The sequence below is a fragment of the Rhipicephalus sanguineus genome, chromosome 7 (assembly GCF_013339695.2).
Source record: "Rhipicephalus sanguineus isolate Rsan-2018 chromosome 7, BIME_Rsan_1.4, whole genome shotgun sequence".
Taxonomy (NCBI): Eukaryota; Metazoa; Arthropoda; class Arachnida; order Ixodida; family Ixodidae; genus Rhipicephalus; species Rhipicephalus sanguineus.
Genome location: NC_051182.1, coordinates 36,509,458 through 36,572,180, shown reverse-complemented (window position 1 = coordinate 36,572,180; position 62,723 = coordinate 36,509,458). Strand labels below are relative to the sequence as shown.

The 62,723-nt window shown below is 44.2% G+C and overlaps 1 protein-coding gene across 1 annotated transcript; it reads left to right on the top strand.

Moving 5' to 3' along the window:
- The first annotated feature begins 2,139 nt into the window (after positions 1-2,139).
- LOC119398616 (uncharacterized) lies at positions 2,140-30,449 on the top strand. Its single transcript, XM_037665449.2, has 6 exons — positions 2,140-2,244; positions 12,514-12,613; positions 14,974-15,143; positions 15,725-15,772; positions 23,931-23,966; positions 29,888-30,449. The coding sequence occupies exons 1-6, from the start codon at positions 2,140-2,142 to the stop codon at positions 30,062-30,064; spliced, it is 636 nt and encodes a 211-aa protein (XP_037521377.1). The 3' UTR covers positions 30,065-30,449.
- Positions 30,450-62,723: the final 32,274 nt, after the last annotated feature.

Sequence of the window (62,723 nt, the reverse complement as noted above, 5' to 3'; positions counted from 1 at the left end):
GGGAGTACGTCGTACGGCTTTTGCTAGTTTTCGTAATGCGAGTCACGGATTCTTCCTTTGTTTCTTCGTTGTTCCATCTAAAACTCTGCCCAGAAGGTGACCTTGGTTTTGAAGAACGCACTCTTTTGAAATTAACTTTTAACCTAGCATCAGATAATGCTGTCAGTATATGAGCCAGGTGTTCTTCATGGAGCTTTTCACTTTTAGAGTAAATGATGATGTCGTCTACATAGACGTTGCAAAAGCGTCCAATGTAGGGGTCCAATACTGCGTTCATCATTTTCTGAAACCAATTCGGGGAGTTTTTCATCCCAAAATTAAGGCAGGCGGTTTTAGTCATATATGCCAAATGATGTTGTAAATGCGGTGTATTACTTGTGTCTTCTTGTAGAGCACCTGCCAGAAGCCCTTGCACAGGTCTATGCGAGAAAAGCAGGTACAGCCTTCCGTTTCATCGATGATGGTGTCGATCCTCGGCATTGGGAAGGAATCCAGTGTCTGGCTATTTTCTGCTCTATAATTCGTGCACAGGCGCCAGCTAGCGCCTTCCTTAGGAGCAATGGTGATAAGTGAGGCAAATGGAGACACCGACGGGTGAATTACTTTGGCATCTAACATCTTTTGAAGTTATTCCTTTAGCCAGGCTTTCTTCTCTCGTGTCATTTATATGGTTTTTCTTCACAACTGTTTTGTCGTAAAGCTGAAAGGGAACCTCGAAATTTGTAGTCGCCGGTGGATACCCTCCAAGCAAAACCAGTCGGGGTACAGTTGTGGAATTACGCTGTCTTTGTCGGTATCCGTAGGTGGTCCTCTTGTGTGCCGGCTCCGCTTTGTCAGCTTCTTTATCAACAGACACTTCATCGTTCCAATAAATATTCAATCTCAACCGCTTCATATCTGGACGAGAGAGGAGAAAGTCGTACGCCACTGCGTCTAAAACTAGTGCAACAACTTCTGCAGTTTTAGACTGGTACGTCACTTTCAGACGTACCCACTCACAATACTCTTTCTCGCTTCCATCGTATCCACGCACAAGAACAGATCTCCCTCGGAATACATCTTCATTATTAGCATTACTTTTCTTGAGGATAGGATACAGACGCCCCACTTCTATCAGTGCGCGTATGCGTTGTCCATTGACCTCCAGGTCTATATGCAACAAGCTTGGAGAAGTCAAACAAACAGTCTCGTTTTGTGTCTTAGGGTCAGACTGAGAACCTCATTTATTAAGTTTTTTCTAATATTTGCGAAATACGTCCTTCCGTCATAGACTCCAATCTCGGTGGTGTGCAACGACTCGCGGTGCTTGCCGCTTGCGAAGACTTGGTGGCTGCGCACGAACTCCCTGCTTCCTGACGGTCCTGTCCCTTGACAATCTGCGATGAGACTTTTCTGTCCTCTCCGTCCAATGACAGGCCATATCTTGGAGTGACTGCCGCAATGACTCCAGAGTTTTCGGCGCTCTAGCTTGAACCTGTCGTTGCAATTCCCGAGGTAAGCCGTGTATGACGAGCGTTATAACGGAAGTCAGCGGAAGGTCGGCTCTGCAAGTAGGAGCAATCGACGCTTTTCAAAGAAATACTCGATAACTGGTCCAGACCGGTAGCGGTAAAAATGGCTTGATCCCATCGCTCAAGCGGGCTCCCACGGAATGATGAGATGAAGCTCTCCTTCCATGTGCTCCATGCATCACATTCATGTCCTATGATACGCAACTCGTACCATTTTCGTGCGATGCCACTTAAAAACGGGAGCATATGTTTCACTCGTTGTTCATCGGTGTCCCAGCCGTTCTGTTTACAGGCGTATTCAAAGAAACTAATCCACGCCTCTGGATTGCCCGACGTAGTATCAAACGGTTCAGCTTTCAGAAGCTCAGTAGGACGGCTGTCTCTCAAGCTCAACGCCGACGAAAGAGTTTGAATCATTTCATTTTGTTAGACAACTTGTTTCTGCTGAGCTTGAATCGCCTGCAGAACAACGGAGAGGTCTGCATGGGAAGTTGGCTCCGATGCATCTGGCTTCTCTAGTTTCGATGTCACAAGGCGGTTGAAAAGGGAGACTTGAAGGTTTATCTTCACTGTCTCTTTTTCCAAGAGTTCATCGAGCGACATAGACGCCTTCTCGAGAACTATTGAGATGAGCTCGCCTGTCGTCACGTCGACGGGAAGATCGACTGGCGGATCTCCAGGGAGCGCGTACTTCGTGAAGGACCAGGCTGTCTGTGGCTGGCTGAACGAGAAGGTAACCCACATCATGGATCGTCAAAGCCGACTGCGCCAAAATATGTAATAAAACTTCACTTATTAAATGAACACAAGAGACTCCATCTTGTTCTATCGAACTTCTTCTTTATTGTCTTCTCCCCCCCTGCCCCTTGTCTTGTTTCAACTTCTTCTTCTTCTTCTAGGTATAGGCCTCTCGGCTTGCTTCATTTATTATTATATTATTATTATTATTATTATTATTATTATTATTATTATTATTATTATTATTATTATTATTATTATTATTATTATTATCATCATCGTCATCATCATCTCTTGCACAGCTATCTGCTCAATAGATCTTATTATGTTGCCGTAAATGGCCAAACCTCTTCTTTGTATAAGTGACTAGTGGAGTCCCTCAAGGATCGGTATTAGGCCCACTCCTATTTTTAATTTACGTTAATGATGTTTCTTTTGCCATTCGTAATTCTTCTTTCCTCTGGTATTCAGTTTACATCAAGATTTTTAAGGAAATTCATTCAGTTAACGGCTGTCGCTTGCTGCAGTCAGATTTGTGTTCTTTTTCCGAATGGTGCAACGGCAATAACCTTACTCTCAATACCTCAAAGACAAAATTAATGTCTATCACTCGCAAAACATCTAGCCTGTTGTTTCAATACTCTATCAATTCTGTGTCGTCGCAAGCTTAATGAAATCAGTGATGTTGGTGTTGTTGTTGATAGCGCGTTAAACTTCTCTGCTCACGTTAAGCGTGCTGCTATGCGGGGCCATCGTTCTCTCGGATGTGCTTGCAGAATATTTCGAGAATTCAGTTCTCCTATAGCCCTCCACAAATCGTACACCGCAATATGTTTTCCACAACTTGAGTATGCGTCCGTAATATAGAATGGCATTGCTCAATCCAGCGGTTACACCATTAAACGAGTTCAGAAAAAAATTCATTAGCATATATAATAACCGCTTTGCTAGAAATTACTCTGGATCTCGTTCAAATGCTGCTGAATTATTATCATTGCCATCACTTCACTGCCGACGAAATCATTCTGATCTGTTATTTCTTTAAAAGCTAGTTCACGGTATCATATTGAATTCAACTGAATTCAATCTTTATTTTCATGTTTGATACTACATGAAGGATGGCGGGAGTAAAAGCTGCACTAAAACAGCTTGACTGGCTCCCGCTACCTAAAAATGAATGGGTCAGAAGCACTGGCGTACAAATAGGATAACAAAGGCATACTATACAGAAATATGGTAATGTCAATCAATATAATTACATAATATAAACGTAAACAGGATACAACAGTTCCCATGAAAAGAAAAAAAAAAACACCAGAAGCTTAAAAAGGCTATGTATACATGTGTTACAAAATGCATAGGGGGTCAAACTGATACAAAAGGGTAAACGACATCATGATACAATTTATAAGAACAATGGTGCAACATTTTTTGTGGTCATGTTTTCTATATTTACATCGATGCTGCTTAAAGAATTCAACATTCTGGGAAAAGCATTGCGTACCATTTGGTCACCATATTTTGTGCGTGATCGTGGTATTAACCAGAGGTTATGCTCACGGGTATTTTATTTATTCTCCGAAGGTTGTAGGTTGGCTAAATCAGATAGTACAGTGTTTTGCTTCAGCTCTTTTTTTAGACTCCTACAAATGTTGTAATTGTAAAGATTTTGAAAACTGATTAGTTTATATTTTTGTTGCATGTATATAACTGATTGATAAGGTTCTTTCTTAGCGATAATTTTTAGGAATCTATTTTGAAGTCTACTGAGCTTATCAATATTTGCCCTTTACTTCTAAATTGTGTTAATTTTCGAATTCTGCGTAAGTTAACCAGAGAGAACAGACTGTTTCATGTACTCGCCTGCTTCTTCCCACACTCTACCGTTCACAGAATACAAAGTTTCAATAATGTTAATTTTCTTGATCTTGACGTTTTTCATAGTCCACAGTCGTTCTTTTTACCCGATATTTTCACTGTCTTGACATAGTCTAGCACAATGTACAAAGTCTTCCCTTCTCCGTCTTTCCGCATAGTTGTACTGTCGGCCGCAAAAGTTCGCGGGATGTACAGCGCGTGGCCGAGCGACGTAAAACTGCATTGCTGCGTCACCTACCGTGATGCGGCGGGTGTTGAGGCTATCGGCCTCGGCGATTAGCGACGGCGCGTTTAGAGAACGTGCCGTTGCCGGATCTAATCGCGGAAGCTGCGGCCGATAGCCTCAACACCCGCCGCATCACGGTAGGTGACGCAGCAATGCAGTTTTACGTCGCTCGGCCACGCGCTGCACATCCCGCAAACTTTTGCGGCCGACGTACATATATGCAATATTATTTTTCATTCCCCTTCAATATTTCCCGTGTTGTCTTATTTTACTCCTCCCCTTTTGTGTTCATTTCTCTTTGTCTACGCGTTTTTGCTCTTGTTATTTCTGAAGACTGTCTGAATTGTATTGTTTATTTTTAGTGTTTTATTTTTGCGTGCGCCTGCACAAAGACCTTAAGGTTGTTCCTGGGCACGTTAAATAAATGATTCATTGTTTTATTATTATTATTATTATTATTATTATTATTATTATTATTATTATTATTATTATTATTATTATTATTATTATTATCATTGCTCAGTGTTGAGCAACAAGCGCGCGTCGGCGCCTTCCCTCGTGCAGAGGTCCGCTTCCTGCGTGAGCAGCTGACGTTCCGCACGGCAGCCGTGCCAGTCGGGGTCCCCCTAGCGCGTGTGAACACTGTCAGATCTGTGACGTCCAAGTTTCCTGGGTAGTCTGGACCACGACCTACTGTACTCCTGACCTGCCCAGATATCGGGGGTCTTATGGGAGCGCACGTCCTCGCTCTCGTTCAACCGGTCGCCGTAGGTGGCGCTTCCTATAACCTGTTCGTCTGCTACACTGCGACCGTTTGGACGGCGCTGGAGTAAGAACGCCTGTATTATGTGACGAACTGCCGGCATTATGTGACTGTTTCTGCAAATTTAGACCGAGAGTCAAGTAAGCTATTCTGTGCGGTTAAGTATTTACTGCGCACTGGTTGAATAACGTGAGAAGCCGTAGACTTGCATAGTCTAGGACGGCTGTGTCCTTTTAAATGCAAAAAAAGTTATAATTCACTTTCCGTATTTTTATTTCCGAAGTATTTTGTATTTATGAATAATAATTACACGATATGAGCGCTCTCCGCTGGCGAAACATCAACACGAGCGTTAAAGCTGACGTCAGCGAACAGGTGCTGACTAGCGCCACAACGCTCGTAGGTGACATCCCTAGCGGCAGGAGGTATGAACTAGAATGTGGGCGCTGGAGAGGGGACATCTGGGCAGGTCAGGAGTATAGTAGGTCGTGGTCTGGACAACCTCTCTCCATAACTCTTTCACCTTTGAATTCGCCGCCAGCTGAAGAAGACGCCCCCGAGCGACGCAGTGCGATTGCTGAGACAGCCTCGTCCGCTGCGGTAACTGAGGGTGAAAGCAAGAAGAAACCTGCCTCGTTTGGAGCTATGAAAAATCGATTATATCTGTAGCTCAACGGCCACAACGGCAGCAGCGGCCAAAGACCATATTTGTTATGAGGTTGAGCCCTGACACCACTGCTGCTGACATAAAAAAATATACTGCTTCAATGAATCTGTCTTCCATGTCCTGCTGGTGACTTCAAACAAAATTTCAGTCCTATTCTTCATTCTACATCGACGTTGACGAGGAAATGCAGCAATGCCTGAATGACCCTTGGATGGGGCCCCTTGGATATGCCACTTAAAGCCATTTCGTGCGGAGCTCCGCGATGACATGCTTCATCCATATAAGCTAGTGCCAGGAATTCCAAGTGATGTGTAACGTAGATATATTCTACGAAAGTGCTCGTGATCTGCGTGCCAGGACACTCGAGTTTTTCTCTAATGTTCTTTCATCTTCTTTTCCTATTCTTGCTATTTCTGAAACCTCGCTCGGCACTGAAATTCCCTCATCTGACTTTTTTTCCCCGACCTACACCACCTTCCGCATTGACCGACATTTCAGTAAAGCCACAGAGAAAGGTGTTGGCGTGCTAAATGCCATTGACAATTTACTGAGATCCGTTAGACAGAAAGACCTTGAAACTATCGACGAATCGCTTTGGTTAGAAATGAGATCCGAGCACCGTGAAAAATTCTGGATATATGCTCTGCTTACCGCCCAGCGTTCCCCTGCCTCGTTTCATGATGTCATGTCGTCCATTGAACTTGTGATATCTTCTCATAGTAGACACAGAATTATTCTTCTTGGGGATTTCAATGCACCTGGAATTGACTGGAGCCCGCTTACCTTTTCTCATTACAATCATTTCATAGAGAAAAAGTGCAGCCTGCTCTTGGACTTTCTGGCGTTTAATTCCCTACTGCAACATGACTCAGTCGTCAATTCCAGTGGCAGCTTCTTAAAGCTGGTTCACACCGGCGACTAGCACCGGTCACGCGACCGTTTGCGACTGGCTGTCAAAAAGTGACTCAAGGCGACCGATGTTCACACCTGCGTGCGACCTATATGCGCCGCCACATAGAATTCTCGTCTGCTCGTGTACAGCTCGCACTGCTGCTGCCCCGTCAATAGGCTGACGTCCTGTTCCTGCGCATCTGATTGGCTCAGAGGTTTGCGGCTGCAGTTGCGCGACTGAAAAATTGAGCAGCGAGCGACTGATCCAAAGCAGTCGCTTTGCGACCAAGACGGACATTTGCGACCGTTTGCGACCAGTCGCTTTGCGACTAACTCAGTCGCGCGACCGTTGCTAGTGGCCGGTGTGAACGAGCCTTTACACCTCTGTATGTCAGACGATCAACCCGTTGAAGTTTCACGCACCGAAATCTCTCTTGTTCATCCGGGCAAATTCCACCCACCACGTAACGTAAGATTACCTGTATTAGCCGAAACGATAAGCTAAAGGAGTGAGATAAACAAGTCTTCAAGATTTGCATTCAAGCGAGCTGATTACAGGGTCGTTGATTGCTAACAACTTACTGACAAACCAAATGTTGATGACCAAGTTGGTCAGTCTACGGAGCTTGTGTTGAGCGCCATGCGTAATTTTAGTCCCCAATATGCAGCTAAATAACGTAAATATCCCGACTGGTTCTCATCTGAACTTATATGTGCACTGAAGCATAAAGATCGCGTACACTGGAAGTATAAATGTTCTCCATCCAATGAGGGGAAAGGTTCCCTTTTTCTAGAACTCTCTACATACACGGGACCATGGTCCATATATTGAATTCTTAAAAAAAACGCCTCTGCAGGCCGTCTGACTTTTGAAAGTACGTACGCAAACGGTATAGCAAAAGTGGACAGTCTTTCAGACTACTGGAATCCGATGGGGTAGATGTGCATGCCGTCGCTGAATATTTTGCCACGCATTTCTCATTCATTTATAAGGGCTCAGACTCTAGGACTGATATTGAAAAACAGCACACAGCAGTTCACACATCTTGCGCTTTGTCACTGGGTCAAAATACCATTACATTAAGCGCTTAAAGTCGTCCTTATCATGTGGCTTAGATGGATTTCCCTCCGCCATACTAAAAGCTTATGGTAATATATTTTTCCCAGTACTGATTACGATATTTAGTAACTGTCTGAATACGTCGATCCCAGCATGTGGATCGTCTTTTTCCAGTACTTAAGTCGGGCGCTAAAACTGATGTCTCTAATTGTCACCCGATTTCTCTACTATGTGCCACATCAAAAATATTTGAGCTGGCTGTTCCCAACATATTGCGTTTTCGTGTGAAAAATTCATTGATTCCCAATCCACATGGGCTTCTCGCTGGCTGCTCAACCATCTCAAATCTTCCTAGTTTCATGACGCAGATCTCCACACCTATATCCTGGAGAGGACAGGTTGACGTAGCCTACTGTGACCTGATCAAAGCTTTTGACGTAGTCAGCCACTCACTAGTTATGATTAAACTTGCGCACTTTGTTGATGACTTGTCGGTTGTGAATATCCTGCGCAGCTATGTACTTAATATATCATGTTATGTTGCCGTAAATGGCCAAACGTCTTCTTTGCACAGAGTGACTAGTGGGGTCCCTCAGGGGTCGGTATTAGGCCCACTCCTATGTTTAATTTACGTTAAGGATGTTTATTTTGTCATTCGTAATTCTTTTGTTTTGTATGCCGATGGTATCAAGATATTTAAGAAAATTCATTCAGTTTAAGGCTGTCGCTTACTGATGTCAGATTTGTGCTCTTTTTCCGAATGGCGTCACAGCCATGACGTCACTCTGTATACCTCAAAGATCAAATTCATAAGCATCAGTCGCAAAACATCTAGCTTGTCATTTCCAGTTCCTGTCAATTCTGTTGAAAGCAAATAGCGCGAAAAAACGTAAGACAAGACGATGAAGGCTACAGCACAAGCGCATACTAACTTGTCTTATGTTTTTTCGCGCTATTTGCTTTCATCATGAATAACCAACTCGCCCAGCAATCAATCCTTCCAAGTCAATCATGTGTAGTTAGGTAAGGTGATGTTTGTGTTCTTTTTGATAGCACGTTATAATTTTCTGCTCACACAAGCGTGTTGCTATGCGAGATCTTTGTTCTCTCGGCTGTGTTTGTAGAAAGTCTCGAGAATTCAGTTCGCCTATAGCCTTACACAAATTGTACACGGCAATATATCTTCATCAACTTGAGCATGCACCTGCCATCTGGAATATCATTGCTTAATAAAGCATTGACGCCACTGAGCGAGTGTGGAAATAAATTCCTAAGCATATATAAGCACCGCTTCTGCAGAAATGACTCTAGATCTCGTTCAAATGCTGTTTGTTTATCATCACTGCCATCGCTTTTCTGCCGACGATATCGCCCTGACTTGTTTTAAATGCGAAGCATTTCTCAGCGAACCTTTGGTACTTTGAGCGTTTCTATCTATCTATCTATCTATCTATCTATCTATCTATCTAGCCGCCTACCCAGAATGCGTCTGGATGCTCTCATGATCGCCTCCTTAACTTGGTGTAGACCAAACTTTGCATGGGAGGGTAAAAGGATTTGACGAATATGACTGTCGGGTCGCGACATGAATGACGTGAAAATCCTGTCGCGCACGTCGTCAAACCCTTTCCTCCAGACATGTTTGGCACTTACCCGTTTACCACTGGCCGCGGTGTACGGGTATGCGCCACAGGTGATTGACAGTTTATATCTGCCAAGGAACGGCGAGAACAGACATTGGTAGTTTAAATACGCGAGCGCTAAGAAAAACCGACATCGGCAGCGTTGACCCGACGAATGGAAAGAATATAAATTAGGATCCTAGACGGAATCGAACCCAAGCATTCTACGTGGCAATCAAGTATTCTACCACAGAGCCACACTAGCTATATATACAGGTTTGGAAAAAACGCCAGGCCTGCGCTGAAACCGCAGCACAGTCACAGCGAAAGCTGGAAGAGCGGCGCTTCTAGAACCCATTGTAAGCTCCCTTGGGGCTACTGATACAAGTACACTAGCAAGGTACCCACTATGCCATAAAGAGCAATTTTTATGAAGTTGGGAAGCAGCTACTAAGCCATTATTCGTCATTCAGCGGAGAAGCGAGGCACCAGCTGCACGTCTGTAATGCATTATGTTCACTTTGTTGAAGCGACGACTGATGACGATGAAGAATTATGGCTCAGCCCTTTCTAATGGGTTGGAAGCTTTAAGCGGCCCAGCAGTTATGTAATTTGCATTGGGTGACGCCCGGTCGCTATTTCCCTCTCCCGTCATGCTGTATAACATACGTTGTCGTGAGAGAGACGGGGGGGCGAAGAACTTTACTGAGACCCCGAAGAATTAGATGCGCTTATGGGCCTCCTTGGCAACCAATACAAGTGGACTTGCGAGAAACCCACTACGCTTTAAATCATTGTAATTTTACTGAGACCCCGAGGAAATGGATCATGCGCTTATGGGCTTGCTTGGCAACCAATACAAGTGCACTTGCGAGGAACCCACTACGCTATAAATCATTGTAATTTTTGAGAAGCAGGGCAGCAGGCACTGTGCCATTTCTCGTCATTCTACGGAGAGCCGTGGTACCTGCTAAACGCATGTAAGGCAGTATGCGAACTTTGTTCATGTTGTGCCTGATGACGACGAAGAATTATGGCAGAGCCCTTTGTAATGGGTTGGAAGCATTCGACAACCTACTCGTTGCGCATTGTGTGACGCCTGGTTACAGAATTCGCGTTGTGCGACGCTTGGTGCTTATTTTACTCTTCTACCACGCTATATTGCATATGCTAATGTGGTTCCTTCCCGACATGAAGCCTGTATAGGACCTTTTTGCAAAGCAGTTTCAAGCACCGGCATGGCTCAGAGGTTGAATGCTGGGCTCCCACGCAGAGGGCCCAGGTTCGAACCTCGTTCCATCCTGGAATTTTTTTCTTATTTAGTTTTTTTCTTATTTCGAGCGATACTGGTTACGGACACCGGCGGCGGCGGCGGCGGCGGCAGCGGCGGCGGCGGCGGACAACTACGGCGCCAAAAACGGCCGGTGAAATGATCTCATAACAGCTTTCGCTGTAAAACAGCCTATGCAGGTGTAATGTCGGTGCAACGACAATTGTAGTTGTGGTGCTGACTTTCTAATTTTACAATAAAGCAATAAACACTACATATGTACGTCTACGATACAGACATCATATCAGATTAACGTCGGCGGTTCCAGTGTTATCTCCGCATTTATAGCAATAAAATAAACATTAAATTTGTATTGCTATGATTCAGCAAGCTATATAAAGCATTGCTGGATCGAGGGGGAATACATGAACGAAAGTTACGTATGATATTCACATGATAGCACTTTAAGGTGCACTTCTCTTTGATAATACTGACGTGTGAACTCTAAAGTGAGGGCTGGCGTTACGTCGCACCATAAGTTACCCTTTAAGCGCCCGTGTTGTCGACGTGCCTGGTAAACCCACGATGTGCACACAGCTACTACACTCACAAAATCACGTCGATCCACCTCGTAACGATTGGCTCAAGGCCATAAAATACAGCATAGGAGTACCGACTGACACCTTCGCGTGAAACCGACTCCCACAACGAGTGGGATCTGCCGAATTTTTTCCGTACAAGCTAGGTCACGCTATAATATCCTGCGCTGTACTTCTCAAATGTGTTAATTTTTGATTTCCGCGTTAAGTTAACCAGAGAGAATAGACCGCTTCATGTACCGACCTGCTTCTTCCAAAACTCTACCGTTCACAGCATACAAAGTCTCTGTCATGTTAGTTTTCTTGATGTTGACGCTTTCAGCAATCCGCAGTGATTTTCTTCACCCGAGCTTTGTACTCTCTTAACATAGTTTTGTAGAATGTAAAGATTCTTCCCTTCCTCGTCTTTCAGCATGCATAGTTGTATAAATGCAATATTATTTCTCAATCCGCTTCACCGTTTCTTGTGTTGTTTTATTGTACTATTGGCCTTTTGTGTTGACCTCTCCTTGTCTACACGTTTTGTTGTTTTTATTTGTGTTTTCTTCTTAGGCCTGTCTGAATTGTATTGTTTATTTCTTGTTGCTTTATATTTACGTGCACATGTACAAAAGACATTGTGGTCGTTCCTTCGCACGTTAAATTAACGGTTTATTTATTTATTTCTCATTATTTAGCAGTAACACTTGTTTATAATGGTCAGTGATGCGCTTCCTGGAGACCCTAATGTCATTATTTTTTCTGAGGGCCATGATATATTAGGTGCGCCCTTGGCCGCGCCATTACCTTACGTTTCTCATAAAAGAACGTGAATTATAGCGTCAGTGATTGCTTGCACTCTTTTTTTTCCGAAACTTGAAAGTACACTTCCATCTTAATTGCCGCATTAAAAACTGCCAATGAGCCTTACTCCAATTCATAGTGCACATGAGCTCTAACTCCTAGCAGATATTCACGCCGTCTTTCGGTAGAACTTGCGCGTGTTAATAGTCGTATTCCAGTAACATACATGCACGTTTCGCCAACACGCCAGGGTTGACTTCTTAGTAATCAACATGCGAGAAGCCGCTATATTTGATAATAATCTGGATGTAGTAAAATCATCAGTGCCCGGGATTGTTGCGGCAGCTACCAAAGCAGTGCTTGGGATCATGCTCGCTGTAGGGCTTTGATATATCGGCCTTATATTTGAGTGCCACAGAATCTCGTTTCTGATCGCGTGGTTCATTCTCAACCTTTTCACACTGCTTTGAAAATGCGTAACCATATCTTCTTACTGATTTTTCAGTGCACGTTTGCTGGATTCGCCAACCTTGATATAGAATCGCAAAGGTACTTGACCATAGAGTATCTCAAGTTCCTTCTACGTGCGGAAACAGACGACTTTGGTAAGGCTTGGAGCAGTCGTTCTGTACGACCTCAATACTGTTAGTCGTTACTTTCAAATACTCTTCATTTACAGCAGAGTTATGGTCGAGGTTACCGCGTGTCGCCAATAGAAAATTATCATCATTAATCTGTACGCGTTCCCTCCGCCTTCTTTTGTTTTGCTCCCAGAACAGGTGCGCGGATTTGTTCGGCATGGATGCAATAACTCTGACGGCCGAGAGAGCGAGTACAGCTGGAGGAAAGAGAGTGGGACAGTAAGAGAAAGATAGATAGACAAAAAAAGAAATTCTTGACGAGATTCGAACCTGCGTCCCCACGATCCAAAGGCGAGCGTCGTAACCACTCGGCTATTCAGGCACAGCAGCAGAACAGTGCATAGCATTCTATAGCATAGTATAGGAAGGGAGTTGGAAAGGGAAGGGAGGGTGGCGAGTACAGATGTGACGGTGAGGAGGAGAGAAAGAAGGAGGGGAAAACGAGTACTGAGAGAGAGAAAGGAAGAGATAGAAAGGAAGAAGAAGAGAGAAAGAAATAGAAAGCGTGAGAAGAAGAGAAAAAAAAAGATAGAAGACGAGATAACAACCACAGAGAGAGAGAGAGAGAGAGCCATAGAAACAAAAAGAAATGAGAAAAAAAGTCGTGAAAATGTAAGAAAGTAAAAAAAATAGAAAGAGAGACAAAACATAGACAGAGAGAGAAAGATATGGACCGACACGGACACAAAAAAAGATAGAAAAAGCGAGAGAAAGCATAGCCATGCATATTATAGTATATTATAGTAAAGGTGGGAAAAAGGGAGGGGACACGGCCTAGCCAAGCCAGGGCCAGGTAGGGGCCCACCAGCGGTGCTGTGATATAGCCATGCGCGACATAGTGCAAACTGCGCTAATTTCCTTTACACTTTAATAGTTAGTTTGATGTTTTGAACACGACTTTCAGTCAATGATTTCGCTCAATTTGCCTTCAAAGTATTCGGTTTTAACGCGAAAGTGTTTTATGCCGGGGTCCACCAGGCTCCACTGACGTATTTCCGTCACGGATATCACGTTGTAAAATATAAAGACTAACAGTGCGCAAAGAAAAAAAAAGATTCCGTAACCGGGAATCGAACTTACGACCCCTCGCTCCGCAGCGCGAAACGGTTCGGCCACGCAGGGCACGTTCTTCGCAATGCGAACGGTAAGCAATTTATATACACCATTTGCCGGTGGCTGTACTCAGATATCTGTCTTACAGCGTGTTTTCGTTATCACTAGCGAGATGGAGCGATGTGCTCGAAGAGCGTGCTTGAAATGTCGTTGCCATTGCGACGAGCGCCCGCGTCTGTAGGGCGTGGTCGCTTGTGCATGCGCTTATCTCGTGATCGCGGCTGTTTGTACGTCTGGCGTTGAGAGCACGAAGGTCACTTAGCTCACTGCAGCGGCCGCTTTTGCGAAAGGAGCGCGGTGCTCACGCAGAAATAAGTTACAAATGTGACGGTTAGTTCGCTCTCATCCTGTGTATGTTCGTTCCGTGCGTCCTTTCTGCTTGAGCAGCGCGTTGCAAGTTTCGAGCTGCTTCCCGTTCTTCGCGTGACATTAGAATTTGTTGCTGTAGCATTCATTCCTTCGGCCTTGCGGCGAAAGAATGCGCAATAAACGCTCAACTACGCCTGTGAAGACACGTTTCACTTTCGTGTTATACCTATTCCTATGACAGAGGGATCAGCCATGCTTTTTCAATCTATCGTGGAACTGAGATTGAATTAATACAATGGTGACTTTAAAACAACAAATAGCCACCATCATCCATCATTAGCCAACATCAGCATCCCTTAGCCATCATTAAGTTGGCTATAGCCGAGATTGTATAATGCTACTATAGGTAATGCCGCAGTTGCCGAAGCAAGGTTCCAAAACGCGTTGAATGTGACCGAAACTTATCGTAATCAACACAAAACCTTGGAGAAGTGCGTGGAAGAGGCTGTGTAAAAGAAAAACGTGTTTTGCCCCTGCTTCGGAAAATACCGTGTTTCTAGTTTCCGGCCTTTATCGTTTTCACCCGCCATCTTTTACTTGTAGCACTTGGGCAACCGAGCGCACAGACACTGTGGCCATTTCGTTTTGCCGCTAATAAGGAAGCTATGGGTTAGATTACCGGTTTAAACGCGTATTTGTTAGGCGCGAAACACATGCAGTATCGTGTACCCAGTTGTAGGCATTCGAGAGAGTTTGTATGAGCTTTGAGCCCCCAACGCGGTGTTTTCTATACCGATTTCTTCAGTTCTGAGACCCTAACTCCAGAAATATATTATATCTATTGGCCGAAGCTAGATGTTTGTAAAGTGACAAACCCTTTGTGTTTCCTTTTTTTCAAACAGAGGTGGTCTATCCGTTCATCATCAACGTGTGCAAGAGCATCAGCTCAGGATTCGGTCTCCTGACTGGTAATATTGTTGATATTAATTGCGATGAGCTGAACTACGACTTAAACGCGGTCTGCAGCGATCAGATCTTCATAACCGCCCAGGCTACCACACCATTTGCAGAGGTGAAAACAATTCCGTCTTCGTTTTTCTATAGCATTCGATGACCTAACACACTGCACACTGTGTGCTCGTACCACGCATGAATTGAGCGCTATATTTTTATCTACATGTTTTCTGCAACTATCCCTACTGAAAATGTGTTGCTCCTGAATGTATTTAGCGAAAATGTTTGCAACCCTCTCAAACTAACGTCCGACATGATTTCACTGTATAATTTAAGCGTAAGGACAAGATTACTCCTGTGAGTAGACTTATGGCAGCACTTTTGGGTTTTGTCTTCGACTTAAGCGAAATTATGGAACGAACAAGTCATGCACGGAATTCAAACATTTCCAGTGGGGTCTACAGCTTCCAACGAAATAGAACTCATTGAACTATCTAGTGTGCTTTTTGTGATAACTTTGCTGCATCCTACCAATGAAAGTATTCTTGGAACAAAAATTCCGAGGGAAAGTTCTTATCAGGATTTAACTTCATCTGTACACTCAATGTAACTAGAAGCGCAGCATCCCGAATATATCTTGAAAAATGCATTTAGTTTATTTTTGCGTTGTGTAACCTAATCTATTTTATTTTTGTGTAGTGCTTGGGCGAGAACGGGCTCACGTGTGATGGGTTTGAACCAGTTTACGTAAGTATATTTTTGATGCAGGCGAACGCGTATATTCCTGAACGACTCGCCGAAATTCTGCTACATGCATCTGTGGTCCTTATATATGTTTCCAAGCTTGTAATTTATCACCTAATTTTGCCCTTATGTCCAAATGCGTTCCGTGAGATATTCGTACCACCTAAGACTCAACACACACCAATTAAAAATATTTCTAATAAGTAAGTGTCGGTGAACAGTTCAGTACCGAATGTGTCAAATAAACGTGAGGATGTTACTGGGTGGACACGTGCGCCATAAAGCAGGTAGCTCACACAGTAAAGTGATATCGGTAAGCAGAGTCGTCAGTCGAAATTACATGTCTCGTCCTAATGCGTCGGCTATTTATATCATTCATACCAAGCTGTCCGACCGGACCCGATCCGGACATTCGTCCGAAACTGAACGCGAACTCCTTTTTCCCAGAAGATTTTTGGCCACAAATCAAACCTAAATAAACAGCAGATAACTGCTATTGTTTAGGAGTGACCAGCGCATTAACAAAGTGCACAAATGCAGCTCCAAGGGCAGGCGCTGACTTTCTGGTGGTACATATTGCAACCCTGCATAATAACCTAGGGAATTTAATTGTTTAATTTGTGCATTCATGAGGCCTACCAAATACGTTTCGCGATTTATTGTCAAAACCTGCCAGGAAGCATACAAACATACTTGTATGAATAAGTAGTTCTGAAAACGAGCAGCAGAAACTAGTAATGCGCGTAGACGCTTACATAGTCATTTTCCACATATTTGTCCGCATTGCCTTCGCATAAATATATTATACACTACTGCAAAATACATACGGCTTGTTTAATGATAACGATATAATAATGGATACCCCACAGGTGTAATAACATAATATATTGACAACAAACAAAATAAGAAAAGAACTAAATAAGGATACATGAGCAGGCCTTATGGTTTAAGCTTTACGTACAAGCACAAGAAAAGATACATTAGGAGCGCCTGTACCAGGAATGAAGTGAGAGGCTGCGATTTTATCAAACAGCATACGAATAAACCATATTTTAGCTATCGAATAAGGTACTTGAATTTTATATTCACAGTAAACTTTGAACTCCAAATGTGCAATGGTGTAAGTTAAGCGTGTAAAGCATAAATTTAAGCCTGAGTGTAGTTGTGGACTAAAGCAGTTTATTGACAAAATGGTTATAGGATGCCATGACGTGGTATTCTCGCATTGTCGTGCGATATTTTATTTAGCGTCGTAGAACTTCATAGCGCCATTGTCTTCTTGGACAGAGCGCAGCCCATTTCGCTCATAAAATTGGAAAAGCAGCAGGAACGGACGCTCTTTCATTTCCCTTCTCTGATTTCGCATATCAGTCGACGTGTTGCTAGCCTAGCATACAAGGCTGCCGGTGGGTTTATTTGCCCACCCACGCAGACAATATAACTATTTAGTAGGGACGTGCAAACAGTCATTTTTAGGACCGATTCGAATACGAATCGAATAGCGATGACGCCGAATTGAACAGGAATCGAATACTAGTCCAATATCTTTGGAATAGTTAGGCAACTACTTTTAACGCAGCCCTACAACGGTAGTGTAACTATTTCATATGCAGCGAATAAATTCTACAGCATTCTACAGCATTTCAATTGAAACAGGTAAATCCTACACTTAGTAAATGGACTATATGATCAATTTTACCCGACAAAAAAAAACACACCACATTTATGTAAAGTGAGGCAAGCTCGTATACGGGAGCAACTAGGACCTCAGAAATGTTTAGCAACTGCAGGCTGAAATACAGCAGGTACTACAGTATTAAATGTGGTACTTTGTCAACAGATTTTAAATAAAAGTGATATATAAATGTTAAGCAATATCCATGAGTCAACAACAACATGGCAATGATAGTGTATTGTTGACTCTGTCGCTTCGGTGACTCTAGAGTTTAAAAAGAAAAATCACGAGGCCTGCGCAGAACACACAGCACTGTTACAGCGAAAGTTGGAAGAGCGGCCTTTTTAGAGCCCCTGAAAACTATAGTGGGGCACCTAATACAAGTACACTTGCAAAGTACTTACAACGCCATAAATCATCGTAATTTTTGTGAAGTAGGGAACTACCTACAACTTCATTATTCTTCATTCTGGGGAAAAGCGTGGTACCCGCTACACATATTTAAGGTTTTAAAGTATTATGTGCACGGGCTGTGGCTGATGACAATGAAGAATTACGGCTGAGCCCTTTGTAATAGGTTGGAAACGTTCAGCGGCCGACTCGTTGCACGATTCGCTTTGTGCGACGCCTGGTTGTTATTTTACTCTTCTACCACGCTATATTACATGTGATACTTGCATCGTGGGAGTAACACATGTATAGTGTGGTACAAGAGTAAAATAGCAACCAGGCGCAAGCGTCTGCCCTGGACTATAATGGAATTGTACTTTTTCTCTCTATTACATGTGCTAACGCTATTCTTTGCCAGACATGAAGCCTGTATAGGATCTTTTCTCGACGGAGTTTTCAAGCTCCGGCGAGGCTCTTACGAATAGACAGTGAGGACGGATTACCATTTCACCCAGTTATTACGATTGGCTTGCACGTTATAGGCGCTCACGAGAGGCTGGATTCTACTGTGACCCGGATATAAGACGAGCAAGACAGTATTTGCAAGAAAGTATGGCCTAGTTTACCGAGGTCGAAAAAACAAAAGAATGCGTTCCTTCATGGTTCACTTGGGTAGAACCCTTGCCTAATATGAAGGAATATTAAATCGCAAAGTTGTTCATGCAGTGGTTGAGTGCAGATGTGTGCTGACATCTTTGTCGTGTATTGTAACGTAATTATTCTGTCCCCTTTTGTGTGACGTAGAACTGGAAAAAAGAAAAAAAGCCGGTGTGATTTTGTGGTAAAATACTCGCATACCACACGCAGGGCCTGATCCTGTCTTGGATATTTTTTATTTCATTTTTTCTTTCTTATTTCGCGCAATAGATGTTAGGGACACCAGCGGCGGCGGCTGACAACAACGACGAGAAAATCAACTGTTCTTGTGATCTCGTAAGACCTTTCGCTGTAAAAGAAAAAGGTTTCATTTGGTGCTCAGTATAGCTTCGATAATCTCGTGAAATCTTCCGCTGGATGCATCTAGGTAATTCGATTATTAAAACAAGAAATATGACCCCTATCTGCTCAAACATTTTCTTACTTTGTTGTTTCTTTATAGGTGCTTACCATTCGAAAAATATTCGGTTTTTCTAATATGAACTATTCGATTCGAGTAACGAATTGAATTGATGGCTATTTGGGTTGTCATGAGAAATTTTCTAATATTCGGATTCTCCTACTATTTAGTCCACGTGCATAAATCAAAGAACATTTTTCATGATCTTCAATCAGCATAATGCGCGAACAAAGGTACAAAGAATTAAGAAAAAAAATTATTATACGCCTAGCACTTCCGTGTTGGAATAACATACCGTAGCGTATAGAATTTGCGATGCGTGAGGCTTGGGTGTGCGTGTGCTTGGCGTAACCTGCGGCATCCTATGTGCCTAGGTGTGATCATGGGCGTCCGGAGGGGGGGGGTGCAAGGGGGAGGGGGTCTGCATTTCTACCTAGTTCACTGTTCATTCATCTTGAACAGTGTTGAGACATGTTAGGGACAACTGAGAGGCATAAGGCTGTATGCATTTGTTGTATTTTTTGCTCCATTCCTTACACGCTGGTCATTTGGAGCTGGGGGAGCCGCTACGGTTTGTAGCTTCGCGTTAGTTGTTTTAGGTACGCCTATAGTATTGCAGTGCGCGCGTTACTTGAAAGTTTCAGAGAATCCTGGTCACTGCTGCCCACTTTTCTACGCGGTGTTCAGCGCGTCAGTGTTGTGACAGGAATATATACATTCACGGTCGTCACGTTAATCTCCATTCCTTCGCCTAATTGTTTTGCGATGTAACGCTTATTAAGACAGAATGTTTGCTGCAATGCATCAAGTGAATCAAACTGCGAACCTTAGTTTGTGAAGTTATCTAGCTGATTGCTACAGCCACGAGTCGTTCTTCTTCCTAGAGGAATAGCAATTAAAAGCCGCTGCACCCACGACAAAGGCAAAGCGAGCGGCTGCGACGTGAGCGCGACGAGCGGCAGAACCATTTGCGCAATTGGCAGTCCGCACAGCCCAGCACTTTTCACAGCCGTTAACCACCGCCGCCTATTGACGTGGTGGCGAAGTAGTTGGGGCGCTCGGCTGCGGGGCGGTGGTCGTGACAGAAATACAGTGGTTGACATCGTCCTTGTAGTCACGTTTTTTTTTATATTCTACTTGACGCAACGTGCGCTCGTTTTTCAGGCGCGGCTTTGTTATCTCGGAAGGGTGGCGCATTGACACAAATTGTTTTCTCGCATTAGAAGAAATCGCTTATCGGAATGGCCGGTCGACGAGTTTTCCTGTACCCGTCGCAGTATCTTCTCAACACGCTTTAAAGCACCTGGATAACGTTGCCTGTTCGTTGTACGTATAAGTACATTCATCAAAAGAACGGTATTTGTTAGGTGCTTGTGTACGGCTTTTTCCGAATAAGGCTGTGCAAGCATGATGTCTATTACCCAGAGGGGAAGCATCGGAAATAATAGCACGGATTCCACAATTATTCGAGATGACAAATAGTTAGGAAAAGTAACTGCCAAAAGCAGGTCGTCCACTGGTAATAATCCTACTTAGAAATTCCCTGTAGTGCCTTTTTCCGAATAAGGCTATCCAGGGATGGCATTGTGGGTATGTGCTCTGCTTAGGCCTTGGAGGTGCCTGCGTTATCTATGTATGCTCGTGCGGTGCAAATTTATGCCGAGCCGTTACTTTTATCTCATTTCCACGTTTCACGAGACTAAATCAATGCAAGATAAGTGGCGTTCGTCAGCGGAAAAACAAAGACATAAAGGTCAACGTAACCACGTATTGTCCCTTACCTTCCGCCCAGTTCACGCACAACGGCTTGGTGCGCAGGCTAAGTCATCGCTCAGCGGTAATGTCTAGCAACTGCGAACAATATGTACTCCGGCGGCTGACTGTGAGCTTCCCTGGTTCAGGCCGAGCCGGTTGAGAGTGAAGCCTGACAGGAGCTTCCCAGAATGTGCAGATTAACTTGGATTTAGCAGTTTGGCTGCGGAAGGGCACCAGGCATCTTTCGGAGCCTAACCTTTTACGCATGGATCGCACCTTCGCTATCGGCACCAACGTGGCAAAATGGTGGTCGAGACAGCGGAACGATCGTGCATGGGAGCCCTGCGTAATTGTTCTGCCACCAATATGAGCGAAAACTTCAAAAGAAAATTAAGCATTATACGCACGGACGAAGGAAAGAACTGAGGAGGGGCCCTGACGTCACTCTCGGTGACGCCACGGTGAAGCCGGAAATCGGCCATACTGACCGGGCAAATCCTCCTCTCTTGTTTACGTGCGAACAGCGCAGTGGAAGGCACGTCGGTCTCTCCCGCTCGAAAAGCACGTGGACTGCGTACCGATGCGAAACCAACTGAGCGGAATTCAACACGCTGGGCCTCTGCAGAAATCACTTCGTGCGTTGCAGTTGCGCGCGAGCGTACAGCGTTCGCCGACTCGTCTGTCTACCCCGCGAATGCCCTTCCTCAGCGTCTGAGGCAAAAAAAATCGCAACATATCCACGGGGTGAATGATGATGAGTCGGGCGAAGCTCCGGAGGAAATCTTCGGTAAACCGTGAAACTCTTCCGTGAAATTCGCCCGGTACGTCATATAAAGAGTGTGAAACACCGCGGTGAGGTTATTATCAAACCAAAGTTGATCACACACGTCGCAAGTGTGGCCAAACGAAGGAGCGAGAAATTCCCGCTCGAACCGCGCGTCGGCTCCTTGAATATGTGACCCCTCACGCCGCTTCCCGCGCACGAGCACCATCAAGGTCTGCCAGGCGCCGCGCTCGCTTCGCCGCCGCTTCTCGGGCTCAAACCGCGGGATCCTGGCGACGAGCATGAGCCGCCGCGGCCCTCCGCGCCCGCCGCTCCGCTTCGTCCTTGCCCCACCAACGATCCGACACGTACGGCGACGATCCAGGAGACTGAGAGAGGCACTCGTTCCGATCGGAGAGCAGCGGCACTTCCACCGCCATCTAGTGGCGATTCATACAAGTGCACTATTGCACACACTTCTATTGGACCAACACAGATTGTGTACAGCGCCATCTAGAATATCATCAGTCAAGTGCAATTTGTATGTACTTTTATGAGACAGCGCCATCTATTATACTGTTCGGGAGATACTGCCGGTTACGCCTGACATGGGACAAGGTTAGACTAAGATGAGCTACGCCCCTAAAACGCAAGGAGCGACTATAGGCGCCCCCATCTGCTAGGACATGAGCGCGCGAGCATCCGTTAGCGGTTTAGGCAGTTTAGGGGCCTCGCTTTTCTCGCGTCGACTGCGGCGACGGCTTCCGTAACTGACGCAACGACTGTTGTGAGTGCAGACAGTACGGAACGTTCGACTAGGTACACCGTTCGGCTGGCAAACTGTGCTTCGGCTACGAGGCCTGGTAAACAAGCATAACCAAGTAAACAAGAATTCGCTTGCATAACTGGACCTAGCCGAGCTAAGCCGCAGCCATTATTTTAAAAGCTTTACTTTTGTGCTGCTGCTTTGTTTTCCTCTGTTCGGGCTATCAGCCACAATAATATGCGAGCTCACCCATGCTCACCATCTCACGGCAATTAAGTATGCGATGACCGACAGAGCTCTTACTTCACGTGCGTACATTCCGACATACCATGCCTAAACCAACGGAAGTTCTTACTGTAAACGCATAGAACACGAATCTATACATGTAATGCCCTCATTTAGTCTTGCGGGGCACGAATGTTTCGTCCGCTGTCACAAGCAAGAATACTGCGCAACCGTCACTGACCTGCAAGGCGTTCGTCGTGGTTCCGTTCTATCGGTGGCTCCTGTTCTGTCATGGTACCTAAGCCCGATTTCGCTAAACACTTCAAATACGTACTCCATCTGCTTTATCCGCTGCACAGTACGTGGATACGGGCTCGTTCCATGAAGTGTTTAGGCCCCGTGGCTACAAACAGGATTCGTAAACGTTGCTCGGTACACTAACCACCGGTTGAACATTGCGTAGCGAGCAACGCGGCACAAAAAAAGTATATCCGCCACGGTTAGGTACGAGACCTACAGAAGCGCTCAAGGCCCGCTACACTGCACATGGTGCGCCACGTAACCATAGCAATGCCGCCAATGTGCCCTGTGGATATGGCCGCCATGACGTCATTTCCTCCACACTTATCTGCCAGCGCTCCGGCTGGGCATGCCCTCTCCTCACGTCTTTCCTTCCTCCGTGATTATACGGAACTTGTGTAAAGCGCCCTCATGGGGGAATAATTTTAGTTTGCGTTGCGTTTAGATTAGATATCCATAAATGGCCAGCACATATCTCGTATGTACAGAAACGCTGTAATAGCCTTTTGAAACATTCTTTTGCCAGAGTGAAGTAAACGCAGATCTTAGCGTCTACTGACAAGTTAATTGCAATATTAGTAGATTCACAAAGTATGGTGACGCATATTTTACATCCTACGCTGTTATGAGCTTTGCAAAGCAACCGCTTTTGATGGCGATTTTGTCTGCATCTGTTGTTGCTTGTGACAATCGCAGCTATCGCGCATATCGAGAAAAAAATCTAGGGTATCGCAAGTACCGAACACAGCCAATATCCGTGGTTTTCAAGTACTTTACCACAACCTATGGAGGCATCATGTCCGGTGAGGAGTGGCGTCAGAAGCTGTGCAAACATTTCGTGGCAGAAGCGTACAATAGCCCCAGGCATCGCACCATGTGAATTGCACAACGAGTGGGTGGTTTAAAGCTGCCCAACCATTACAAAAGGCTCAGCCATAATTCATCATCATCGTCGTCCAAATCATCAACAAAGTGTGCACCCATTCTGGTGCAATTGGGGCTTGCAGAATCGTAGTGGGCATTTCGCTACTTTGCAAAATGATGCTGAATATGGCCTATAGCGAGTGGTCAGAATTTGTTCTTGGAATAGGTGATCCTTCAAACATACGCTGCGACAGTGCTTCTTGTTCCTCATGGCCACGAGTTTCTTGATGCTTATATACATTGCAGGAACCGCTTGCGCTTGGATCATTGAAAGTCCTTGCGGTAAGTAACTCCATCGGTGCCTTTCAATAAATTTGCATAGAAATTATTTAGCTACCATCGGTAGTTTAGACAGGTTGTCTCGTCGCTAGTGACGTAAGTTCAGCACATATCTACACCGGCTAGACGTAAATGAAATGTTGAATGTGACAGTGATGAGCATAGCGGGATGACGCCCACATTAACTTTTTTTTTCAACCTCACTACGGCAGTTGTCTTTCCGGCAGACAGGGACAAACGAAACTTGATGTGTGGGTGACTGACGAACTACATTTCTTTCTTTCTTTCTTTCTTTCTTTCTTTCTTTCTTTCTTTCTTTCTTTCTTTCTTTCTTTCTTTCTTTCTTTCTTTCTTTCTTTCTTTCTTTCTTTCTTTCTTTCTTTCTTTCTTTCTTTCTCTCTTTCTTTCTTTCTTTCTTTCTATCTTTCTTTCTTTCTTTCTTTCTTCCTTCGCATTGCGCCATTTTCCCTCCAAACTTCCTCTGTCCACGTCGCAAATTGGATACGCACCTACGTGCTTAACCGCGCGCAACACTTCAGTTGGTACAGGCAACAACGATGGTCATGCAGTCATAACCACGTAACAATGAAATGACAAGGCACCCCGATAAAACATCAGAGAGGCATTATCGTAATCGGCTGATTGCCGACAAGTTCACGATCGAGAGAGCATCAATAACTGAAAAACGGCCCATGTGAACATCAATAACTGGAAATAGAAATACGCATGTGAACGGCCCACATACCAGGGCCGCATTTCTGTACGCTCGCCGGTGCCGCGTTTTTGGCGTGCAACACGGCCACCAAAATCTGTAAGCCAAGACAAGCATCACTGAAAAATGTTACTCATCTTAGCTCCCTATATACTTGCTTTTACGTGGGACATTTCATCAAGGAAGACTAGCTCAACCCAGCATTGTTTAGTTGCAGTGGTACCAGATTGGCAGAAAAATGAAATGTACACTGCGGTGAGAAATAGAAAGGCCTTGATTGTTCGATTTCTGGTAACGTTTCACACAGCAGGCGGACGGTAAATAAAAACAGAAAAAAAAACATGGTTAATCGCTCCATCATGGAATTTGGTATAAAATGAAAGTGAAACGTGTCTTCCAAGAAGTGCTTTATTGTTTATTCTACATTGATATATGTGATCTTGCCCAGTGACTAATGGTGTTTGGCAGATGCAGCACCGTTTAGCGTGGATGCCCGACGTTGACGCCTTGGAGCGCGTTTCCAGCTCGGAGGCACACTTTTATGATCGTGATTATACCTTTGTGGTAGTTAAAGTAGTTAATATACACCAGGACACAGCGTACGATGAATTACGCGCAAAGCACATCAACACGCGCGCATCACTAAGCACATAATAAACACTGGTACTCGATATGCACTTATTCAAAACGTCGTGATTTCAGGAGAGAAACAGTGACGTGTACGCTTGCAGTAATGGGGTAACCTGTGCCTCTGCTCATGCATACACTACGAAACAGCGCTTCAGGAACGCGAGAGGCAGAGTCGGCAGCTTGAGCTACCAACTCTGCCCTCTCGCGAACTCTGCTCTTGAGCTACCAACTCTGCCTTTCGCGAAATCTGCTCTTGACCCAGACAACACTCGACGACCTGAGGTTGTCCTGAGGATGCCCTACCCAGTACGAAAGAACTACCTGAGGTCGTCCTCAAATGAACCTCGACAGGTTCCAATCCAGTCTATTTGTCCGGCCCCAGATCATACTCAGGTTGTCCTGAGAACAAAATTCAGGGATATTCTTGGTATGCGTTCAGGTCGACCTCAGGACAGCTTCAAGGCTCTTTTTGGAATGTATTCAAGGCTATTGAGAGGCATGCTGTGCCCATTGGAAATGTGGTTTTCCACTGTGACTGTTTTCCATAAATGAATGAGAAAATTCAGCCTTAAAACTAAAGCATGCACTTACTGCTTCAAAGAGCATACTTTGAGTTTTATTATTAATACCAAAACTCAAACTATGCTCTTCGAAGCAGTAAGTGCTTCAAATTTACTGAGCTTTTAAAAGCTCAGTAAATTGCCACACCAGACGAAAATAAAAAACACACAGTGAAACGCAAAGCTTTTTTTATTAATATCAGTTTCAAACACAGAGTCCATGAAGCTTGGCAAAATGGGGTTGCTTTGATTGAATCTTTTCATCTGAGGTCTCTGGAGATGGGCAGGGTACTATAGAGGAGACATTAAGAGACATAATGAGCAGGACATTGTGAAATACAACAAAACTGACAACAAAAGAGCAAAATTGACAAAAGGAAGAGTTAACGCCAGATAAACAGAAGCATTGTGAGAATGGCTCCTAAACCACTGTAGGCATGCTCTTGTTAAGAAAGTTGCCTCTCAGCACATGTACAGCAAAAACGTCACGAAGACATAAATGTCATACCAGCCGCATTGTGATGGTTGTGTCATCAGCCAGCTTTTTATGAAACTTCTCAAGGGCATCCGAATCTTCAAAAACTTTGCTCAGTAGATATTCTTCTCTTGCTATAGCTTTTGATGCAGTACTGCACAGTTGCTGCTGTAATACAGAAATTACAAGAAATTAATTTACAAGAAAGTTTGCGTGCCTAGGCATGTCACCAATCGTACGTGTCACCATCAACATTACAAAAACTGCATCCTTCGCAAGTGACTGGAAAACCCAAATGATTTTTGATAACTGCCATACCCAGCTACATAGCTTGATAGGGTAAACGCGCGCGCACACACACAATCAGCTCTATAATCGCAACGTTGTCGTCGCAGCGATCACGCTGAACATATTCACGTTCGCAACCGCAAAGATAGTGTCGCACACGATAGTGCCACAAACGAGTTCAAAAAACTTCGGTGATTTTCAAACTGTGAAGAAAGACGGGAAATGAACCCTTGGGTACTCGCATAAACATCACGCAGCACAATGAACACCATGGCATTGTCGCGTGACATCGTCAGCTTTGGCAGCGCCGACTTACTGTCAGCCCTGTTTGCTATGCGTAAACAGGCATTAGCGCATCTATTTGTTTATCGTCTAAACCAGCAGTCCACGCTTACTTGCATTTCGAACGCGAAAAATACAGACATTACTGGAAACTTACCTACCGCCATGCTGCTTTCTTTGTAGACGTCCGCTAAAGCGCATGGCTTGGATTGCTTTGACTTGGGCTGTCTATAGTGTCAATGTTGCCAGGCAGGAAAAGAAAAATGGTGTGCGTGGCTATTTCCACTGTCGGATACCGTGTCGACCGTGACGTTACCTGTTCGCTGTCGACCACGGGGGTAATCATTCGCGTATGCGCAAAACAGTAAAGTTCGCAAACACACACACACACACACACACACACACACACACACACACACACACACACACACACACACACACACACACACACACACACACACACACACACACACACACACACGCGTGAAAAACGTTTTCATGTATGATTGTAAGGCACAAACAACCGAACACGCAGAAACAACTGTACAATCAAGAGATGCGCTAGGGGTTGTCACATGCATTTAATTTTCGCGCGCCCGTGACGAGAGCTACACAATGTTCATGCAGTCTCTTTCTGAATTATACAGTATGCACTCAAAATATCCTACAATGGACGTTTTTCGGACAATGAGTTATCCTCGAAGAATACTGAAAAGTGTGTTTTCCGCATCATCCTGCGAATGCCTTCCTGAGGGTGCACTCAGAACGTCGCATAACCCGTGGGGACGTTTGTACCATTTGAGGACCACTGAAGACTACCTCAGGTCGTCGAGTGTTGTCTGGGGAGCTGCCAACTCTGCCTCTCGGGAACTCTGATCTTGACCTACTCTGCCTCTTGGAAACTCTGCTCTTCAGCTACCAACTCTGCCTCTCACGAACTCTGCTCTTGAGCTATCAATTCTGCCTATGGGGAACTGGAACGTGCGAAGGCGTTCCACTGCCCACTTGCGTTACTCTCGCGGAGAATCTTCGTGTTTGTGCGTTGGCAACACTGGTATAAAGCGCTCGGCACCTATCACCATATTTGATGACGGAAATGACGTCAGTAAAGTCTTGGGGGACCCCGGCATAAAACAATTTCGTGTTGAAGGCTCTTATATATCAGATCTCTGAGCTTAATTGCAGTGAAGGTTTTGTCAAGGTTAGCTCGATGTCAATCAGTCCGAACACTTTTTATACGCGTTAGTTCAACCCTAGTATCACTAACTGGACTTCTTTAAAAGTAAGCGCCATGAAAACCTCGAATTTGCAGATGTACTCTAGTTATATGCAGGTGTAATTATCGGCGTTTCCAGAACAACCTCGGAAAGAAATGTTTGGTATGACCATTCTAAGTATGATTTTGTATATGTATTGACGATGTTCAAGTTGTGACTTTTGTTTAAGCTATTTGTGATAATAACTGCTGGGGTTTCTAAGTGCCAAAGTCCACGACATGATTATAAGGCACACCTTACTGCAGGGTTCGGAAATTTTTTACCATTTTGTTTCCTTTAACGTGCATTAACATTGTAGAGTTCATGACGCTCCAGTATTTCACTACCTTTGGCAGTGCGACTGCTGCGACCGGCATCAAAACAACGACATTTCGGTCGGCACACGAATGCCGTAACCACGGTAACACCACAGCGGGCTTCATTTATGGAATTACTAGAACTTTTTTTTATCATTTACCATATAAATTGAACGTATACATTAAGTTCTTTTTATAAACATCCTCATGGGCTGTGTCTCTCCACTTTATATATGTCGTCTAATTTATTACGCGGACCAGTATTCATCGTTCATACGCTCACAAAGCAAAAAAAGGACTTCTACCGAGTGGCCCGTATGACGACTCAGTAGCGCAACCTGTGCGCGTGCGCCAACTCGCAACCATTATTCATTGTGCTAATCAACCACAGGGTTTTAGACGCGAAGCATCATATGGTGGAGTTCAATCCGGTGGTGGTGGTGTGCGGCGTGACCACCCTTACTGCGCACGCGCGAACCCTCTCCCCACACCTTCTCTCCCCCTTTCCCTTCCCGACTTTCCCTCTACTCCCCCTATCACCCCCCCCCTCCCCCGACATTGCGAAACACCGCTTCGCGTCGCCTCATGGTCCCCTTTAGCGGGAGATGGCGTGATTTTTTCCTTTGGGCTTACTGCCTCCTCTCTTTCTTCTTCCCTTCTACAATCAAGGAGCTCTCGAATATTTATGACTGAAGAAATCCAGCTTCTGCAACAATTATTGAGAATATCGAAAAATAAAGCTCTCAATCTTGTCTTAAAGTGGCTTATGCTGAAGTTGTTTTTTTCTAAGAGGGTAATATCCTTTGCGATCTCCGCTTGAAGAAACGACCATACTTGGAAGAATGTGCTGGTTGTTTAGTTTAGGCATCGTTAATTCCCGTAAGATGTAAGCTCTGAAATCTTTCTAGCGTTAATTGGAGCCTTGTATGTGCACTTTTAGGCGACGATATTAAGCGAAGCGGCATAACAACAATCCTACTAATACGATCGTAGTTGCTTCGTCTGTTTTTAACCATATTGAACGGATAAACGACATTCTGAAACCTTTTGTAAAGTATTTCAGTACTTTTACAGATTTTCGGTATAATGGTAACATAATATATATATATATATATATATATTTCTTCAGCAATGTATGGAGTTATATGCGGTATATATATATATATATATATATATATATATATATATATATATATATATATATATATATATATATATATATATATATATATATATACCGCATATAACTCCATACATTGCTGTAGAAATACTTTTGAAAATTATACCAAAGTGTGGCAATGGCAAGTGGTACATTTGAGTAGGGCTAATGCAATTATTTGTTCAAGAAAGGTTCCTTTCCCATTACGTCAGAATCATACATGTCTGAACTCTTCTTTTTTTCAGTGCCTTACCGTCTACGTCCTCACTACGGCTCCCACTCAAGTCGCTGGGCAGTTTGGATGCGATTTGATTACAATCATTTCTAGAATATTCGGCAGTGCTGCATCCACGGCCCTGATGCCGTTCCTGTGCGCACTTCAAAACGCGCTGGACCTCGATTGCTCTGGCATCTCGTGCTAGGGCGGTCCAAGTGGACTGCACACTCACAGCGACCTCAGTATTCACCTTCAGCGCTTGTAGTAGCGGCGTTAACAATCAGTCGACGAGAATAAGACCAGATGAATAAGCAGAAATCTGCGCCCTTGCATCGTTTCTTTCTCATCGTGCTTCCGGCGCTTTGTACACCAGCTGTGAGAAATCTGTGCAATAATATTACATACTGAGAACTATATCAGCAGCTACGATAAAAAGAATGGCTAGTAAATGACATGAGGAGACATTTTCTCTTATCATGTCCAAACTGTTTCTGTCACTTTTTTGTTTATCATTATTCCTCTCGATAGAAATGTCAGAGAACTATCCCGTTTTCGCATCTTGCCGGCATAACTCCCATTGAAAACGAGAAAAAAAATTACAGCATATGCATGGGTGAATGATGAAGAGCTTGGGCGAATCTCCAGAAGCAATCATGGTTACACTGTGAAATGTTCAGTGCAGAAGCACGTTTTTGGGCTAGTCGGTACGTGTTCTTTGCGCGAAATAGCCACTTCCGTGGCTTCCGAAAGAATGTTCAGTGGTTTCGCCCAGCAGTAATCAAAGTGATACGCCGGTTTGATTATTTTTCCTGTTTTCTTCTTCTTTTTTCTTTTTTTCTTTTTTCCGTTGTTTCATTTGTTATTTTTTCTTAATTTATTTTTTATATCTCTATGGGACAGCGCCATCTAGTATATCGTCACCCAATTGCAGTTTGCATGCATCTCTATGGGACAGCGCCAACTAATGAATGATACGGGAGACGCGACGGCGGGGGCACGCCGGATGGAGCGACGACCGACAAGGTGATGCTATAAGGAGCTCCGCTCCTAAAAAACGTAAACGGAACGGAACGAAACGGAAAGCGCGGCACAGTCATAGCGGAAGCTGGAAGAGTGGCATTTATAGAGCCCGTTGAAAAATCTCTTGGGGCTACTAATACAAGCACACTTGCAAGGTGCTCACTACGGCATAAATGAAAATTTTTGGGAAGTTGGGAATCACCCACTACACCTTTACTCGTCACTCTGCGGAGAAGCCAGGCACCCGCTGCACACCTGTACGGCATTATGTGCAATTATGGCTCAGCCCTTTTTAACGGGTCGGAAGCGTTAAACGACCCACTAGTTAAATAATTCGCATTGTGTGACGCCTGGTAAAGGTAAGCCAAGAGCACTGCGCTTAAAAAACAGCGTAGAGGTTAATATGTCAGCGAGCTTTGTGTACCGAAACTCCCAAAAGTACGTTTGGTTAAGTAATTTCAAGAAACCAAGTCATCTGTAGTACGGATTATGGCTCCAGAATAGTTGTGCTACCAACCTTACATGTTGTACGTATGTCCTGCTTTGTTGCGCAAAGTCACTGAATTCGCATGGGCCATGTTCAGGAGTACGGCGCTGGAAACCTTAAGCATTCGAGGCTGCGAACCTTCCTGTCGCTACAAACCTTCATTTCCACCAGTGGCCGTTGACCGCTCGAAACTCGGCGCAGCTCTGCAAAGCGAAGTGGAGGCGTTGCATAGCCACGTATAGTATAGTATAGCAAGGTTGAAAGCAATGTGAGGGTGAAGAGAATGGAAAGGAAGAGGGTAACTCATAGAATAGGCATGTTTACTATAGAATAGCAAGAGGCGGGAGAGGAAATTGAGAGTGAAGAGCAGTGATATGATGGTGAGGAGGGAAAATAGGAGACATAATGGAGGGAGAGGGTAAAAGATGGCATAGCCATGCTTATATAGCAAGGAGTGGGAAAGGGCACTGAGGGCGAGGAGGAATGATGTGAGAGTGAGGGGTATTGAAAGGAGGAGGCAGGGCATGGCATAGTTTAGCGAAGGCGAGTGGAGCATGGAGGCGAGTTGAAGGTTGGTTACATGCAGGTGGTCAAGCGTATAGTAGGAGGGTGTGGGCGGAGATGAGGGGCAGCTGTGCAAATGGTATGGTGGATTCGGGCCTGGGAGAAGGCAATGCGCAGCCACGCCAAGCACAGGTCGTGTGACGTTAGTGGTGACGTCCTCGCTCTATCGCTCAGGCTTCCCTTCAGCTCCGCTGCCCCTTGGTGTTTACGATGTGAAGGCGGCTAAAGTCACACATGAATTTTATTCAAGAGTTTAAAGCCCGATCAAAATTTTACATTAAGAATGAATTGAAGCCTTCTAAACAAGCGCTTAACGCCGTCAGCTTTGTTCCATAATTTGAGTCTACAATTACTACTAATGCACGATTATTACTATGTTAGTATATTTTGTGTTATCTAGAGTGGTACTGTAAAAGATGTAATCTGTTTTGATTTGGTGAGCGTTAAAAAATTGGTCATTTTCTGTTGGAGAATATTAAAAATGCTTGCTTTGGTTGCAAGCCTCCTGCGAGGCAATTTTTGGAGCGTTAGAGAAACTGGCTTATTCGAAGTACAAGTTTCTTTTCGGTACATAAATCCTCTACTTGTTTTACATAGCATCAGCATAAAAGCCGTACTTATGTCATGCAACGACTTCGTTCTCAATGTGACCATGGCGCCAGGCTGCCGTGTTTATTTAATAGCCCGAAGCGTGCTCCGCCCCCTTTCCTTATTACGTAGCGCCACCGCCTCCACGCTCACGTGACGATAGATCTTTCATAGGTAAAGTGGCCTGCAGCTGACCGTTTGGTCATGCCGATATATCAAACGAGTTTTATGACAGCAAGATTACTGCGGCTGAAAGCTCATCATGTTCAATAGCTTGCGCCGTGCTAGATTTTTGTGACATTGCGCATGAATTGCACGAAGTTAAAACAAAGCTGCTGAGTGCCGGATCCTCATGTGGACAAAACCATGGTCACTAACCGATGAAGATAGCAATGGGAACAGCGCCGCCTCGTTTTATTTGTCCGCAAACGTCTTTTTCGCTCTTTTCTGTTGCACATTTGCAGCGCTTCGCGCTCGGCGCGCTCCGAGGATCCTCCGAATTATTCGCGTTGCGGCCAAACGTTACCGAAATAATGAGAGTTTGGCTCCATGAAACAATGTATAAGCTGTCCGGGACCGGAGAAAACGTCGGCAGTAATCGATTTTCCGCATTAACGAGCATTTAATGGAATATATATATATATATATATATATATATATATATATATATATATATATATATATATATATATATATATATATATATGTATATATATGAGAACTAACACACCGCAATGCCAAGGAAAGTATAGGGGTATTATTTGTAGTAATTAGAATATAAATGTGAAGAAAGTAAAGTGGACATATATAACATATAAAGTGGACGGGGGGATGATCGCTGCCGTAGCTCAGTGGTACAGCATAGGACGCGTTATTCGAAGGTCGCAGGTTCGGTCCCTGCGGGCGGCAAGTTATCTTTTCGTCCGCTTTACTTTCTTCACATTTATGTTCTAATTACTACAAATAACACCCCTATACTTTGCTTGGCATTGCTGTCAGTTCTATTAATATTGTGTCTAACAAGGAAAAACGAGCCATTAAAGGTAATCTTTCCTTCATTCATAGCGAGGGTCTCGTTCTGGCAGACATGATGCCTTCAGGTTGTATGCGAGGGATTATTGGTCAGCTGCCTGCTCCTCAATAAATCACGTGCTACGTGACGCCAAAAAGGCAGAAAAAAGAGTGTTCCACACTCGCCGCCATGGCTGCGACTGGCGCTGACTGAAACTCCTAAGTTTCAATCCACATATATACCCTATAAAGTGGACGGGGAGATGACCGCCGCCGTAGCTCAGTGGTAGAGCATCGGACGCCTTATTCAAAGGTCGCAGCTTCGGTCCCTGCCGGCGGTAAGTTATCTTTTCGTCCACTTTACTTTCTTCGCATTTATATTCTAATTACTACAAATAACACCCCTATACTTTCCTTGGCATTGCTGTATATATATATATATATATATATATATATATATATATATATATATATATATATATATATATATATATATATATATATATACAGATATAGATATGCCGGTATTCCATGCTTGGACAGGTCAAATATCAGAAGTGCTCGACAATAATTGCGACTGAATGCCTGTACTGCCACACACAGCCCGCATGAACCATTGGAATGTAAACGCCGCCAAGTTTCATGCAGGCCTAAACATATACCGAGGTCTAGAGTAAATTTTTCTCTTTTGATACATAAAAGAGGGTTATAATTGACCAAAATACCCATTTAGGGTGCGAAAGAACCAGAAGTGACTTTTTTCCAGGAGAACTTTGGCTATGTGCGAAGAATCCTGTGGAGTGCGGCAGATGCATAAAAGTAGAAACACAATTTTTTGATCACATTTGTATAAAACACGTAGGCAACATTTCTCAACAGTTAGACGACAAGACCGAATAAAGTGTTATGCTGCTACCTAAGTCAAGCTTCTTACGAACGATATACTAGTTTTGATAATAATGATTCGTGTTAAAGCGTATTGATAATAATGAATCAAGCTCAAGCGTATATCTCGTCTTATATGTTCCGAGATTGTTTGTATGTCTAGAGAGTTTTGCCCCATTATGGCGCAGAAAGTGATTTTTAAGAAAAACCAACCAACCAACTAAGAAAAAACCAACCATGCTTCCGAAACTCAATCTTACTTCTCACATCATGGCGTGACGGTTGACCCCTGACCCATTTCACTTTGTTATTAGCTTCACAGCAGGCTTTAAAATAAACTCGCTTCAAGTGTAAAAGCCTCAATCGCTCCACACTAGCGACGCAAGGATTATGCCCTCGCTGTCCACTGGTAATTAGGCAGAATAATTTTGAAGGCTTTGACAGCTGCAACCCTGCCTTCGTCTGAAAAACACGTTTGCTTCTTGTTTTTTTTACCACTTATGACGCGATCAGACAAAATAATTGGAAGGCAACCTAGTTTTTACGTTAAAAGCTGTGTCTAAATGAAGATGTCAATCATGTGCCCTGTCACGGTCGTGCACAGGCTGCGTTTCTAGTCGGTCTGAGGTCAATCGTCGTTCTCGCAGAGCGTATCAGAAAACACGAACACACTTTTCCTCACAACTCAGAAAGTATGAGTCGCCCTAAAATGAGTCTACTCTTTGTAATCTTCAAATGCCTAAGTATATCATTAGTAGTAAACGGTAAGTAATGTTTTCTTCTTCACAATCTGTGGTCATTTCCAGATCATCAGAGAAAAGAAGCAGTTTCTTTTTATATACAGGAGGTACCAGGGTGTTTATGAATTTTGTCCATACTTAGCATTTTCCTGCATAGATCCAAACTGAAGGACAGCAAATATTTCTCTATTGATACAAATATCACCGTACCAACATTGCTAAAAATATCAGCTTGACAGGCATACTTGGTCATTCTTTTTTTTACCTGTCATAGCGCTTAGCTAATATGGTGTCGTACTGTGTCTGGCGAATACAAGTTGATATTCCCGCTATTGCGGTCGGATTTCGACGGATACGAAATGCATGAACACCTCTAAAATAAGATTTATGTGCAGATTTAAGCGCCCTATATAGTGAAAATCAGCCCGGTGTCGTCCTCTACGACATACTTCATCATCATATGATTGCTGAGGCCAATTAATACTTCCAAAGTTATTGTTTTCCTTATTTGTCAAAGCTACGGCGTTATTGAGCTCGTATTGCAGAAATCATGATTTTGGGCACCAACAAGCAGGAGTGCAAAATAAGTCATCATTTTGGTCCATATTGAGGTGCAATTTACAGCATGTGATGCTCCAATTAAAAATCAGTCTTATACCTTAATCGAAAACAAATAAAAGGTTATTCTTGTATGGCAAACTTTCCCTTTACAATTTTTGTTTTAGGAAGAAAATAACTTTTTAATTTCCCCATTCACGGCAATGAGAAACTTCAACAAGGAAGCTACCGTATGACCAAATAGGAAAATAGCCTTCAATAGAGAACTTCCAAAATTATTTCCTTTGTTAAAACATAAATTGCAAAGATGAAACTTGCTATATAAGGGGAACTTTTATTTCCTTTCGATTTAGATATAAGGCTGATATTTAATAGTATCACCACATGGTGTAAATTCCATTTCAAGTGGAGCATAATAATGTTTTTCTCAAATCCACGATTTTTCTTGTAAAATTTAGAAGCATCAGGGGTATTAAAATAGAAAGTATATTTAATGCTAAATAATCATACATAACGCGATATTATGAGAAAGAATTTCAAACATAGAACAATTTGGTGAAATTTTTGGAGGCGTATATAGCAGAAAATTGCTTTATAATATTGAGTTTCAAAAATCTTGACAAACGCTTTTGCTTAGTATCTAAAGCAAATTTGGTACTGAAGCCAGAGACGATACTCTCAGAATCATTTTTGTGACAAATCACATTCAGTCGACATTCTGCTGAATGCGGAAGGCTCCCACGTCACCAATTTTTTTTCTTTCCGAACTGTTCTAGCATTTTTACTGTTTTCAATGCAAGAAATCAGCACAACGTTTCTCGAGTACATCTGAGATGGTCGCCGAAATGGCTGGGACGTTTGGCGTGGAATGGCCCTCTAGAGCACGTTACTGGCTGAAGTACCTGTGATCGTACTCTGCTCGACCTAACAGTGCATCATCTTGCACTCCTGGAAGTTATCTTGAGGCAGTCCCTAGATTTCCGATGAAGAGCATACGAGAATAGCGCAGAAACAGACGAGTACAAAAAAATGAAGTAATAAACAAACACAAGCGCGAACTTCTAACAACAAAATCTTATTTTCAGGATCGGTCTCATATATACGCACGCAAAACCACGTGACTGCGACAACAGCCAATTTTTTAACTTAGAGCGTAGTGACAGCAACGTTCAATCTAATCCGACAACAACTGAAGAGAACAACTTATATACTGGAACCGAAATTCCTTTTAGGCCATGCGTATATATTAAAATTTCTTAGCAGAAACTAAGTCAAAAGTGCGTCAGGTGGCAGTTTTATAAGAATTTGACAGCAAAACGTGTGCATGCCACCTATTAGATGAAAACGCGGTCATGTGGCATTCTTTCCGTCGGCGACCGCTGTACACACAAGCCGTCAGTGTGAATGTCGTTTCTATATATCCTTAATGGTATAGCAGTGAATAGCTACTCTACCATTGATGTGACCCCTCGTCATATTAATGCGATGGCTTTTCATGTTAAACGATGAAGACAATGACCATTTGAAGAGGGGTGTCAATGACAACGTGATTAGCATGAAGCGATGTAGCAACCCACCGTATGGTAACGCGGATATTGATGTCATGTGTGAAGTGCGAATCCCTACGTGGGCTGCTACCTGGCGATTTCCTTTAAATATGCCGCTACACCTAGTAGCGCCACCATGAAAAGCGGCGGTGTATGAATACATATTCTAGCACATGTCAATTCACGTAACTTGGTGCGTAAGCAGTTCATTCAAAAATGGCTTCCACGTAAGATCACATACTTATTGACCCATGCAGTGATGACAAAGGCAGAAAACGGAAAGGCACGTCGCAAACTAATTCAGTTTCCCAGCAAACGCAGTTCTTTCCAAACCTTTAATGGGTTACTTTGAAAAGAAATGAAAACCACGAAAGAGATCCAGTGCAATGTTAATGTCCCTGCTGTAGGTATTCTGTACGAGGAAAGGACGTGGTCGCATTTGATGAGATAAAAGCAGCCGGTATTTTAGAGAAGGTAATCTTCCCAGGCAGCTGCCACATTTTAAATCAAAGGAAGCATTTTTAACACAAAAGTGTTTCAACACCAAGTACTTCCGTTACGGATATGACCTTGATGCAATGAACGCGAACGGGTGAGAAAGAAAAAACCAAGAATGTGATGCGCCACTGGGATTCGAACCCACGACCTTGTGGCCGCGACGTAAGCGCCCGACGCTCAACCGACTAAGCTACTTTGACGGATGCTGGACACTTCACAAACGAGCCTTATATCATTTCCATATTGTTTCTAGCACGGTTCTCTGTTGGCGGCGTAGGTGGCGGGGCGGGCGGGCGGTGCCGCCGTCTGTGCGAGGTGAAAAGAAGTAATGCGTCACCATCGACACTTGCTTGCGCTTACTCCGAGATTGCGCGCAATATCAGAGGTCATGGTTAAAGCGTCTCGATACCAGCGAAGGACACTGGCCGCGCTGGCTTCGCCGATGCACCTTAGACGCAGTTAAGTTCTTAGCCTTTCGTTTCGTGTTAGCGTACGTCATCTCATCGGAGTAGTGCAGCTTCCAACGGGATTTCTTCGCCGCCGTTTGCTTCGATTGCGAGAGCACCCACTAACAAACCTGCTGCAATATGCTGTGCAGAAAGGACACGATTTCGACGGGCGAATGTCGTGCCTTGGTGGAGCGAGAGAAAGGCCAGCGGGACGCACGCGTTTGCGTCTCAGGCTACGAACCTCTGCCTCCCATGCTGCTGAAGAGCAGTGTGGTAGTGTATGCATGAGCACAGGCGTCGGTTACCTATTACTAGTAAGCGCACACCATGCTGTTTTAATTGACGGCGTTTTGAAGAAATGAATATCGGGTAGCAGTGGCGATTATGAGTTTGCTGATGTCATATTTACGCAGGGTTCAAGATTCTCTGTGTCCAAATATATGTTCACAACTTCAGCTAACACAACGGTTTCATCATGATCATGGCCGTTAGTCGTCGCGATGGAAACAGGCCACTAGGCGTCAACATGAGTACATCCACGTCAAACGGTGCTATAGCTGCATAACACGAATAGACAATGTACAGGCTCTCATATACCACTGCACAATAAGCACTACTTCTCTGAAGACACGTTTCACTTTCGTATTATATACCGATTTTTATGACAGAGGGATCACCAATTTTATTTAACACGAAAGTGTTTTATGTCGGGGTACACCAAGATTTCAGTGGCGTATTTCCGTCACGGAAATGACGTCGAAAAAAATTTACACAATCAGATGGCAAAGAAAAAAGTTCCGCCAATGGGCATCGAACCCACGACCGCTCCATGCCGGTGCTTGAAATTGCTTTGCAAAAAGGTCCTATACAGGCTTCATGTCGGGAAGGAACCACATTAGCATATGCAATATAGCGTGGTAGAAGAGTAAAATAAGCACCAAGCGTCGCACAACGCGAATTCTGTAACCAGGCGTCACACAATGCGAATTGCGTAACGAGTAGGTTGTTGAATGCTTCCAACCCATTACAAAGGGCTCTGCCATAATTCTTCGTCGTCATCATGCACAGCATCAACAAAGTGCGCATAATGCCTTACATGCGTTTAGCAGGTACCACGGCTCTCCGTAAAATGACGAAAAATGACCCAGTGCCTGCTGCCCTACTTCTCAAAAATTACAATGATTTAGAGCGTAGTGGGTTTCTCGCATGTGCACTTTTATTGGTTGCCAAGGAAGCCCACAAACGCATGATCCATTTCCTCGGGGTCTCAGTAAAATTACGATATATAGCGTAGTGGGTTCCTTGCAAGTGAACTTGTATTGGTTGCCAAGGAAGCCCATAAGAGCATGATCCATTTCCTCGGGGTCTCAGTAAAATTACAATGATTTATAGCGTAGTGGATTTATAGCGTAGTAGACGGGAGAGGGAAATAGCGAGCGGGCGTCACCCAATGCAAATTACATAACTGGTGGGCCGTTTAAAGCTTCCAACCCATTAGAAAGGGCTGAGCCATAATTCTTCGTCGTCATGAGTCGTCGCGTCAACGAAGTGCACATAATGCCTTACAGACGTGTAGCTGGTGCCTCGCTTCTCCGCAGAATGACAAATAACGGCTTAGTAGGTGCTCCCCAACTTCACAAAAATTGTGAGTTATGGCGTAGTGGGTACCTTTCTAGTGTACTTGTATTGTAGCCCCAAGAGAGCTTACAACGGACTCTACAAACGCCGCTCTTCCAGCTTTCGCTGTGACTGTGCTGCAGTTTCAGCGCAGGCCTGGCGTTTTTTTTCTTTATTGCCTTCTTGACTACAGGTCAAGACCGTCTAACATGCACACATCATATCAGTTTCATACTGCACCACGGTCAGAGACTCTAACAGACTCTAGTGGATTTACAAACGCGCATTTTATATCTACCAATAACCCGGTCGGCGGGGTGGTGTTGCCCTCTGGGAGCGGTAAAGAAAGTAATTCGCCATTACTGTGGACTCCGCGATTAGCACCTACAACGCGCTACGCGTCCGTGCCATTCGGCGCGTTTTCAATAGAAGTTCAATTTTGTCAATGCTTTAACCCACCGCGAGGTGGCGACGTTTACCCAAGCGCCGAAAAAAAAAAACGAAATAAGGAGGGAAAGGTTTTATGATAATTCAAGGGGAAGCGCTTTACTGTTTGAAGCAAGGTCGGGCTGCCTTAGAACGCGTAGTTATAAAGCGAGATTCAGTAACGAAGAAGAACAATGTACATGCTGCGGGGGAACTAAGGAAACGATGGAACATGTACTGACTGAATGTGGTGATATTCACCCAGGTATACGTGTGGGCACGAGTCTACATGAAGCCTTGGGTTTTAGGGACAACAATGGAAAGCTGCACACGTCCGCAATAGAAATAAGTAAGAGACGGTTAGAGTATTGGTGGCAGAAAAGTAGAGATAAAGAACAAAAATAAATAATGGGGGAAAAATAAGGTCATTCTGCCTTAAGAGGCAGAGAGATGGACCGTGAATTTATATTTTTTTGGTATAATAACATAGATGTAATCAATGTAGATAAGGTATTAGGCCAACATGAAACAAGGAAGTTTTTTTTTTCTTCGAGCCTGGTGGCAGACGTGTCACCGCCCCGTTTTAAAGGGGACGCTCATAGCATCCATCCATCCATCCATCGTAAAAGCGTCGGCCTAGCACATAGCATCACGCTAATCCAAACCAAAAAACAGCATATCCACGGAGTGAATGATGATGAGTGGGCGAAGCTGCGGAGGTTCATCGGTAAACCGTGAATCTTCCGTGAATTCTGCCCACTACATCATCACCGACGTGAGATCGGGTGCGTTTATACTAAAGGTTCGATGAGTTATGACGACTTGCAGCTCACTTTAATTTTACATGTACGCTGTGAATTTTCATTGTTTAGAAAACCATTGCTTTAGAAAAATCTGGCGTCTTTCGTTAAGCAGCTGGCGTCTTTTCGTTTTGCTTTAGAAACATCTGGCGTTCTTTCGTTTTGCTTTTACAAAACATCTGGCGTCTTTCGTTGGTTTATTTCATCAATCAACGGCGTTTTGAACAAAATTTTTATTGTTTAATCACGCACAGGAGAAATCTCACCAGGCACAACCTTGGAGGTAAACAATGGCTGCTAATGGGAATGAGAGACAGAAGAAGTCGGCTTTTAGCTAACACTTACACTTCTACTTCTACTAACGTTTCCTACTGGAACATGTCAATGGCTGCTAATGGGGAATGAGAGACAGAAGAATTCGGCTTTTAGTTAACGCGCACGCTGCGATTTTTTTATTGTTCAACAACGCACAGGAAAAATCTCCCACCGGCACCACCTTGGAGGTCAAAGCGTATGACTTGTTACGGACTACGACTACGACGACGACTACGAGGGACGAACGGGTGCCGCCTTAAGGAGCTTCGCCCCTAAAATAGCTCTGCGACGCGCGCCTGCCTCACTTGGCTGTAACACCGCGTTCCCCGCTCACGCGCTTGCCCCAAGAAAAATCGCGGCCGGGCTACCGGGGTGGCCCGACGGGCTTTGCGTTTGCCTCTAGTCCCGCCGTGGTGTTCAATCACATTTTAACATGCCGCGGAATGGCGACCAAGTTCCGCGTCCAATATGCGACGCTATTCTGGTTATCGCACCTCATTCTCTGATTACGCTTTCACAGTTAACTGCTACAGCTACCACAAGGGTTTGTTTAATCTGTCAACATGCACGTTAGTCGTCGGGATGGAGATGTACCACCAATCATCAAAGTGGGTGCATACACGTTAAACGGTGCCACAACTGCCAGACATCAATATACATTGTGCAAACTCTCTTATATCAATGTATAGTAAACATTCCGTTACTTCTGTAAGCGCACGCTTTACTTTCGTGTTAATCCGATTCTATGACGGAGGGATCAACCATGTTTTTTTGCTAACAGATTCTACAGGAACATATTTCTAGAGATTGTAGAGGAAACCGTGACTCCCGAACACCACCCCCCTTGATGAAGTAGGGTCTTCCGCAGAAATTCTATACAGGTGCCGAGTGTTGAAGCGCGAGCTGCGTGGATAAGGTTTCGTCCACGTCATTCTTGACATCTGTGTCGCGGTACCTCGCAACACGAACCTTGCAAGACACTTGGCTGAGAGAGCTCTGGGGATGTAAGACAGATGGAAAGCATAAATTAGAGCTAGTGCTGCTTTGGCCCCGTGTCAGTGAGCCCGCAACATTTTTTTGTGTGTGTCTGTTATTTTTTCAGATATTTCTGCTGTCACCGCAGCAGATACTTTGTCAGACGCGAACAGCTCGGCAAAAAATGTAACTTCAAGTAGTGATTGCTTTGACGTTACGTTACCCGACGTTTTCTCAATAGGCAAGGTGAGTGCCTGTTTTACTCTTTTTGTTGTATTATGCACCTTTTTGTTCAATAAGGTTTGGAAGTCTGTACCTGGTGCATTTCGTAGTCATATTTCGCGATAGATGCTTCTCATGTCCGAAAAAAAATCTTTCTTACCTTCTGCCTTGTATCGTCTCACTTGTGTAGCGTGTTCGCCGCTACGGAAGCTGCATTATCTACCACGAGGTTAAAATCTCTTGCAAGAACCATACATGATTGCTTCCTTACGAATGTGCGACACAAAAGCAGGACAAGATGATAATTTTCTGGCAATGGGAGGCTTGCATGCTTCAGCCATGTGCGACGAAGCGATATTAGTGGAGCCGATATCTAGTAGCTAGCAGTTGCTAGTTGCTTTCTTTGCTACTGCCAACGTGCATGAAATACGAACACCTGCGAATCGCGTGAGTATGAGGACAAAGATTACGTTTGGTTGCCTAAACGACTTGTTGCAACTAATATCAGCTAACGTTTCCTAGTTTTATGCTTTGTTCGTAATTGCGAACAGCATGTATTGGTAGCTCCTGTTTTCTTGCAAAACCAAGGCAACACAATTAGAACTACAAGCACTCGTGCTTGTTTCTGGTCCTTTATCGGAATAGGCGGCAGCAGTACGTCAAACCAGAGCATTCTTTCGCAACTCCCTTCACCAATCTTTACGTACACTTTCCTAATTCATTGCTTCTGTGGATTGAAAGCTATGAAATATAAGCACCGTCCCAGTTTTCATAGAGCAAATATTCAAACAAAGGCAACAGAGCACGCCAATATGACAAAGTGCGTATTTTTTGGACTCTAGTTGGGAAATTGGCAGTCATTTTGTTGTAGCTGACAAATTAATAGTAAATGAAATATATTTATCAACGTTAAACTCTATTTAAGTATATTTCAATCAGGGTTTATGCACACACTTAAGGTAGACGTAAAATTGTATTGTCTCCCGCAAGAACTAAACGACGCATTTACCGGCGAAAAAAGAAAATCCATGAAAATTACTTACAGGTACCACATAAGTGCTCATTGTCATTCATGAACGAATAATGGTAAGGGCTTGTTTTCTTTATTACAGACAATCTTTTGAAACCAACAGTCAGTGAGACAAAGGAATGTAGTGGGTACTTTATCCCCTTCAGACACGCATTATGATGCACTGTCTGCAAGTGCGTCAAATTCGCATGGCATGATTCGAAGGCACTCAGTATTACATTCCAAGAAAGAAAATGAAGGAATGTGTTGTTTTGTGTGAGTTTCAGTAATTAATGTTAATTTGCGTGTAACTAATTATCTCATTATTTTTCCATCAGTCAGCTTCAATACGTGCATAAAATGAATCAACTATTAGGCCCGAAAACCATGCACACGTTCTTTTTTGGTCGTATTCGTTTCGAGCGGAGAAAAAAAATGCTCTTGACGTTGGTCCTGGAACGCGGCACGTCGAACGATCGTCTAACAGGGTAGTGTCTCCAGCAAAGTGATCATCTGCAGCAATACGCAGGATAATGAAGTTAAACCACCGCTAGTTGTCCAGTCAGGAAGCGTGCACGAATGTGCACATGGAGTTTCAGGCCATTTGAAGAAACACGCGGCGTGGGACGCGCCTCTGAAGTTCGCGTCCCCAAATGAGGACGCCGTGTCGCAAAGGGTTATTTGCAGCTTTCAACTGTAATGTAGTAATTGTGACGCAGCTGTAACGAAAGTAGTGTGGACAAAGATGCATCTGCCCATCGATAGAGACCGAATCTACGGCGCTCAAGGAATTTACCTACGGCGACGGTCGTCATCCCGTCCACTTCATTGTGTAATTCTCTGCATACAAACCTGGGAGAGTTGGTCAGCAGCATACGTGTTATTGGACGCGTTATCCGAGGTTGTACGTTGGGTCCCCAACGGCGGCACATTGTTTTTGAGTCCACTTTAATTTCTTGACATTTATGTCATATTTGCTGCACAACAGTTAAAAACTACAAATTATGTCCCCTATACCTTCCTTTATTTCATTGTCCGTGGGTTTCACTACGTTATGGCCATGCATGAGATAGAAGCCCCATGATGCAGAAATGATTCGGGAGGCTAGATGTTTAAACCAGTAACGCCCTTCTGGACAGCCGTTTTCTTGAATATGATGTACCATAACCGCGCAAAACTCTACACGTCGTACAAAAAGCACGCACCCTGTTATCTTAGCCGCTTCGTAGTGGTTTGCAACCAATACAGAGTGGTGGCTGTGCTTTCCAGCGCACGTTTGCACGAGCGCAAGGTTTTCTTCCTGATAGCCGTGGCGTTTTCTTTTCGCTGCGAGTCTACCATGGTGAAGCAGTGGCTACGGTCCCTGGCTGCAAACCCCAAAGTCGTGTGTTTGATCTCAGCTCTGGCGGTAGCCTTTCAATGGAGGTTAAATGGTAGAAGCCCGTGTTCTGTGCAATGTCAGTGCACGTTAAAGAATACCACATGGTCAAAACTTCCGGAGAACTTCAGAACAGTGTGCCTCATAATCATAATGTCGCGGGGTTGTGACGTTGACGAAAGCAGCAGGCGGCGTGTCTAAAATGAAACTCTTTATTTGGCCCAACCTGTGGCCGGGAAGAGGAAAGTCAAACTACAGCAATGCACACAGTAGACGGATAGCGGCGAACAGAGCGTGGGCCGTCGATAAACTGCCCAGCGGTAAGGCGTGTCGGCATTTATACGCGCGGCATCGAGCATTCGAGCCTTATCGCTGGTGGCCGCGTTGGTTCCACAATGAACTAACAGTTCGCGTTTGTGCTCTCAATCCTATAAGAAGATTCTGAAATAATCTGGAAGGTTCCCAAATATTCAGGCGCGGTTTGCGCAAGACAGTGATTACACGTGTCACGGACCAGTTACATAAACATAGTAAAGGAAGCGCGCGTGGCAATATCGCCGTTTTTGCACATAAAACCCTAGATATTCTTATATTGTTGTTGTTAACCTAAAATTATAAAATGACAGTTTTAGCATTCAGAGCAGCGACAAAACTCCATGTTCTTTAAATAACTAGGTAATCAGATGTTCTAGTTTAAGGTTGGCAGCCGATTGCGTTGAACACATTAAATGAGACGGCACTTGTATTTACAATTATTTCTTATTTTAAAGAAATGAAGGCAGCTTCACATTAGTGGTGCCAGGATTGAAAGAAATGTGGAACTGAGCAGCCTTCTTTCTTTCTCTTTTTTTCCTTTCTTTGTTCATCTCTTCCTTTTTCCTCTTCTCTTTATGTTTTCTATGCCTTTTTTTACTCTGTTTATTAGTATTTCTTCTTTTGCTTGCCGCGTATATTTCCTTCTTTTTATGAATATTTCTTTCTTTACATTTCTTCCCTTTCTTTTTTTCTCCGTATTTCTCACTGCCTCTTTCATTCTGTTTCTCTTTTTGTCGACATATTTCTCACTCTCTTTGATTTTCTCCCTTTCTATCTTTCTTTCTCTTTCGGTTTTTGTTCTCTTTCTCTCTCTCTCTAATTCGCCCTTTCTTTTTCTTCCTATGCTATGCTTTACTCTCTCCCTCCTCATTTCCCTTCTCCTCATCTGGCGTCTCTCCTCCTCACCGTCACTTTTCTTTCCCACTCCCTCTGTATACTATACTATACTAGACAAGGCTACGTTATGCTCTGCTAGCGTTGTTGGATAACCGAGGAGTTACCACTCTCGCTTTCGGATCGTGAGTACGCGGGTTTGAATCCCACCTCGTCAAAAAATTTTTTCGGTAAAAATTTCTATTCCTTTCTATCTCTTTCTTTCTATTTCTCTGTACTCGTTCTCGAACCCGTCAAGTTATTGCATCCCACGTTGGACAAATAGGCGCACATGTTCTGAGAGTGAAGCCGAAGATGAAGAGACGAAAAATGTGTGTAAGGGTACAATGTCTGTCGACGCGAAACACATAACAAAAAGGTTAACAGCTCCAGAGTAGAACTTTGTTCATGATACCTGAAACACCAAGAAAAAAAGCAGTCGCATAAATCAATCGCTGTCATCAGTAAGCATGCTTTCCTTGCAGACACATTCTATTCAGCAACACCATATTCATATCACTATCAACCTGATTCACCTGTCTTAGTGAAGCTTGAATAGAAAAGAAGGAAGGAAACAGAAAAAGGAGAAGGCAGGGAGGTTAACCAGAAACACTTCCGGTTGGCTACCCTACACTGGGGGATCGGGGAAGGGGAATAGAAAGACGAGAAATAGAGAGGAGGGAAGAGAAAAAAAGAGAGAGAAGAGATGCAGTGTATTGAAGATGGATCATTAAGTACAGTCAAGGTAGTGAAATTGATAGGGACGTTGTGCAGCGAATATCCATTTATTGAAATGAAAACAAAACACGAGTATACCCGTATGACAGAACTCTCGTACAACGTTATTTTTCATTTAGGTGCGCAAAGATTAACTTGTAGAAGGTGCAACATACTGTATTGCGGTCCCCATGTAACGGCCTAAGTGGAAACGCGGATCCATTAATACAATTACCTCCAAAAATACGGGCTAGCACTACCAAAGTTATTCATTGAAAACTCAATCTAATCGCTGCTTCAAGACTTCTCTGCGCATGCATTCTTTAGAAAAGTGTTAACTTCAGATATAGCGGCATGGTCAAGAGCGACGATGCGTGCTCTTCACCCAGTTATCTGTCTCACCAAGCAGTAGTCGTTTCAGCAATATTAAATGCGAAGCATTTCTTAGCGAACCTTTGGCACTTTGAGCGTTTCTATCTACGTATCTATCTATCTATCTATCTATCTATCTATCTATCTAGCCGCCTACGTCTGGGTGTTCTGATGATCGCCCCCTTAGCTTGGTGTAGACCAAAATTAGCATGGGAGAGTAAGAGGATTTGACGAATATGGCTGTCGGGTCATGACATGAATAACGTGAAAATCCTGTCGCGTACGTCGTCAAATCCTTTCCTCCAGACACGTGTGGCACCACGGGCCGCGGTGTACGGGTATGCGCCACAGGTGATTGACGGTTTATATCTACCCAGGAACAGCGAGAACAGACATTGGTCATTTCAATGCGAGAGCATTAGGAAAAAGCGACATCGGCAGCGTTGACCCGACGAATGGAAAGAATGAAAATTAGGATCCTAGCAGGAATCGAACCCAAGCATTCTGCGTGGCAATCAGATATTCTACCACAGAGCCACGCCAGGTGTATAAACTGGTTTGGAAAAACAGCCTATGCAGGCGTAATGGCGCTGCAACATCAATTGTGGTTGTGGTGCTGGTTATCTAATTTTACAAGAAAGCAATAAACACTACATGATACTCCTACGATGTGTACTCCAATTATACAGGCGTCATATCAGATTAACGTAGGTGGTTCCAGTCTTGGCTCCGCTTTTATAGCAGTCTAATAAACATTGGATTTGTATTCCTATGATTCAGCAAGCTATATTGAAGCATTGCTGGATCCCGGAGGAATACATTAACGAAAGTTACGTATGATATTCACACCATCGCAGCGTAAAGTGCACTTAGTCCGCAACAACGACGCAGTGTCCTCTTCAGTTCTTACGGGGCTGGGCGATGGCCTCATGCTGACCGAAGATGATGCCAGATTGTATGACAGCCGCTTTGTAGACTAGGCTACGTAGGCCACATACGCACAGGTAGTCTACGAATACGAAAAGCGCTACCCACTGATGTTGGTCTACGTAGCACTATCCGGGCCTACCAGCCTCGACGGCCTATATTGACAGAGATATTGTCGACGAAATGACCGAGGCATCCACAATTTCTAACAGCTGTACTATACTTCATACTTCACTACACATGGGCCCCTCGTCACCGCTATCACGACCGGATCCGATAACAAGTCATGACCAGCTGCTGGTCACTGATGACGGTGATGTTGACTTTGTTCAAGAACTGCCAAGAACTTCTTTCATACATGCACACGGGTACGTGCATGTATGAAAGAAGTGCGGGACAATATACTTGTCTTGTCTTGTTATACCTGTCCCTTATGCCGCATCATAAGGGACAAGTATAAGCACTACATATCAGCTTACCGCTTCTGGTGTTGGTTGACGTCAGCAACGTTACCCAGCTGTAAACAACTGGTTATATAACACATATGCGGCTCTTCAACATATATGTGTGCGTATAAAATTTATACAAATATTTAGCTTCATTTTGTAGCGTGTCGCTCAGTAAAAAAAATTACGCCACAGTAACCTTCCCGTCGCATGCTTCGCATAACATCGACTCCCACGGTACGTGGGATCTGCCGAATTTTTTAAATATAAACTAATATAATTCTTTAATGGAGGCATGATCATCTGAAGTCAACATCTACCGTGCTTGCTGTAAATGGTTGTACAAGCCTTCCGTAGCAGGATCTTAAATAAATACGCATGTGAAACTTTGAGGCGAGTACAACTGGCTGCTGCAGCAAACGAAACTTAAATGATTCCGCACAGTTAAAACAGGAGTCTTGATGAAACAGCGATTCCTTCTTGTTTCAAGGCTAACATTGGACCTGGCTTAGTGGCCGACTAGAGGTAGGCTGGTAGGAGTTATGACAACCTAAAGCTGGCGTGCAGTGCGTCAGTTCTGAAAGAGCACTGGTAATATGAACTAAATGTATTAAAATCTTAGAAATGCGTGCGATTGAGATGCTTTCACGGATGATGGGTTGAGCAGATTAGTTGAGCAACGTGTTACGTATGCCAATAGACGGTAGGATAAAGGCCAAAGCACCGGAGCCAGTGATCCGCTGTAGCCTTCACTAAGGACATGGAGCCAGCGACTGCAAAAGCTTCTCAACCTTCGCTCCTGAGCCCCATAGCCAGACTCCCCATGTCCACAGAGCGTGACCGTGGCCTGGGTCACACATTTTTTGCCAAACTTGGCCCTTGAGCCAGTGCTCCATAAGAGGTAGCCTTGTTTCAAATGAGGCTATCATTATGAATCTGGCAGCGCATGTTTTAAAATGCGGAGCTTTTGTTCCGCTTTGTAGTCTCTCAGCATACCACCTTTCATCGTGCATCCATCGTCTACCAATATAGAAAAATGCTGAAGGTCAAAGAAACATCGAGCTAACTCGGTCAGCCTTTGTAGTCAATGAATGCATAGTAAATGGCGAATTCTTCTCTTCAGTGCATCCAGGAGCAGCGGGACTTATGCGAAGAAAAGGTATGCCACAATCCTGTCTATATATACATATATATATATACATATATACATATATACATATACATATATCACGTTAAAATAAGCTACGACAGGTACTTTGAAATAAAAACGCAAGAAACATCAAGACACAGACACAGTATGTACATACCGCCCCCCAAAGTTCATAATGACTGTTTCAGGTACAGCTTCTTCCCTAGGGCGATTCAGCAGTGGAATTCGTTGCCAGATTCGGTTGTGAAAATTAAATCACTTACTGACTTTTTAGAAGAAATAAAACCTATAGTGTACTTTGATGCCATGCGCTAAGATTGTGATGACATGTATGAATTACGTGCTTTGTAACTAGGTTATGATATTCATTATGTGTTTCATATTATTTATTATGTGTTTTGTTATGTATTATATTTTGCGCAAAATTGATATGTGTTTTGGCAGTGATGCTCTCTTTCCTTATTTTTCACTGACGAACTTCTCTGTTTAAATCTACCTGCCTAGCAATTATGATAGATTTGTTGTATGTATATGTGCTGCGAAATGATATGTGTTCCAGTAGTGAAGGTTCCATTTCTTATGTTTCTCTTATGCACATTTCTGTTTAATATGATCCCATTCCACTCCTGTAATAGCCCGCTAAAAGGGCTGACAGTATCAATAAATGAAATGAAATGAAATGAAATACCGTGTATATTGCAGCAACATACTTTATTTATGCATTTGCTTGAGTTTCTTATATTTTTGATCATAACAAGTAGTATTCATGTGATGAACTGCAGTGATAGCCGGGGATTAACTTCTAGTATAAGATATCCACACAACGCAGCGCCACCGTGCTTCCAGCCACCTTCCCACAGGGGTATCGACCACTGAAGATTAAATCGCATTCTCGTTTCCTGGTCTGCCAACGTCTGGTCTGCCAGTACAGAGCGTGGCGTGCAGCATGAGCCAGAGGTACCGACAGGTCGACGGTCACTGCCAGATAATACATGTTCACTCACAGCCTAAATTGTGTAGCACAAAAAAGAAGTACTGGCAGAGCCACCAAGTAGAGGTCGTTATCGCTCTCCGTTTGTTAGGTGGTACGTTGTGCACTATATTAGAGCGCTCATAGACTAGAGGAAGTTTGCGATACAAATCAACTCCTCCGTAGGCCTTTCTTTAGTACAAATATGCTTTCGATACAACGCGAGCTGCTTCCTTGTTTTGAGCGAGCCTTGCAAGCTGCCTCGATATAGACAATAGTTTCTCTAGTGGCTCTTGCTTTCAGTTACAAACTTTGGTCTCAGAGAGAGAGCGCTATGGGAGAAAGATCCATTAGCGAAGCCTCGGTAACGGCGTTCCACTGTATGGGCTTTTCTTCTGGTATATGGACCAGGAACTGCGTTAACTGATGTTGGACCAGCCATTAAGTCTGTGACCTTCTGCTGTCTGCTACCTGGGCGGTTCACATTCAAACTGCAGATTTATGACCGAAATTTGCCGGTACAGCAGTACAAGACTTTACAAGCCGTATCTTAGGATGACTTAGGCGCTTGCTGTGGACCTTTAATCTGTGAGCTGTATTGTAAGAGTAAGTATTCAGAAAGAATACTTTGACGATTCCCAACTTTACAAGCTTCGAATGTATGGACATTACAGACATAGTAAGCGTATCCGCTTGCTGCTCAGACGCCAACATATGTGGTTTTTCAAACGAAATATTCTATTGCAACGTACCGTTTAGGGCAACGGTGCGGAACTTTGTGACTTCAAGTGGTACAAGACATTTCTACTCGTCGCTGAAGGTAGCGGGGTAACTTCCACGTCTACTAAAGCATGAACTCGTTCACATGAAAATTTTAATAATTGCCTACACACCCAAAACACCGCAAGCTTTTCATATTTTAGGCGATTTCGACAAGGACGACCTTATATGTGAGAAAAACGAATTGCCGAGGATCCGCACGCTGCATTAACATCTATATACAGCCCTGTCTAACATTACACGTGCGCACAAAATTGAAAGTGCAACTTAAGGCAAACAGCATTAGCTATGAAATTTACTTCTTCATATTACTGATTCATTTTGAGCGTAAACGACACCATACTGATCGAAGATCGGTTTAATTACTGGGAAGTCAGCGTGAGAGATTCAGAAATATAGGTGTTATATTTCAGCTAAAGGATTGGTATCATTAGGGAAAACAAAATTCTGTGAACTCAGTTACCTGATCTGTCTCCAAATCTTTAAAGCGTTCGTTGTAGGTGAAGCTTGCCAGTTTGAATTGCAGAAATAAATAACTAACTTCTGCCAGAAGTCATTTCTGTTACTATTAACCTAAAGAAACCCCAGCATATGTGTTTTAGCACCAAACGACATAAGAAGGTGACTTCGTTAACTGTCATTATTAATGTTTTTGCATTTTCTCAAGACTTACCCTGCGGTATAGCATTTTGCAACGCGCCTTCAGCTTGGTAAGGCTAGACAGCAGTGTCGTTAGGAGGCGCTGGGAACAGCTTCGTTTTCCTTGGCACAGAACATACTTCTAGGCAGTGCGGTGACGCCACGGTCATTGTAGTGAACCCTTCGTCAGGGTGAATTTCTGGCCAGAAAATGATCAATGAACATCTAAAACAGTACATAAGACGAGCGTGACGTACCATAAAGCACAGTGACATCGACTCATATATATGAAATGCGAGCTGCGTCCTCGTATGGACAGAGCTTAGCAAGCTGCCCTTCAGCAACATACTTCTGTTGGCGCGACAGCTTGTTTTGAAGTAAATCTGGAAGCTCGAACTGTGAAGCACCTGAGCAGGAATCTCCTGCATTGCGCTTTTTTTTTCTACAAACCGCCTGCGTTGCGAATTATTCACGGTGATGTACATCAGTTAAAGTTGCCCCAGCCATTCACTCCATTGGTCTGTGAAGCGTAAGACAGGAAGACTTGTACTACCGAACACGACGCATTACTGTGAGCTCTCAGACTCGTGGTCAAAAGTTTCCCTTAGAGCCGCAATCAGTGGTACAAATATATCTTAGGATATTGCAGATGCTAAGTTCGGAGTTGCTAAGATCTTTCCAGATCCGGGCCTGTTCAGATCGGATCCTAAGATTTGTCGCTTCCTGAAATGGAAAACGAACGTGAACGTAAGGCCTCCAGTGCGTAGCAGGAAGTCACTTATGTAAGCGTTATTAGGATACACGGTCTGAAAAAGCCGGACAGCTCCACAAGCAAGTACTTTATTTAGAAAACTGCAAGTAAATTACCTTTCAAAATATTGTGTTTCAGACAAGGCTACCTCGAGCCATTGTGGCGGTTGGTGTAAGTAGGATTCATACGTTTTTTTTTTCACCTTTTCATGAAAGCCTACGTCAGCGGCTCCTGTCTAAATGCACGAGGACAGAGAATTGTTGTGTGCGAAAATAGTTGAGCATTGATTTATTATTTGAAAACAAAGAACGAAATTCTAGTTTTCTCAGAAGGCAAGTGTCGATTTACTACACATTTTTGGTTTCTTTGATCAAAAAGGAAAAGTAACAGTGTTTGACACCCTTGTCTTAAATAAACAAGTGTCTAACTGAGCTATGAACTAAACTAATACCATTTCGCAAGCAAGACCTGATATCACATTTAGTATGGAATCAAGAAAACGTTATCAATCGCTTTGATGTGCACAACTAATACGTAAGGAAATTAGAAAGAACGAGATAGAAAGATAAAGAATGACAGCATAGCATAGTCACGTATAGTATAGCATAGCAAGTGGTGGGAAAGGAAAGTAAGGGTAGGACGAGGAGGGGAGAGGGTAAAGAATAGCATATACGTGTACACTGCATTATAGCGAGGGGGTTGCAAAGGGAAGCGAGGTTGAAAACAAGTGAGTGAGGGGGAGAGAATGGAGGAGGGGAAGTCCATTAACTTAGCTATTTCCAATGTCTTCCCACCACTAGTGCGTAGCTGCGGCAATTTTTTCCGGCTCTGGATTTTAATTATCTTGTGCCACACAGGTCGAGAAACTTGCATGCCGTGTATTGCCTATCTTTCAGTTCAGGCCTGTGCAGTCACAATCCTTTTCAAGTAGCCAACATTCATATGGGAAATTTTGTGTCCTATATATGTTGTACTGTAGCTGAAATATATATACCGCCCCATTTGCAGTGCACTTTGCTCGGAGCCTTTGCAGATTTAGACACCGTCAGCGCTGTGATGTTGATCCGAGACATCTATGTCGCCCTCGCGGAGAGGAGGTTTCACAACGGTAAGAAACATCTGACGGTTTCTTCGCGCCTTCCCTCTCAATGATAAGCTACCACCAAAGCACTTAATTTTGTTCGATGTTATGCTTGTCATATTCAACATTATGATTAATACCTTGATGTATCTTAAACAAACAGCTTCCCCCGGTTTTAGGGCACCCTGGGAAGAACATTCGGTAAAAATAACCGCATTAGTAATTCCGGTGCCTATAAAATATCGGCCAAGTGGGGTCTACAACTGCAGAAAATTTTCAGATCGCGATTGCAATCGGTAATAAACTGGCATGCCATATCAGCAACACAAGATTAACTACTAGATCAGTGCCATTACGAATTCGCGTTGTAGTCAGTTCGAAGACTTAAAATTATTCCGGGAAAATATTTTTATTTTGTCAGGGTAGACGCCTCTCTTCATTATCTGGCACCTCATGCGGCTTGACGATTTCATGCGTATTGGGTTGATACGCGAAGTCGCTTGGACCATCAACAGACTGAGTTAATGATGTGAAATCGTATAATTCAATATACGATTTTCAACATGCACCTCACTAAGGATCGCATCAGGCATCCACGTGGAGTTTTCAGCAGTGCCTGTCCTGGCAAGTGACCTTGTTTGTGAACGCAACATTTACGAATGAGTTGCTGCGCTGTCCCTCACACTTTACGGACACGTTTATTGTAATAGCAGCTATATGGACACTTCTGGCGCTTTTTGTGTCGTCACCGTCGTGTTCCGTGTAAAGTCCAAATCGATAACATTCTTCCACGCGTCGTATGTTCTAAGCGCGAGTGTAAGCGTCCGAGGGCGGTTGACGCATAAAAGAAACGCGCCGACCTTTCTTCAACCAGGTATGCGTGTACGCCTCTCATGTCAGCTAAGGTGCTTACTATGCACTTTTGTAAGATGGCGGATGCGCCGAAATTACGAATGGCAGCCGGTTAACTCGATACAAGCCTTTTATGGTATTGATTCCAAGAAGTCAAACCGTACAGTTCGCCACTTTAGGTTGCTGATAGGCCTGAGCAATGCCTGATCTTGTGAACCCCTTGCCCTTTATGATGTTGGCGACTACCTGGGTCACTGTAGGTAATGGGTAGGACTCTTTCGTTGCTGCTGCATTCACTGTACTGCGGCAAACCGCCGCAGATATTGACTCCGCCATGTCGTTTTCGAACGATAACAACCGGAGTAGGCCAGGCGGCATGCTGTGTTGGCTGGACGACCTTTGGATGAGTTAGACACTCGAGCTATTCTACCGCTTCTCTGAGAGTGTAGGAAACCAGGCGCGCTCACAAGAGCATCGGTGTTGCAGATTCGTGCATTTCAAGCTTTGTATGTGGTCCCTTGTAGCCGTCTATATCGTTTGTCGAGCATAGCAGATACAGCCTCGTGATGTCGCATCTAGTCCATAACTTGTATAGAGATGCCAAGGGCGTGAAACCAGTTTCGACCGAGGAGGTTACAGCCTTGGGACTTTATTGCTAGCAGTAAAAATGTGCGCGGCGTTTTCTTGAAGGTCACACTGACAATCGCGGCGCCTACCGGCTTTGGGCCTTGTGCTGACCAGATGCACAATCGGATATCACTTTGCATGAGCGCAGCCTGATTGCCACGCTCTGCGCTCCGAAAGGTACCTTCGCTACTAAGAGAGTAGGCGGATGCTCTATACTTTGAATGGCTGGCTTGCGCCTTGGGTTTCGAGTGCCACCAGATATCTTTGGTCGTTTTGAGGCGATGCTGCAATATTCTGGACACGCAACTATGTTTGTTCGAGTTTTCTTGACACGTCGAACACTTCGGACTGACCAACAGCATGCAGCTCGTGGTATGAACCACGCGTTTTCACCGGGCAGCTTGCTTTGTCACTTCCGCTTCTCCTGGAAACATAGTTTATCGGTGTGGCCTACCTTTTTACAGTAACGGCACCTCGCTGGGCGGAAGGGGATGTGCTCACTGTTGCAGCGGAAGCAGAGGACTGGTGGCTTTTAATTGCGAGGGCTGTCGTTTTGCGGCTTCCGGAGCTATTCTGTTGATTTGGAATGCCTCGTCTTTGATGCACTGCTGTGGAAACTTGGCGTTCTCTGCACGTAGAGCGATGTCGAGTGCCATTTTAGAAGTTAAATCCTTTTCTGTGAAGAGTGTGCTTCAGGTTGCCATGCTGTAGACCGCACACGAAACTTTCTCGAAGCATTATGTCCAGTGGTAGTATCGTTGCATGCGATGAGCTGTGCTTCGCATCCTGCGAGTGCTGAGGCATCCGAGTGCCAAAATGATGTTCAGTGGCCTATTTCTTCAATGTTCCTACGAAGGCAGTAACAGACTCGCCTGTGAGCTGGTCCCCGATGCTGGAAGCAGCAGCGACTGTAGAGTTCGGATGGCTGTGCATCGTAGTGCTGCCGAAGCAGTGAGACGATATCCACGAGATGCATAGTGCTCGGTGTTTCGGGAGCCACCAGTGCGCTGTCTCATAGGTGGAAGGTACACGTAGTGTCAGTAAAGCAGCTCGCTTGCGGACGTCTTCTTTTATGTCGTTCGATTCAATGTAAAAGTTTAGACGCTCGGACCACGATGCCTAGCCAGTGCCGGAAAACTGAGATGGAGCCGTCGGTTACCTGAAGTGACTGGACACGGGTGAAAGGGAAGCGGCGCCTCGGTGCGAACACGGGCGCGATATCTGATCGTGTCGGAGGATTTCAAGCTAGACGGTCGTCTCGTCCACGATATCCTTGCGGTGAAAACCGCTAGCCGATTGGGGCCCCGTCCGCGACCTTCTCTAACCGCTCCGCCCATCTTTCCTATCACTTCTCCTCCTCCTGTTCACCTCTGACCACTTCCTTTTCTATTTCTTTCTACTTTCCTGTTTTTCCCCACGCTGCCCCTCCCCTCAAGGCGCTGAGCCGTGCTCCCACAAGGGTTGCAGAAAATAGCGCTTTCTCCCTTTCATCAAACCACTACAACCTCTACTTTGGCTTGCGGTTGTTGTTGCGGCTGTGGGCGGAGGCGAGGAAGGCGGTATATGACACAGGGTAACATCCATGTGCGACCTTGGTGCGAGGTGCTTCTCTTGAATATGGTGCGTGCGATTTTACGATGCAATCCCAAGCTTACACAAATTCAATAATTGTCTCAGAAAATTTAAAACGCAATTTTCCCTGAATAATTTTCAGAAGGAACCATTTCTACGAACTTTGAATCAGCAGAATTTCTCTGAACAGAAGGCTGCTATTGCAAAACAATCACATAATCCACCTCTTATTCAATTGAAAATATAATTCTAGGATTCGGCGCATTCAACCCGCGATATATTCAGGAGATACACCATATTGAAGGCCTTCGACGTAATCTTGCCCACCTAGAGATGTTAAATGTGGGCACAAACCTGAATATACACGGCGTTCATGCATTTCTCTGTCATCTAAATGCGTCCGTCGTGGTCATGTCAAACCCGTGCCCTCACGCTTAGCAGCGCGACACGCTACCCGCCAAGCCACCACAGTGGATCGCCTCTTTTTCACAGTTTTTGTTTTAAGCTATGCTATTTGTGATAACACTGATTGATCCCATTAGCCATCACACGGAGAGCATCGTCGTGGCTTTCGAAGTCTCACGGTACTGTCGAAACTAGCTCTTCGGGCTTTCCGTTTTTAGCTTCTGTAAACGCAATGTTTAAGCATAAGTTGTGGTTTATCCACAACCGCACAGACAGAATGACGGCATATTGCAGTGTTGGTGCAGTCATTTTTTTTTTCAAGAAACATATACACGAAGAGCAATCTCTTCTAATCAGCTGATGTCCAAGCGATTATAAGGTTACTGCAGGATTTCGTGTTCCGTTTTTGTTGCTAAAGCGATACGCAATATTTTTTTTTTCAGTTGGAAACTTCGTGGATTATTACTTATATGCAAAAAAATACAGCGGGCATATCGGCGACCAAGTATGCGGAGGAGAAATTAAGATTACATTGCCCAATATATGGGCTAAGGTTGGTCACTCAGCCTCGAATAATTTTGTGCCTGACGTATGTGTGTATGTATATATGTATGTATGTATGTATGTATGTATGTATGTATGTATGTATGTATGTATGTATGTATGTATGTATGTATGTATGTATGTATGTATGTATGTATGTATGTATGTATGTATGTATCTCAGAGTAATCGTACAAATTGCTGTGTGTAACTTTGTGTACAATATTTATAAACAGACACGAGTCAATTTGGGAATAAGTAATCCGCATACGTAAAGACAGTGCAAAACAGCGGCGTAATTTGATCCTATACACTTAAACCACTGTCGGTACCACCATTAGAGGGTCCCTATCGACAAAACCACCTCACGATAGACAAACTCATAAGATAGTGTTTCAACCAAACCTGATGCTGTGTGCATCACTAGCCGATGGAGCTTGACAATAAAAAAATAATTCAAAAGGTTCCTATGCATCCATCTCAGTCGACTGGAATGCGAAATCTGTCCTCTACTTTTTTTGTCTAAAACGATTCGCTAAACCTCCAGCAGCCCCCTCCGGAAGCTCTCTGAAACTAACGTGGTTTTGCAATGTCTCCAGGATCGGATGCATTGTAAGCTTTCTGCATCTTACCTTGCTTTGCACTGATTCTGAGATCGGCCAACCTATGACCAAGCAATGATGTCATGTGATGACCTCACCATGCGACGTCACAGTGATGCCACTTGAAGACGTCACACATTCAGGTGATATGTAACGTCATGATGGCGCCGCATGATGAAGTCATCACGTGATGATGATTTCTCGCATCACTCGATCGTGTTGATGCCGCCGCGCGGGACGCAGACAGTGGACGCCGGTCAATTTTTGTGTTTGATGAGGCATCTAAGGCTTTCGCCCAAATAATCTTAATTTATGAACTTTAATGTTTCGGTCGCTGTTGGTTAAGTGAGCATGGCACATACATGTTGGTCTTACTGCATTGCGTATATTTCCTTACAGTGCATATCAACTTGCATATTAACATGGTTCTTTAATATGTGTTTCTTCCGAACGCAGTGTGCCAACGAAAACTTGGCTGGGTGCGTGAAAGGAGATACAGTCAGTGTGAGTAATGTGCTAGCCTCATTACCTTACGCGGACATTAGATGTGTTAAAGTTCCCAAATAATACCGTGGTAGGCATGACGCACTATACAGTTAGAATGCGAAGGTCAATATTGACGAGGAACTTTGCAGTAATGGTCTTACAAGAATCAGTTCTCAATACTCTGGCATCCCGTAGGGCTATTACACAGAAAAGGTTTAACACGGCAGCGCATAAATACCAAGTTATGCCATGTTTTAGACGTGAAGCAGCTTATGAACAAGGCCTGTCCCCCCGGCGGGACCAGTGCCCCGCGTGCCACTAGATGTATGGAAGAAAGAAGAGAACGAAGTACTGGCACGAGAGGAGAGCTCCTGCATGGTGTGCAGAAACGAATGTTTGCCTGAGAAAACGGTGCCACTAGATATATGGAAGAAAGAAGATAACGAAGTTTTCGCACGAGCGGAGAGCTCGCGCATGGTGTGCAGAAAGGAATGTTTGCCTGACATATGAACGTGCGATAGAGCGCTCGCTCCACTGCGGCGCGGGCTCTAGTATATATCATGCAAGGTACCCACTACGTCATAAATCATGCAAGGTACTCAATTCGCCATAAGTCATCGTCATTAATGCAAGGTACCCACTACGCCATAAATCATGCAAGGTGCCCATGGATGCAAAGCAGCTTATGAACAAGGCCTGTCTCCCCGGCGTTGCGTCGATGTAGCCAGTGCCCCAGCCAATCCGGAGCGGCGGGCTCGCGAAGCCGAAGCGAAATGGGCGCGTTGACATCGCATTCTCAAACTTCAAGCTGCAACCTTTACAGCAAGAGCCACTAACTTTATACTTTACGTACCACAAGGTCGTTATACTCAAGGGAAAACGTTCCCCTGAGGTTAAAGTCATATATGACGACTAACAATATCAGACGAACCTCGAATAGAAGGACCATGAACAGTGATGAAGAAAATAAAACGTTTACAGAAATCTAAATCGACTCATGGCTGCTTCGCATACTACTGAGAGTTCCCTTCACGGGGAGATGGCGGGATTTTTCTTGCGTATTATGCTTGCCAAAAATTTTTATGGCGATATCAATTATATGGACACTCTGAACGGGTTTTGCCGTCCCTTTAAAGCCCCAATCTAAAAGATCCCCCGGGCGCAACGTAAAGGGAAGCCAAGCTCAAGTTTGCGCGCCACGCTCGCGCGGCCGAACTATGTGTTACTGGGGACAGACGCTGCCTGCGAAGGCGGTTTGTCGCCGGATTCGGCAGAGGCGGCGGCAAGGACACGTGCGCGCATGCACTCCTCATTCTGCCTGGAGGACTTCTAGTCAGCAATAGTTACACTGTGACGCACAACAAATACAATCCGAGATCTCTGCGCGTGGGCGGGAGCGGGGGCGGCGGTGTTGTGGCGAAAGAACGCGCCGTGAATATACCCATTTGCGATAGGAGCAGTGGCGCCAATTGACGTTGCTTTGGAAGTCCATGTTCTACCGCGGGTAAAATCGCGTAAGCGGGGCCGACGAATGCGTCTGAAGCAGAGATGAAACGACCCGACCCATCTCCGTCGCACGGAGGGCGCATGCGATATCACCACCCTGCTTGTGAAGGCTGCCGTCGATTGCTACTGAAGCAGAGACGAAACACCCCGCCCGCCTCTAAGGAGCATGAAGGAACGCGGAGGAAGGGGGGGGGGGGGCTGCATGTGTCGCTCGGGCAGCAATTGTGAACATTGGCCCCAAGGGCGCGGCCGCGATCCCTGGCGCGTGCGCTAGCTCGTTGAGATCAGGAGACGGCTCGTACTCCCTTCTACGTGCCGTGCTATCAATGCGAAAGACGCTTCGAAAACCGCAGATGTTCCTGGAGCGGCCAGATTCTCTTAAACCAGCGTTTTGTAGAGTTACGCGAGATCGGATCCAAAGGAGTTCGCTGCCAGCCTTACTTCGCATAACATTACAATTTGTTGCGACCACATTCATTGTTTCGCCCTTGCGGTGAAACTGTGATTTCTGTAATAACCTTACCGCTTCACTGGTGGAAGAAAAGGAAATATCTGAGCGAAATATAACCTAGGCCTAAGTGTCGAAACGCTAGAACAGGTTAGATCGAAGGATTTGTGTGCGTCTAGCAGGTAAATAAGAATATGTATTTTGTTCTTCTAGGCGATTGAAGTGCAGTCAATAATACACCTTGAAGAGGTAAGTGCTACGAATATAACTTTTTTTTTCTTTGTGCCTACTTTGCTAGCGACGCAGGTATTCTGCACCTGCGTATAAGATATAAGGTTACTTAGGCACACAAAACACTAAGTTCTGGTTGAAAACGAGCAACAAGATATTTCATCGTCGAAGGGCATGTCGGGGCCCAAATACCCTACCGACCTCTCTTGGCTTAAAAAAACATCGTTTCATCAAAATATGTCGAACCTGAGTACACTAATTATGCAATGATAATGTGCATAAATTAGACATTTCTGTAACAGTACGCGCAATAGGGCAAAACGGTATTAAAGGGGCCCTGAAACACTTTTTGGGCATGGTCACAAAACGCTGCTGATCGATAGTCAGCACCGTTTCAGCAGCGATATTCAGCTGCGATAGAGAAGAGAGAAAGCACTTACAGCTTGCTCCAGATCCCTGTAACTCAGCTCGTACTTGACGGATTCTAAAGCTTTTGGCGACTGCATATTCGTGAGGCGATAAACTCCTTTAATGAAGCCACTCAAAGTTTTCTTAGGAATATGTTGCAGGGCCCATTTAATAAAAAATTCTGAAAAAAAAAGTAGTTCCGCTTAGCAGGGTTCGGAATGGCTGCAGCGCTGAAACAATCTTTTCATGAAATTTTTGGCAAAAGATCGTACAGCCCGGTTGCCAATCAATGCGTCATATTCCAAGCCTCTGCCACTAGTTGACAGAATTTTTTTTAAATACTGTTGAGCTGGTTTCTTCATTTAATAGTTTTATTGTGAGAGCAATAAATTCATAAACCTAAGGCCATCCGTCTTCTGACAATTAATACTATTTTGGTACTTCGCGACGGCGACATCATGAAAGGAAGCGAAAGGGACCTGATTTGTAATGGCGGATAGCGTACTGTGGCCAAAGAGAAGAAATTTTCGCTGAGTGCTGCATTGCACTAATGTGTGTAAATCACTGACGCGTAAAGCTCAAGGACGCGAGTGGCAAGTTCCGTAACGAAATACAATAAAAGTGTACGATGCAGCTTAGCGCCCACGACCAATCCCTAGATGCGTGTTCAATTTTCTAGAAGCCTATCAAGTAGTAATTGTTTGTAAGGAAAGGTAGCTGAATTGTCCTTATGAACGCAAGACAAAAATTGCTGCGAACGAGACAGCATTTTTTTATACTTGAAATGCATTACCATTTTTTTGGACACGACAGTGCGGTATTGCACGTGCAAATAATATAACTGTTTCAATATACCGTTATCAAATATTTGTTTAAAAAACAGTTAAACACCATATTAGCCGCAGCTTTCAGGACCCCGTATCGTCTAAAAAGCAATGTCGGCGTTGTTCATGAGTGAAACATCGTCCTGATCGCTGCAAAAAATAAATAAATTGCCGAACAGGTCAAATCGTGCTCGGATTGAAGCCCATCTTTCGAGGGCAACTGATGCGAGTCAACTAAGGTAACTCAGTTC

Excerpts from the sequence above, each read along its gene's own strand:
- LOC119398616 (XM_037665449.2), top strand. The coding sequence starts at position 2,140 with ATGAGCTCGCCTGTCGTCACGTCGACGGGAAGATCGACTGGCGGATCT. Across the intron at positions 12,614-14,973 it reads TGCGGAAACAGACGACTTTG|AGGTGGTCTATCCGTTCATC; the intron begins GTAAGGCTTGGA and ends TTTTTCAAACAG. Across the intron at positions 23,967-29,887 it reads GATCATTGAAAGTCCTTGCG|TGCCTTACCGTCTACGTCCT; the intron begins GTAAGTAACTCC and ends TCTTTTTTTCAG.